This window comes from Sapajus apella, unplaced genomic scaffold, assembly GCF_009761245.1.
Source record: "Sapajus apella isolate SASKATOON/1434 unplaced genomic scaffold, GSC_monkey_1.0 scaffold1, whole genome shotgun sequence".
In the NCBI taxonomy this organism is placed as follows: Eukaryota; Metazoa; Chordata; class Mammalia; order Primates; family Cebidae; genus Sapajus; species Sapajus apella.
This window is the reverse complement of record NW_022436941.1, coordinates 30,471,999-30,544,087: the sequence shown is the minus strand read 5'-3', so window position 1 is coordinate 30,544,087 and position 72,089 is coordinate 30,471,999. Positions and strand designations below refer to the sequence as shown.

The 72,089-nt window shown below is 37.5% G+C and overlaps 2 long non-coding RNA genes across 2 annotated transcripts; one reads left to right on the top strand and one right to left on the bottom strand.

Annotated features, from left to right (window-relative positions):
• Positions 1–22,439: 22,439 nt before the first annotated feature.
• On the top strand, positions 22,440–33,231 carry LOC116549310. The gene is made up of 3 exons (XR_004267802.1): positions 22,440–22,452; positions 32,867–32,869; positions 33,123–33,231. It is a non-coding gene; the product is annotated as an uncharacterized LOC116549310 (long non-coding RNA).
• Positions 29,409–42,241, bottom strand: LOC116549307. The gene is made up of 3 exons (XR_004267800.1): positions 41,803–42,241; positions 36,307–36,311; positions 29,409–29,419 (listed from the first exon to the last, which is right to left on the bottom strand). It is a non-coding gene; the product is annotated as an uncharacterized LOC116549307 (long non-coding RNA).
• Between the last annotated feature and the right edge of the window lie 29,848 nt (positions 42,242–72,089).

The window sequence follows — 72,089 nt, the reverse complement described above, 5'->3', positions numbered from 1 at the left end:
TCTTTCTCTTTTCACAAGTGATTATGGAGTTGCCCATGGTAGTTTCTCCCGCTGAGCAAATGAAGTCAGTAGGACAAATAGACAGAAGGACAGATGAGAGGTAGAAATGTATATGCACAAATACTACTTTTAAGAAGTTGCTGTGCAATGGAGGAAATCTGATCCACCATAGCCATCAGCTAATTTAAGAGAGTGATGGATGCCAAAAACAAAGATACAGAATTTCAAAGAATGAATGGATGAAGAGGTTATAGCCATTGTTTACATGTTGCCGGTTTTATGGGTAAGGCTGCATTTGAACTTTTCCTAGAGGAATGGGTAGGTGGGAATGAGATACTTTAAATAGTGAAGAATAACATGAATGAAGGCTGGAGGAAGAAAATTACATGTAGTCAATCTGGCTATAAGAGGTTAGAGGAGATATTCTCAAACTCAGCTATACTGGAATTACGTGAAAAGTTTATTATTATTTTGTGAATATTACTTCCAGGCCCCACCTATGAGAGATTTGAGGGAAATTCTTCTGAGGGACAACCAGGGCATCAGGATTTTTAAAACTTCTTCAAATAATTCTAATGTGCAACCAAGGTGAAAACCTACCATTTTAGAATATGGAAAAGTAAGAGAAAACATTTTTAAATTATAAATTAGGATCACATGCTGGAAGAAATTACATAGAAGACTCAAGATTGGGCTTTGTTTTATAAACAGAAGGATTCCTTCCTTCAATTTTTTATTTTAATTTTTTAATTTTTTTCTTAACTAAGTGAAGGAGAGCATAGTGACCTAGAGGCCGAAAGTGCTAACTGTGGATTCAGACTCCCCAGTTTCAATCCTGGCTCTGCCGCTTGCTCACTGAGAGCCCTTGGGCTTTTGACTCTGCCTCAGTCTCTTTATATGTAAAGTGATGATGCTAATATTAGCTGCCTTGGAGCATTGTTTTGATTATTACATCAAATAATCCATTTGAACATTCTTAATATAATACTTGTTCTATACAAGCCACTTAATTGAAGTCACTTTTTTCCCCCTCCAGTTACTGAACTTCAGGAAAATGGGTCTGACTTTGATGTTTAAGATGGGATGTATTTTGTTTAATTATTTGTTTATTTGACATATGTTTAATGAATACCTACCATATTCAAGGGACTATCATGAGTGCCAGAAAAAATATAGCAAAATTAAAAACAATGTCTATACAGCACTTTAACATTTTAAAATTGCTTCCACATAAATGAACTCGTTTGATCCTCACTACAATTACTAAAGAGGAAGCAGAGACTTCTGAGATTATAGCAAGCTCAGTATTAGAAATATTATCTTCAGAGGTGAATCTGGAGAGAGATGCAAGTTAAAACCAGAACCAGAGAGATGACGTGGGATCACTTAGAGGGACTCAGACTAGAAATTATAGTGGGAACGAGGAGGAAAGAGGTGGGAGAGATGTGACAGCAGTGGTCAGAGAGGCGAAAGTATCAGTCTAACTGTATCTCAGCAGACCGCAGACTCCAAAAGTCTGTCTGCTTTAGTGGCTCAGGCTCCCTTGTAACCAAGTGGCATTTCTATAGTGATGCAGCGATTACTTGCACTCTTCACTCCTAGATTTCTGGAAGCCAAAGCATCAGGGGATTCTGGTGTCCCACGTGATGTATGGCCTGCTTCATAGTTTACTTCTTAGCCTAGTCTTTTTATAAGCACTAAGAATTTAGACATAAATATTAATATGGTAATGGATTTTATTGGTGTTTCACAAAAACTGGAAATCAAAGAGGAAAAATTGCAAAAAGCAGGCTAACCTATCAACTTGCTTTCATTTTTAAATCTTATATAACCTACTTTTCTCAATTGATAGAAAGGAATTCCATTTCAAAGCTCTCTAGGGAAGCTCTTATGAGTGGTGGAGAGAAGTAACTTTCTTGAAATGAACAACATTTTTTTCCCATGACTCTGTGTGGAAAAGCCAAATAATACTCTGACGTCAAAACTCAAGTAAACAGCAAAACACTATTCTAATAATGTTACCTGTTACCAATATCAATATACATTCATAGTTATTGGCTCTCCCAGGTTGATACTGACCTACTGATAAGAATTTGGATTTGTTTTCAGGTTTCTGTTTGTCCAAACCATGGTTGCATAATTCAGGCTCCATTTTCCCAGTTTACTGAGGAGTACGCCATAGAGGATGACATTAAAGTCTCAGTAAAGTCAAGATACATTATCTCAGGATGTGTCCATCTGTCTGAGAAATTAGGTTAGCTTGATTAAACATATTGTGAACATTATCCTTACTTTTCTTTAAGATGTCAAAAAATGGATCCTATGATGATCTTTCTCAGTATCTTTTCAGCCTAGACCATCATGCAAATATAATTTGCTTTGTCTTTTAAATACCTGAGCTTTCGTTCAACTCAGGGAACCTGGGAGTGAATTTCTAACCTAGGAAAATGAGATTTAGCAGAGCTTTTATTGGAATTTCTTCTGTCAGCTGTCAGCCAAGAAAATTCGATAAATTTCCTCAGTTCCTAAATCAAAACTTTAATAATAAATACTGCCCTGCATCTACAAAAGTGGCTCTGCTGAACCTTTATCTGTGGAGCCTGAACTTCGAGTTTGTTTTCTCAGGACTGCAGTTTCTACCTTTGCTCTGATCTAGACTACATTTCTTGCTCAGTACACTTGTGATCATCATGTATTGGTGTGAAATGGTTAGCTGGGCTTTGAGGTGTCATGGGTAACTGTCATGGTACAAGTATCAAGGCTGCAGAGAAGACAGCCTGAGATCTAGCCTTTGCTGTCACAACTAGATTGATGCACTGACCATCTAATGTAATCACAATAGCAGTGCAAAGGTGAGTTAGGAAAGGACGATGGAAATGTTTGTCCAGGAAAGCATGTCCATCTCCGTTACTCAAGTGTCTGTAAAGGGTCCAAATTATTATACAGTATTCTAAAAATAAGTGTTTACAGCAAAATGCTTACAATCAAGTGAATGAGACTAGCATAGCATACATGAAACCAAGAGAAACATCATATGTGTAGTAAAATGGCATGCAGAGGGTAAAGTGGCATGCAAAGAGATTCTAATAATACTGGCCATGGTTATTCAGAAAATGTGAACTGACTGGGGGTTTGTGTAATGAAGAAAGGTTCCTGAGGCAGTGAGACTTAAATTCCCAAAGAGAAAACAGAACTCATTCAAATGTAAGGGGGTAAGAAGAGCCAACATATTTTACTGTGGAAACAGTTTTGTTTTTCTGCTTATTTGCTTCCTCACCAGCATCCAACCCATTCTAGGGGAGTGCACTTGACTGCACACACCCCACCAACAGGGACAGAATGCAAATATTTTCCCTCACCTCAGGGGAGTGTTTGAAAACACTCTCTTGGAAAGGAAACTAATTTATTTGGTTGCTAATTATTTTGGCTCTGGTTTTAATGAGCCATCCACTGTAAAAGATGAAGAGGATAAAAAGGCTTCTCTCTCTTTTTTTGGTAAAGTGATTAAAAGGGTATGGACGAGTAGCATGTAGTAGTTAAAATCACGGATTCCTGTGCAGGCTGTCTGTTTGTAACCCTGCCTATTAGGTGTGTGACCTTTGGCCAATTGCTTATCCTCGCTAATCCTGAGTCCTCATCCATAAAATGAGGAAGAAAATGGTACCTATCTCAAAGGATTGTAATGAGGGTAAAAGATTCAAACAGCGGTTATTATTACTGTTGTCATTATTGTTATATTGTTATTGGCCTGGAACACTGGGAAGACACGAAGAAGAGATGATATGAACAGGTAGGACACAAGGCTTTCCAAATGATTCTAGGGAAATTGCTTAGGAAATGTGGTGTGTGTGTGTGTGTGTGTGTGTGTGTGTGTGTGTGTGTGTGTGTGTGTGTGTCTGTGTCTGTGTGTGTGCTTTAGAGAAGAATAAACTGGGAATCAGGTAAACTGTTGCTTGGAGAATGCCTGTTGAGTATAACACAGAAGGACCCCATGAAGAGTTTTTTGTTTTTTGTGCCCAAACAATCAGATTTCTCGCCAGCATCTGACTGCCCCATGTGTGCATAATGAAGAGCCTGTGTTTGCCTGTACCCGGTGCCCAGCCAATTGTTCCTGAGGCCTCTGAGTGGGGTTTTATGATTGTCGTAGGACTATCTCCTTACTTCAGCCAAGAGCCAGTTTCTTGTCACACAGCCATGAGACATTAGGCTCAACTTTGAAGGGTGAGAATAAATGGAATTTATTTGGCAAAAAAGGAATGAAAGAGAAAAAGGGACGCTCTGGAAAGCCAGAGTTCTGCTAATGTGCTTCTTGCCTCCAGATTGAATCCCAGGCACCATGCAGGAAGAGGAGGGCCAGGCTCCTCCCTGCCGCAAAAGGGGTGAACTTCTGTGACTTCACCCCAGTGTGCAGGCCAGTTGGAGTTTTCCCGGGGACCTCCTTACAGTTGGCTGTCTCACTATTCTCTCTACCTCAGTGTTTTAAAAAATCAATTGATAAACAACAAAAGCAAAACTTGTTAATGCTATGGGAATTTTTTCTCTGTGAATTTAACCTAGCGTGAACAACCATGACCAAACGCTGCCAAATAAACAACAAGGAAGAAACAAACAATTCTAGAACACCTGTCTAGAAATAGAGGCCCGCTAGGCATTATGATTAGGATTGGTGTTGGAGGAATTTTTCTAAACCTGAAGGTCAAGAGTGCCTGAATCAGAAAAAGTTAGACTCCTCCTGTTACATTAGCAGTCTTAAGATGGTAGAACTCCTTTGAAAAAACCACTCCTTCCATAGAAGCAGCTTCTTAGATGAGCAGTCTGGGGCAGCACGACGCAGGGCTGTTCTTGAAACTGTAGGGTCAGGATAACCTGGGAGTTCATAAGAAATACAGGATCTTGCGTTCCACTCCAGACCTGCTAAATTGGAGCTTCCTTTACATGTGCTCCATGTGTACATTCGAGTTTGGAAAGCTCTGCTCCAGGGGACTCTAATGGGTTACACACTTCTTGGAATGCCTAACTCTCCACTCTGGAGTGGTAAAACATTGCGAGAGCCTCTGGTTGAACATTTCCCCATGTATAAGGAGAAGGATTTGGATTTCCAGAAGGTCGAGAGAATGCTAATGAACATGGCAATTACAAATAAACCCTCTATTTTGAATTAGCAATTGAAGAAATATGCAAAAAAAAAGTGTGAAATTTTTCATTTTGAAATCTCTTAAATCCTCAGACATCTTGAAGTAAAAGATGCCTCTGGAATGTGGCAAAACACTTAGATTCTTTAGAAATTTAGATCAAAGGTGAGAGTCATCAAAGTGTTTGTAGGTTCAAAGGCAAAAAGATAGCAGTTCTGAAATACAATAGTTACAGTTTTTGTCTCTGCGCATCTTTATGAGTAAGAGTGCTTCTTGAGCCTGTTAACCCTATAGACTTGCCAATTTGAGTGGAAGAGGTGACATTTTCCTTTAAGCTACAGGTTGCATTCTGTTCAGATCCTCCAGCATCAAGGTCAGGCTCTGTTCAGAATAATTGAATGCTAATTGACTTGCTGGGAATTAATGTGCATTATCTTGTTTACACCAACGTTCTGTTGGCAGTTTGTAAATCATTCTCTCCGGCAGGCTCTGACATGGATTTGAAGTTTGTTTCTGTTTTATAGGAGTTGGGTTAATCTCTAGCTATGCTAGAGGGTTAGAGAAATTAGACAGAATGAGAGAGGGAGGACCTCTCCCCTGCACATTTCTATATCATGAATGATTGTCAAAATTGATGGTGATTGTGCAGCCTGCATTTACCTCCAGGTAAGAAACAGGCTGGCTATATAATTATGCTAATGCTTTCCAGGGAATTTTTTTTGTTGTTGTTCTCTATCTTGCCAAATGTACACAGGCTCCTGCTTACTTGAGCATTCTCTCAGCAACCAACCAACACACACACACACACACACACACACACACACACACACACACACACAAATAGGCACAGACTGGCTGGCACACTCACAAAGACCATGCAAGGTGACCTCAGTGATTTGTATGGCTACTCCTCACTGTGGTCATTTCTCAATGCAGTGGGCATTCTTCCAAATGTACAGCAGCTCTTTGTGCAGTAATCACTTTGCCTTCTATTGAAACCCCAAGAAAGAGGTATACAGCTTCCCTACATATTGCTTTGCTTTGGGTCCATATTAGCTATGATTACTTAGAGGTGTTGAACCATAGCAACTCTGTCTTGGGTAGGAGTTGGGTAAAATGAGGCTGAGACCTACTGGGCAGCATTCCCAGATGGTTAAGGCATTCCAAGTCACAGGATGAGATAGGAGGTCGCCACAAGATGCATGTCATAAAGACTTGCTGATAAAACAGGTTGCAGTAAAGATGTCGGCTAATACCCACCAAAACCAAGATGGCCATGAGAGTGACCTCTGATCATCCTCACTGCTACACTCCCACCAGCATCATGAGTTTACAGATGCCATGACAATGTCAGGAAGTTACACTACATGGTCTAAAAAAGGGAGGCATGAATTATTTACCCCTTGTTTAGCATATTATCAATAAATAACCATAAAAATGGGCAACCAGCAGCTCTTGGGGCTGCTCTGACTATGGAGTAGTCATTCTTTTATTTCTCTACTTTCTTAATAAACTTGCTTTCACTTTTGGTACGCGCCCTGAATTCTTCCTTGTGTGAAATTCAAGAACCCTCTCATGGGGTCTAGATTGGGACCCCTTTCCAGTAACAGTCCCACTGTTGTTTACTTTTCTTCTCACTAGCTAGCTATGTGATCTTGAGCAAGTCACTGTGCTTCAATCTCCTTCTCTCTAAAATTAAGGAGTTATACTCCTTAGCTGTATCCTGGGTGTCATGATTTATTTTGGCTTTAGTTCTAAGAAGCAAAATAGTTGCTAGCACCAAGAAATTGCTCATCTTGGTCTTTAAGGCCAGAGGAACCTGTAGTGCTATAATGAAAACTATAGTGACTATAGAGGCTTTACTTGGAGTTCCAGAGCTGCCTCTGACTTAATGTGCAACTGACCTTTGGCAAGTGTCTTGGATCTTCAGTTTTCTCACCTGTAAAATGGAGATAAACAGAGTTTCTTGCCTGTCCTGCAGGGCTGTGATGAGAGAGTATATTGCACTATATGGTGCAGAGGATGATAAATTATCCAGATTTGTCTGACCAGTACTTTTAACAAGGGAGAGCAAACTAGTCCCAACCCACTAGTATCCTCACTAGCTGCAGCTACAGTGCTCAGCCTAGTTCCATAGCAGAATCCTTTAGAGATGAAGATTCCTGGACTGTAGCTCGACACCACCCAATCAGAATTTTTAGGGGAAGTCTCAGATGTAAAATAAAATGCATGTGCAGCCAGGTTTGAGAACAACTGATTCAAAGACAAGGAAATCTTATCACCCCCTCAGTCTCAAACCCTGATATTCATCATATGTGACAGGATGTCCCTTCTCACATCTGATGCCTGAGGTGTTGTGTAAGACAGAATAGAGTCTGCAGGGGACTGCCCTGCTGTAGCCTTCTTATTAAGCTTGACAAATATACCTTCTAGCCTTGATTCATGGTTTTCTTCCCCATATATTAAATGGAAGGAATCTCTCACACTACTATTGGAAATGAACTTTCTGAGCTCTGTATGTCTTTTGAGAATGGGGCAAGGTTCAGCTTGAACTATATTTAGCCCTGTCTAAGCCCCTCTTTTAAGTAGTAACTAGGGCACAATTGAGCTTTATCTTTTGCCCCTTGGAACACCAAAATAGTAGAGGATGATAGGGAAAGGCACGAACTAAACAAATGGGTTTCTACTTATATACTTTTGTTACATGTTAGAGTCTGTTTGGAATTGGACACTGGTTCAGTTCTGTCCCTAAGGAACAGCTGTGGGAATGAGTATCTGGAGTTTATGCAAACTGCTTCACAGGTAACAAAGGCTTAGGCTAAATCTTTCTCTTTACTGTTCTGTAAAATGCTAGATATTTCAGAGCCACCGTCCCAAGCAGTGCCATTAAGAACCTCAAAGCAGGTGGCAGGTGGAGGGAGGAAAAGAAAGAAAATAACCTCATCCAAAATATGTGATTTGAAATAAAAGACGCAAAGCAAATTCTTAGGAGGTGGCCTTTTTATTTGTCCTTATTATTTCACTTTAGTTTGTCAGTGAAATGAGATAAGAACATCTGTCTCCTGCTAAATAGGGGCCATGTTCTTTTAGGTGAGAATGTAAAGCTGGAGGAATGCATTTCTGGAAACTTGCTTTAATCTATTTCTGGGGTAATGGACTTGCACAGCGGCCTCAAGTGCCACCGTTAATAGCTTCTTGCTTCTTCCAGCAGAAATCCACTAGAGCTGTGTTTAGATGTGTGTTCACTTTGAGGGAAAGAACAACAGAACCTTCTCTGCAGGAAGTGGGGGATGCAGTGACGGGGGGTGAGAGAGACAGAGAGAGAGAGAGACAGAGAGAGAGAAGATTAAGCACCTTCTTTAGCAAGAAATAAGAAGAAATTACCTTAGTGCATGCGCCTACTGGTATAAGCAGCAGCATCGGGGAAAAAAGCTAGTTTCTTCATGAGTGAATAAAATTTAGAACATAGAACCTGGGCTCCAACTTTTCTATATTTCCCTGATTACTTTAATCCTGTGAGCTTTGGGCTCCAGATAGAAAGTCTAAAAATACTGCAACCTATTCGTTCAAAAGCAAGTAACAAAAGTGAAAGGAGCCTGCTTTTGCCTTAAACAATGACAAAAAAAAATGAAATCTTAATGTTTTCATTTTTACACTCTAAATCAAAGTCAGGCTTTGAAATATTGTTTTTTATTTTTATTTTTATTAGGCAGTGTGGAGGCATGTAACACAAATTCAAATGGTGCAAAAGGAAATACATTGGAAAGTTATTCTCCCTCCTAGCTTTATTCACCAGCACTCCAGTTCCCCTTCTCTGAGGCAAACTCTGTTGTCAGTTCTTGTGAATCCTTTCAGAGATATTCTTTCCATATCAAAGTGTGCATGTGAGTGTGTGTGTGTGTGTGTGTGTAGGTGTGTGTGTGCACAGATTCACATGGTCTTCTCTTCCTTCATTTAACATAAATAGTTGCATTCTACACATACTCTCCTGCCCCTTGTGCTACTCACTGATAAAGTTTTCTGATAGATTAATTTTATGTTAGGACATAGAGACCAATCTTCTTCATTATAATAGTTGTAAGAAGTTCACTGAGGCATGTATTGTAATTTTTTTAACCAGCTCCTCCAGTATGAATATAGCCTTTTTTGATTCATTTGCTCCTATAATGTTGGAATGAATATTTTTATACATATACCTTAAAGTATACAATATTTTTGAATCTTAAGTTGCCACAATGTAAATCGATTTGCACATCTCTCTTCTTCCATGGTTGCAAGCTTCTCCCAGGTTAAGCAGAGATCTTTAGCAGATTTAATTGCATTTTATTTTTGAAATATCAACTGCAGGTCAGAGGGCATTACTGTTTTCTGGATGTGAGATTTCCCTTGGGTTTCATTTAGCTCTTACCAACCCAGACAGGGAGGACAGAAATTTGAATTATGTTTCTACACAGCTACTAGATCAGTTATTGAGCAAGTACGACTCTCTCTGCTACAATGGTAAGGTCACAAAAGTCACTTGAACAGCCTGAAGAAACCAATCCTACAATGGTCTCGGAACCACCTCTGATTTAGGGCTTTCTGGATGCATAGAATTTCTGACTCTGCATTGATAAGGTCATGCATATGTATGTACCCAGACCTCAGGGTTCCCTAGGGCTCTGGTTTTCAAAACTGAATAAATAGAAACTGGAATGCATTTGGAATGAGACCGAAGGCTCTAGGAATATTGAATCTTTGTACCTTTATAATTTGAGTAGCAAGTATGTTTGTGCAGGTAGATAAATTACAATGTAATCATGTAGAGATGGAGAGATAATCCTTCCATTCATCAGATGCAGAGCCATGCAAAGATATCAAGGTTGTCATTAAAACGTAGAAGCTTACTACTTCTGGGTAAAATAGGTAGAGGAGGTTTGTTTTTAAACTGATAAAGGAGAAGGAAAGCACGAACAGCAGAGAGGAGACAGGCAGTATCAAGATGAAAAGAATACAGGTTGAGAGTTACAAGACCTATACTTAGTTCAAATGCTGCATGATTTTTCGTTAGGACCAAGTCAGAAAACTGAAGTTAAGGTTAAAAAAAATAAAGTAAACATTTCTTCTACAGATTGTCTTGATTTGGGGGTAGAAGGAGCCACAGCGCCCTCAGCCCCTGTTCACCTCTCAGCTTTGTTGTTGTTCTCAGGCTGCACGTAGTAGCATAACGGCTGCCAACAGCTCCAGTCCTTCCAGGCTCGAGGCTGGCAGATGCAACAGCTTCTCTTCCTCTGAGCGTTCAAACAAAAGTCCTGGATGATCAAGGGTCTAAAATCAGAGAGCTCTTAGCAAACTAATGAGGTTTTAGGTGCTTGGTTTCCCCAAATTCATATATGCCCAAAACAGCCTCTCAATAGGTATAAGGCTTTGGCCCACTTAATTTCTTATTGTTTTACTTTTCTCATTTGTAAAATATGGTTGAACTTTATAATCTTTGTGGCCTCCTCCAAATCTGTACTAATTTCCCTTCTTCTTCTTTTCCTTTACTTCCACATTTATGGAGAATTTACTCTAGACAGGCATTCTCCTAGTTCCTATTCTTGACTGTTTATATTTTAATATGTGTAAGAATAAGTATGTGTCTAAAGAAGAAAACATTTGTAGTCTAATAGAGATAAGTATAAAGAGTAATAGAAACACAGAAGAGGGAAGAATTATATCACTTATGGTAATAACATTTGAATCCATTTGGAAACTTGACCAGACTTCTACAAGTTTGTGGTATATACATGTTTGTGCTTGTACACAAGGAATAGAAGTGTGAAGCAGAAATTACTGAAAATCAGAAAAGTGCAGTGGTAAATTCACCCATACTTATCTATTGATTTACTGGAGTCATCTACAATATTCTGGTAGTACCCAAGAGGGTTAAGGACAGCATGGAGACCAATCAAAAGTCACCAATGAAATAATTAAAGAGCAGACAAATATACTTTCTGAGACAGTATCAAGGAACTAAGTAAACGCTGAAGGATAATTAGGAAGTAATTTTAATGAGATCATAAAGGAACAAAACAAATTAACTGAACCAAACTAAACCACACCACCACCATCACCTCCAGGAAAAGTTCATAGTGATTTATAGTACGTAGCCCGGTGAAGAAAAATTAGGGAGACTGGGTTCTTTTATTTTTTCTAAAATCTTGAAACACGGAGCTCTCTCCAGTGATGGATTGTGTGTACATATTGGAAGTCAGAGGAATGAATTGGAAGGCCTTCTAAAGCCCTAGAGTCCTCACCTTCTCTAATATTTTTGTTTTACCTCAATGGCTATTCTCTGAGGTGACTTTATCCCAAATGAAAAATTGCTGCTACGTAAGAGTTGATAACAATTAGAAGACAAATGTGGTGGTCCAGGGAACTATTTTAAATAATATGAAGAGATTTCCAATTTTTCTAAATTGGGGAGGAAACGAACCAGAAATATCAGGAAAGAAACAGGTACGTTCTCCTCCAGAATGTCAAAAGGCAGCAGAGAAATGATCATTGCAAGGACAGAAACTGTTAGAGCGGGAGGGAGTCAACCAGGGACCAAAGACTGAGTTTTCCTTTTCTACCTTTCCTTCCTAGCAGTTTTTCCTAAAGCAGATTCTTAAGAGGATATATGTACTCACTTTTCTAGGCAGACTTAATTACAGTCTTATTTAGAAATAAGAGATTGGTTTACTTTATCCTTGAAAGTTCCTTCTAGGAGTAGCGTAGTTTCTATTAAAATGACTTGGGCATTAATAGTTTCAGAAAACTAAATATGTAGTCTGTTCTAACACAGAAAGGAAAAACATGTTTCAAAAAGAAGAAACGGGATGAGGGTGGGAGCGAGGAAGCCTTTCCCATTTAATGTTCACTTTTCGGAGGAACACAAATATTTGTGATTAACATTGTGATTTTCACACTGCTGATGAATGCCAGTTTCTGCAATGATGTGAGTTAATTCTTGAAGTAGTCTAACAAACAATAAAAATAATTTTTGAACACATTAGGAGAAATAAGTTGCGCTAGGCACTGTGGAGAATGTTAGAGACATAGTCACTACCCTCAAGGGGCTTCTAGGCTAATGGAAGATGTGATTAGACTGAATGAAGCAAACATTTGCTTTCCCTACCAAAACCACCATTCATAGTCTTTAGGCATGTCCTATTCACTGCCATGCTATATAAATCATCAGTGATGCATGACAAATTACCACCTAATCATCAACTTAAAACAACACATAGTTATTATCTCACAATTTCTGTGGGTCAAAAGTGTGTGCATTATTTATATGCTATCTCAACAGGGCTGCAATCAAAGTGTTGTTAAATTGTATTCTGCAGGCTTGGATAGGGAAGAATTGGCTTCCAGCCTCATACAGCTTATTATTGGCCATAATCTGGAGAACACCTTCAGATCCTAGAAGCCACCTGCAATTCCTGGCCATGTGGTCCTCTCCATAGGCAGTTCCAAATATGGCTGTTTACTTTTACAATGCCAGCAGGAGAATCTCTTCCGCCAGCCTGTTAAGATGGAAACTTCTGTAATAAAATATGACCATGAAAGTGGCATCCTATTACCTTTGCCATATTTTATTGGTTAGAAACAAGTCACATGTCATACATTGTTATGGAGAGATTATATAAAGGTGTCATTCATTGAGAATCATCTCAGGATATATTCCCCATACATACATCTCAGGATATATTCTACCAAACTTTGCTTCTGACAAGAGAACTCATTTTACAGCAAATGAAGGCTGCCGATGGGCTCATGTTAATGAAATTCACTAGTCTGACAATGCTCCTAATCACCCTGAAGCAGATGGCCTGGTGGAACTGTGGAATCATTTTTTGAAGACTCAGCTACAGCATAAACTGGTCGGCAGTACCTTGAGGGTCTAGAGAAATGTCCTCCAGGATGCTGTATATGCTCTAAATCAGTTAGACTTCTGTGCTGTTTCTTTAATAACTGTATTCATGGGTTTAGGGGATCAAGGGCTGTAAATGGGAGTGCCTCCTCTATTAACCCTCATATTCCACTAGTGAAATTTTCGTTTTCCATCTCTTCATCCCTAGGATTTGCTACTCTAGAAATTTTAGTTAACAATGAAGAAATGCTTCTGGCAGGGGACACAGCAATGGTTCCATAAACTGGAAGTAGAAAATCTCACATGGACACTTTGAGTTCTTTGTGTCAATAAATCTACAAGCAAAGATAAAGTTATTTTACTGGTTCAGATATGTGACCCCAACCAGGTAGAGGAAATTTTCTTGCTACTCCTCTATGGAGTAAGGAGAAGCATATCTGGGGCGTGGCAAGTTGACCTAGAACACCTCTAAGCATTTCCATGTCCTGTGATTTAAGTCAGTAGAAAACTAAATAGGCCAATATATGCAGGACTTCTAATAGCCTAGACCTTTCAGAAATGAATATTCAGGCCCCTCATCAGAAAAAGGTGTTTGCTGAGGCCAAGAAATATTGAGTAGGTAGAGGAGGTAATTATAACTGTGTAGTATGACCACACAATGAGTTAGAGAAACATGGGCTGCAATAGCATATAGATTTCTTTGTTATTATAATATTATTTGTTACTATATCATAATTTTTTCCTCCTTTCCTATTTTCTTACCATACAACATATGATATATTAATATTAGTTGTATGTGTTTTATTGCTGCTGCAAGAAATCACCACAAATTTAGTGACTAAAGCCAAATTTATTCTCATGTAGATTTGGAGATCAGAAGTCCAAAATCAGTCTCTGTGGGCGAAAATCAAGGTGTTGGCAGGATAGGTTCCACCTGGAGGCTCTGAGGGGAGAATCTATTTCTTTGCTTTCTCCAGCTTTTAGTGGCCACCTATATTCCTATTTCTGTGGCCCTTTCCTTCATCTTCAGAGCCCATCACTCCAGTCTCTGCTCCGGCATCCCATCACCTTGTTCTCTGCCTCTGTCTCCTTCTGTGTCCCTCTTATAAGGACTCTTGTGATTGCACTGAACCCATCCACACAATGTTGGACAACCTCTTCATTTCAAGATCTTCAATTTAATTACACTTGCAAAGTCTCTTTTGTCATATAACAACGTTCACAGGTTCCAGGGATTAGGATGTGAACACATTAGGGTGTGTGTGTGTGTGAGTACTATTCAACCTACCACAATTGTTAAACTGGATTTCTCACTATTTAAGTTCCAGGGTATCAAAGTAGGTATGTGACTCAGGTAAAAGAGGAATAAACATTACCCAAATACAAGTGGAACTTTATATTCTTTTATGGGAAGAAAGTCTGTTGGCTGTATGAGATACAGTTCCATCAGTTAGTTCTATTACTTACCTTTTACTTTCTCTTTTCTCATTTACAAAATGCTTTTGCAATTGTTTTTGTTTGGAAGAGAAAGTAAGTTAAAAGATGTATATAGATGGTAAGTGTATATAGATGTCAAAGTAGATTTTGTCTCAGTTTAGCTAAAATAGAGCTACATTTCCCAGAACCCTCTTTGTGCATAGTTTAGAGATGGTGTGGAACACAAGAGATGTTTTGTGTGAGATTTGGCAGGCAGCAGTGGAGAGGCCATAATACACTGAATGAGGACATGAGCTAAGGCAAGAGGTGCTGCATTCATGCTTACCCGCTAGCTCACCCAGTTGGTGTGGGGCAGAAGACGAGCACACTGCCCTTGCAGCTCCTGTTGGGCATTTTGTGTTTGCTCCTCTAACTTCTTGGCTAGGTACATGTTCATCTCCGTGACAAAGGATACAAAACTCTCCTAAAGGACACTCCCATTATAAAAGTTAATGTCAGATGCTGTAAAGACCAATGTGGCTTCTAGTCCATCACTGTAGGTCCCAGCTCAGTCTCACAAGCTGCAGCTTGTTCTTGCTTCACATTCTTGGTAAGTATCTTCCTTTCCTGACTGCCACAAGTATATAAGGTCCTATCTCTATATCACATTTTAATTTATTTATTAGGATGCATCTATATTAGTATATACACTCACATGCTGCGTAACAACATTTCAAACAACAAGTGACCACATATATGATGTGGTCCCATAAGATTCTAATCTCACATTTTAACCGTACTTTCTCTATATTTAGACAAATGCCATTGTGTTACAATTGTCTACAGTATTCAGTCCAGTAACTGCTATACATGTTTGTATTCTAGGAGCAATAGGCTCTACCTATAGCCTAGGTGTGTAGCAGGCTATGCCATACAGGTTTGTGTAAGTTCACTCTGATGTTTGCATGATGATACAATCACCTAATGAAACGTACCTCAGAACATATTCCCATTGCTAAGCAATGCATAACTATATAGTAAAATATTAATTATATACGTCTTCTAGTGGTTTTCCTTCAACTGAATCCTCACTCCTTGAGCAGAGGATACTTCTCTGCTTGAGATTTGTTTAGTCATATAAACGGTGTTGGTCTCTGGAATGTGAGTGGATATTAGGCTAGAAGTTTTAAATGTGCTTATATAGTTTGGCTGGCTCCTTGTACCCCAGTAATCATCCATGAGAAGTACATGTTCTTGTACTCTGTATCTTTAGCTCAGGCCCCAAAACAAAACACCTGTTGAGTAGACATGAGCTGAATTCTCAACCTGGAGCTAAAGTTCAGCCAACCATCAGCCTCAAATAGAGCTTGTTAGCTAAGTCCAGCTATAGCAGCAGAAATACATTCATTCTGCAGACCTGTGACTATGAGAATAAACAAAATTCTTGCTTTAGGATAATGGTTCTCAACAAAGGACGAGGGGTAGGTTTTGTCCTCCAGCAAACATTTGGCAGTGTCTGTAGATATTTTTGGTTATCACAGCTGGGCAGACGTGTGTTAGTTTCTTATTGCTTCTGTGAACAAATTATCACAAACATAATAGCTTAAAACAACTCAAACTTATTCTCTTACAGTTATAGAGATTAGATGTCTGAAATGAATTTTAGAATCTAACATCAATATGTTGGTAGAGCTGCATTCCCTCTGAAGGCTTTAGGGGAGAATCAGTTTCCTTCACTTTTTCAGCTTCTAGAGGCTGAAAACATTTCCTTGACTTGTAGCCCCTTCCTCTATCATAAAAATGTATTACTCTGATTTCTCTTTCTGTTATCACATCTCCTCTCTTTGACTTTGACCATTCCGCCTCCTTTTTAAGGACCTTTGCGATTATATGGGTCTACCTGGATTATTCAGAATTATCTTTCTGTCTCAAGATCCTTAACAGAATATTTAGGCAGCCATTATTCTGTTTATCATAGGAATTCCACTGGCACCTAGTGGGTAGAAACCTGGAATGCTGCTAAATATCTTACCACGAAGAGGACAGGCCCCACAATAATTTTTTGACATGAGTGTCAATCCTCTTGAGGTTGAAAAACCCTGTTTTAGGGCAATTTCTTATAGAGCATTTTTTAACACATTTGCTGAATAATACACTGATAATGATGATTCTTTAAAATTACCTCCATGAGTGTTTAAGAAAAGGCAAATAACTGAATCAGGCTTGTTTTTGGGAGTGGGGAAAATCTACCCCTGAGCATAAACATTTTATAAATCTTCCCATCTGTAAAATGGGAACAATAATACATTAGCTCATGGAGTTGCTCTATGTCATAAGATAACTTACATATACCAAAGATCTCTGTAAAGAGATAGACAAAACCAACATATGTTTTTATTATTAGGGTATCCAGAATTCTATTTTGATAAAAAATTACATTATAATAATAAAACACTTAAAAATATTTTGACTTAAAAACAGGTCAAAATATTTACCACAAGATTCTATGGATTTCCTAAAAAATAAATTGTATGTGTTGAAGGTACACAACATTATGAGATACATACATACTAAAATGATTACTGTAGTAGAACAAATTAACACACCCATCATCTTACATTGTTATCCATTTTCTCACCTTTAACTGCTACACCTTGACACAGGGGTGCATGCAATTTTATAACAAAAATTGGTCATTGATTTTAAAAAATTGTTTAATTTTTGTGGGTGCATATGAGTTACATAAGATGTTTCAATATATGTATGCAATGTGTAATAATCATATCATGAAAAATATATCTATCCTCTGAAGCATTTATCCTTTGTGGTACAAACAATCCATTTATACTATTTTAGTTGCTTTAAAATGTGAAGTTAAATAAATTATTATTAGCCATAGTCACCCTGTTGTACTATCAAATATACTAGGTTTTATTTATTTTTCTAACTTTTTTTGTATCCATTAACCATCTCCACCTACCTCCCCAAGCCCCCACTACTCTGCCAGCTTATGATAACCATCTTTCTACTCTTTACTTCCATGAATTCAATTGTTTTGATTTTTAGATCCTACAAATAAGTGAGAACACACAAAGCTTGTCTTTCTATGCCTGGTTTATTTTAATTAACATAATGGCCTTCTATGCAGTCCATGTTGTTGGAAATGACTGGATTTCAATTTTTTATGATTGAATAGTACTCCATTGTGTGTAAGTAACACATTTTCTTTATCTATTCATCTGTTAAGGAACATTTTGGTTGCCTCCAAATCTTGGTTATTGTGAACAGTGCTGCAACAAACATAGGAGAGCAGATAAACTCTTAGATGTATTGATTTCCTTTCTTTTTGGTATGTGCTCAGCAGTGAAATTCCTGGATCATATGGTATCTCTATTTTTAGTTTTTGAGAAACTTCCAAAGTGTCCTCTATAGTGGTTACACTAATTTACATTCCTACCAACAATGTATGAAAATTCCCTTTTCTTTACATCCTTACCAGCATGTTATTGCCCAACATTTTGATAAAAGCCATTTTAAATGGGTAAGATGATATGCCATTTTAGTTTTGATTTGATCAATGACATTGAACACCTTTTCATGTGCCTGTTTGCCATTTGGATAGCTTCTTCTGAAAAATGTCTATTCTAATATTTTGTCCATTTTAAAATCAGATTATTAGATTAAAAAAAGTTGTTTGAGCTCCTCATATATTCTGGTTATTAATCCCTTGTCAGATATGTAGTTTGAATTTCTTTTTCCATTCTGTGGGTGGTCTCTTCAATTTGTTGATTATTTCCATCACAGTGCAGGAGCTTTTTACCTTGGTGTGATCTCATTTGCCCATATTTGCTTTGGTTGCCTATGCTTGTGAGATATTACTCAAGATGTTTTTGCCCAGACAAATGTCCTGGAGAGTATCCCTAATGTTTTCTTATAGAAGTTTCATAGTCTGAAGTCTTACATTTAAGTCTTCTATCCATTTTGATTTGATTTTTGTATGTGGTAAGAGATGGGGCTCTAGTTTCATTCTTCTGCATATGGATTTCCAAATTTCCCAGCATAATTCATTGAAGAGACTCTGTTTTTCCTGTTGTATTTTCCTGACATCTTTGTTGAAAATGACTTCAGTGTAGGTGTGTGAATTTGCTTCTGGGTTCTCTATTCTGTTCCATTGGTCTATGTGTGTGTTTTTAAGCCAGTACCATACTGTTTTTATTATTATTGCTCTGTAGTATAATTTGAAGTCAGGTAATGTAATTCCCCCAGTTTGGTTCTTTTTGTTTAGGATACCTTTGGCTGTTCTGGGTCTTTTGTGATTCCATATAAATTTTAGAATAGCTTTTTTTCTTTTTTGAAGATTGGCATTGGTATTTTAATAGGAATTGCATTGAATCTGTAGATTGCTTTTGGTAGTATGAACATTTTAACAGTATTTGATTTTTTCAATCCATGATCATGGAATATATTTCTATTTTTTGGTGTCCTCTTCAATTTCTTTCATCAGCGTTTTATGGTTTTCATTGTAAAGATCTTTCTCTTCTTTGGTGAAGTTAATTCCTAGGTATTTGTTTTTGTGACTATTGTAAGGGGGATTACTTTTTAATTTCTTTTTCAGATAGTTCACTGCTGTCATATAGTAATGCTACTGAGTTTTGTATGTTGATTTGTATTCTGTCACATTACTTAATTTGTTTATCGGTTGTATTAGGTCTTTTTGGTGAAGTTTTTAGGTTTTACCTAATATAAGATCATATCACCTGCAAACAAGGATAATTTGGCTTCTCTCATTCCAATTTGGATGCCTTTTATTTTTTTTCTTTTGTCTGATTGCTCTAGCTAGGACTTCTAGTACAATGTTAAATAACAGTGATGAAATGGTACCCTTGTCATGTTCCAGATCTTGCAGAAAAGCCCTTTGGATTTTTCCCCACCACATGGTACTAGCTGTGGGTCTGTCACACATGGCCTTTTTATGTTGAGGTATGTTTCTTCTATACCCAGTTTTTTAAAGATTTTTTATCATGAATGGTTGTTGAATTTTATCAAATGCTTTTTGGCATCAATTGAAATTATTATACAGTTTTAGTCCTTCATTCTCTTGATATGATGTATCACATTGATTGAATCACATATGTTGAATGATCCTTGCATTCCTGGGATAAATCCCACTTGTCCATGGATGACTGATCTTTTTAATGTATTGTTGAATTCAGTTTGCTAGTATTTTGTTGAGGATTTTTGCATAAATATTCACCAGAGATATTGACATGTAGTTTTCTTTTTGATGTATCTTTGCTTTTGATATTAGGATAATACTGGTCTCATAAGATGAGTTTGGAAATATTCTCTCCTTCTTTATTTTGTGGAATAGCTTGAGTAAGATTGGCATTATTATTTCAATGTTTGATAGAATTCAACAATGAAGCCACTGGGTCTAGGGCTTTTCTTTACTGGGAGACTTTTTATTACAGCTTCAATGATGTGACTCATTATTGATCTGTTCGGGTTTTAAATTTCTTTGTGATTCAGTCTTGGTAGGTTGTATATATACAGGAATTTGCCAATTTCTTCTGGATTTTCCAATATATTGGCATATAGTTTATTATAGTAGCTACCGATGAGCCTTTGAATTTCTGCAGTATCAGTTGTAATGTCTCCTGTTACATTTTTTATTTTATTTGTTTGAATCTTCTCTCTTTTTTTATTAGTCTGGCTAAAGGTTTGACAATTTTATTTAACTTTTCAAGAACCAACTTTTTGTTTCACTGATCTTTTGTATTGTTTTATTCACTTCAAATTCATTTATTACTGCTTCTGATATTTATTATTTCTTTCCTTCTACTAATTTTGGGTTTGCTTTGCTTTTGCTTTTCTAGTTCTTTAAGATTGTGAAGATTTTTATTTGATGTTTTTCTTTTATTTCAACATAGGTACTTGTAGCTATAAAATTTTGGTTTGAGTGTTTCCTTTATTATTTGTCTCAAGAAATATTTAAATTTCCTATTTAGTATTTTTTCATTGAGCCACTGGTCAGTCAGGAGCATATTGTTTAATTTGTACCTCTTTGTATAGTTTCCAAAATTCCTTTCATTGTGGTTTTCTAGTTTTATTTCATTGTGACCAGAGAAGATGCTTGATATTATTTTAATATTTTTAATATTTTAAGAGTTGTTTTATGACCTAACATATGGTTTACCGTTGAGAATAATTCATGTGCTGAGGAAAAGAAAGTATATTCTGTAGCCGTTGGATGAAATGTTCTGAAATATCTATTACATCATTTAGTCTATAGTGCATTTTAAGTCCAATGTTTCTTTGTTGATTTTCCATCTGGAAGATTTGTTCGATCCTGAAAGTGTGGTGTTAAAGTCTCTAGCTATTATTGTATTGGAGTCTCTCTCTCTCTTTAGCTCCTGTAATATTTGCTTTATGTATCTGGGTTCTATAGTGCTGGATGCATATACATTCAAAATTGTTATAACCTCTTGCTGAAGTGACTCATTTATCATTATATAGTAACATTGTTTGTATTTTCTTACAATTTTTTTGTCTTGGAATCAATTTTGTCTCATATAATTTTAGCTACTTTTTATCTTTTCCCTGTCTTTTATTTTCAGTCTACATGTACGAAACAGATCAGTGGGTCTTGTTGCTTGTCTTTTGATTGGAGACTTTAGTTCATTTATATACAATATTATTGTTGATAAGTAAGGAGTTACTCTTTACATTTTGTCATTTTTTTCCGGATGTTTTGTGGCTTTCTATTTTTTCTTTCTTTCCTTTTTATCTTCCTTTTAGTGAAGGTAATTTTCTCTGGAGATATAATTTACTTCCTTGCTTTTTATTTTCTGTGTGTCTGTTGTATGCTTTTTGGTTTGAGGTTACCATGAGGCTTGCAAATACTATCTTATAATGCATTATTTTAAGCTGATAACAACTTAACACTGTTTCCATAAACAAACAGAAATAAAAATTAAAACTCTACACCTTAACTTTGTCCCTTCTCTTTTGAACTTTTTGTTGTTTCTATTTCTATCTCTATCTCATTGTACTCTCTATGTCTTGAAATGTTGCTGTAGTTATCATTTTTGATTGGTTCATTGTTTAGTTTTTCTACTTAAGAGTAGTTTACACACCACAGCTACAGTGTTATAATATTCTGTGTTTCTCTGTATGCTCATTATTACTAGTGAGTTATTTACCTTCAAATGATTTCTTCTTGCTCGTTAGCACCCTTGTCTATTAGATTGAAAAACTCCCTTTAGCATTTCTTACAGGACAGGTGTTCTGTTGATGAGATCTCTTGGCTTTTGTTAGGGAAGGTCTTCATTTATTCTTCAAGGTTGGAATGATATTTCCACCACTTGGTGCTCTACCTCCCCTGTGGCTGGTATCAAAGATGCTAGACAAAGTTTCCTTTATTTTTTCCTCCACTTTTCTTAGGCGGAAGTCTCAGCCTGTATATGCCACAGCTGGGGATCTGCTGTCTCACCTAAAGCCAGAAAATCTCAGAGTCTCACCCAAGGCCCTTGAGATAGTATCTGGGTATCACTGCTGTTATACAAGGCCTCTTCAGTTAGCAAGCAATGAAGCCTGCCAGGACTGGGTCCTTCCTTTCAAGAAAGCTGCTTTCCTTCTGTCTCAGGGTGTGTCTATAAATGTCTTCTGGGAGCTAGGTCCAGGACAAGGGGCCTCACAACTCTGTGCAGTGTCCTATGCTGCTGTGACTGAGTTGGTGATGGTTTGGCTCTGCGTCCCCATCCAAATCTCATTTTGAATTGTAGTTCCCATAATCCTTACATGTCATAGGAAGGATATAGTGGGAGGTAATTTAAAATCATGGGGGCAGTTACCTCCTTACTATTCTCATGATGGTGAGTGAGTTCTCACAGATGTCAGGGTTTGATAAGGGCCTTTTCCCCCTTTGACACTACTCCTTCCTGCCGTCATGTGAAAAAAGACATCTTTGCTTCCCCTTCTGCCATGATTGTAAGTTTCCTGAGGCCTCCTCAGCTCTGCAGAACTGTAAATCAATTAAACTTCTTCCTTTACAAATTACACAGTGTTGGGCAGTTTTTTATAGCAGCATGGGAATGGACTATCACAGCTGGTAGCTGAGATTTAAGACGAAGATCTCTCCAGTCTTTCTCTCCTCTCCTCCAAGGAAAGGGAGTCTCTTTTGGAGCAATGAGCTGTGCATCCTGGGGATAGATGAGGACTAATGCCATCACTCCATTAGCCACATGGACTGGATCTCAGTAGTTCATGTGCCCCACAGTCCTCTGACTCTGGGCACAGTTAAGCATTAGGATTCACCTAGGAGTTGCATTCCATGTGGTCTAGACTGCCTTTAACATTTATTTAATACCCCAGAGCACTTTAGACCACCACAAGGGTGAGGCTTTTGGGAACTCAAATTCCCACCATTGGTATTGGCAGCATATTTTCCTTCTGGCTTGGGCTGGTTTAACTGCTCCCTCTGTGGGCAGATGTCAGCTGAGTTTGGTCTAGTTTTTCTTTCTGCTATAACGTAGCAGCACTAAGTTCAATGCCTCAAAATTGCTGGCTGTGCCTCTCTGCAGCACATAGAAACACTCTCCACACCATGTTGTCACAGCCAGGGTATGGGGAGGGGGTGGTGTCAGCAATTCAAGACTGTTTACCTGCCCCTTCAGTGCCTCTTTCAGTGATAAGTTAAAACCAGGTGCTGTGAGTGCTCATCTGATTTTTGGTTCTTGTTTAGGTACTATTTTTGTGTGGATAGTTGTTAGATTGATGTCCTTGCAGGGGTGATGATTGGTGGAGCCTTCTATTCCACCATCTTGCTCTACCTTCCATTGATTTGTTTTATTAGAAAAAGATGCCCAATTTTGTAAAATTGAAAAGTCAGTTAAATTTTTACTAAATATTAAAAGTCAAGAACATCTGTACTATAAATGGAAGCTTTTCTCAAAAATTTTAACCCTTTTTATTACCTGGTAATAGTTGATGGTTTTGATCAGAATAAAAAACTGATATATATATTAAATACCTTTTTGAAAAATTTTCAGTTTCAGGGTACATGTGCAGAATGTGCAGGTTTATTACATAGGAAAACATATGCCATGGTGCTTTGCTGTACCTATCAATCTATCGCCTAGGTATTAAGCCACAGATGCATTTATCCTAATGCCCTCTCTACCCCCACATCCCCAATAGACTCCAGTGTGTGTTGTTCCCCTCCCTGTGTCCATGTGTTATCATTGCTTTCAAGGGAAGTGAGAACGCAGTGTTTGGTTTTCTGTTCCAGTGTTAGTTTTCTGAGAATGATGGTTTCCAGCTTCATCCATGTCCCTGCAAAGGACATGATCTCATTACTTTTTATGGCTGCATAGTATTCCATGGTGTGTATGTACCATATTTTCTTCATCTGGTCTATCATTGATAGGTATTTGGGTTGACTCCAAGTCTTTGCTATTGTGAATAGTACTGTAATAAGTGTACCTGCATATGTCCTTATAACAGAATAATTTATTTTTCTTCATGTATATACTCAGTAATGGAATTGCTGGGTCCAATGGTATTTCTCATTCTAGATTCTTCAGGAATCACCACAGTCTCTACCACAATCATGGAACTAATTTACATTCCCACCAACAGTGTAAAAACAATGTAAAAATGTTCCTATTTCTCTACAGCATTGCGAGCACCTGTTGTTTCTTAATTTTTAATAATTGCCACTCTCACCGACATGAAATGTTAACTCATTGTGGTTTTGATTTGCAATTCTCTAATGATCAGTGATATTAAGCTTTCTTTTTTATGTTTGTTGGCCACATAAATGTCTTCTTTTGAGAAGTGTCTGTTCATATGCTTTGCCCACTTCTTGATGGGATTGTTAATCTTTTTCCTGTAAATTTGTTGAAGTTCCTTGTAAATTCTGGATATTAGATCTTAGTCACATGGGTAGATTGCAAAAATTTTCTCCTATAATATGGGTTGCCTGTTCACTCTGATGATAATTTCTTTTGTTTGTATTTGTTTTATTGTGCAGAAACTCTTTAGTTTAATTATTTCTCAATTGTCAATTTTTTCTTTTGTTGCAATTTCTTTTGATGATTACATCATAAAACCTTTGCCCATGCCTATGTTCTGAATGGTATTACCTGGATTTTCTTCTAGAGGTTTTATGATTTGGGGGTAATACATTTAAGTCTTTAATCCATCTGGAGTTAATTTTTGTATAAGTTGTAAGAAAGTAGTCTAGTTTCAATTTTCTGCATATGGCTAGCCAATTTCCCAGCACCATTTATTAAATAGGGAATCCTTTCCCCATTGCTTGTTTTTGTCAGGTTTGTCAAAGATAAGTAGGTTGTAGATGTGTGGTCTTATTTCTGAGATCTCTATTCTGATCTATTGGTCTATGTGTCTGTTTTGGTACCAGTATCATGCTGTTTTGGTCACTGTAGCCTTGTAGTGTAGTTTGAAGACAGGTAGCATAATGCCTCCAGCTTTATTCTTTTTGCTTAGAATTGTCTTGACTATATGGGCTCATTTTAGCTTTATATGAATTTTAAAGTACCTCTTTCTCTAATTCAGTGAAGAATGTCAATGGTAGTTTGATTGGAGTAGTATTGAATCTATAAACTATTTTGGGCAGTATGGTCATTTTCTTTCTCTTTTTCTACTCATGTAAAATTTTGTTTTTTATTTTCTTTCTTTTTTAAAAAATTTATACTTTAAGTTCTGTGGTACATATGCAGATCTTGCAGGATTGTTGCATAGGTACACACATGCCATGGTGGCTTTCTGTCTGCATACCCTGTCAACCACATCAGGCATTTCTTCCAGTGTTATCCCTCCCCAACATCCCCATCCCCCACTGCCCCACCCCTAGCCTCCCACCCCCTAACATACCCCAGTGTTTGGTGTTCCCCTCCCTTTGCCCATGTGTTCTCATTGTTCAACATCCACTTACGAGTGAGAACATGTCGTGTTTGGTTTTCTGTTCTTGTGTCAGTTTGCTGAGAATCATGCTTTCCAGATTCATCCATGTCCCTACAAAGGACACAAACTCATCATTTTTTTTATGGCTGCATAGTATTCCATGGTGTATATGTGCCACATTTTGTTTGTCCAGTCTATCATTGATGGGCATTTGGGTTTGTTCTAGGTCTTTGCTCTTGTAAACGTGCCATAATGAACATACATGTGCCTGTGTCTTTAAATAGAATGATTTATAATCCTTTGGATATATACCCAGTAATGGGATTACTGGGTCAAATGGTATTTCTACTTCTAGGTCCTTGAGGAATTACCAATGTCTTCCACAATGGTTGAACTAATTTACACTCCCACCGACAGTGTAAAAGTGTTCCTATTTCTCCACATCCTCTCCAGCATCTGTTGTCTCTAGATTTTTTAATGATCCCCATTCTAAGTGGTGTGAGATGATATCTCAATGTTTTGATTTGCATTTCTCTAATGACCAGTGATGATGAGCATTTCTTCATATGTTTGCTGACCTCATATATGTCTTCTTTTGAAAAGTGTCTGTTCATATCCTTCACCCACTTTTGAATGGTTTTTTTTTTTTTTCTTGTAAATTTGTTCTAGTTCTTTGTAGATTCTGGATACTAGCCTTTTGTCAGATGGGTAGATTGCAAAAATTTTTTCCCATTCTTTTGGCTGCCAGTTCACTCTAGTGATTGTTTCTTTTGCTGTGCAGAAACTCTTAAATTTAATTAGATCCCATTTGTCTATTTCGGCTGTTGTTGCCATTGCCTTTGGTGTTTTAGTCATGAAGTCCTTGCCTATGCCTATGTCCTGAATGGTATTGCCTAGGTTTTCTTCCAGGGTTTTTAATGTGTTAGGTCTTATGTTTAAATCTTTAATCCATCTGGGGGTAATTTTAGTCTAAGATGTAAGAAAGGAGTCCAATTTCAGCTTTCTGAACATGGCTAGCCAGTTTTCCCAACATCATTTATTAAACAGGAAATCCTTTCCCTATTACTTGGTTTTGTCAGGTTTGTCAAAGATCAGATGGTTGTAGAAGTGTGGCATTGCTTCCGAGGATTTTGTTCTGTTTAATTGATCTATATCTTTGTTTTGGTACCAGTACCATGCTGTTTTGATTACTATAGCCTTGTAGTGTTGTTTGAAGTCAGGTAGCATGATGCCTCTAGCTTTGTTTTTTTTGTTTGTTTGTTTGGTTTTTTTTGCTTATGATTGTCTTGGCTGTGCAGGCTCTCATTTGGTTCCAGATGAAGTTTAAGGTGGTTTTTTCCACTTCTGTGAAGAAGATCAATGGTAGCTTGATGTGGATAGCATCAAATCTAAATTACTTTGGGCAGTATGGCCATTTTCATATTGATTCTTCCTAACCATGAGCATGGAATGTTTTTCCATCGTTTGTGTCCTTTTCTTGAGCAGTGATTTGCAGTTCTCCCTGAAGAGGTCCTTCACATCCTTTGTTAATTGTATTCCTAGGCATTTTATTCTCTTTGTAGCTACTGTGAATGGGAGTTCACTCATGATTTGGCTCTCTGTTTGTCTGTTATTGGTGCACAGGAATGCTTGTGATTTCTGCACATTAATTTTGTACCCTGACACTTTGCTGAAGTTGCTTATCATTTTAAGGAGAGTTTGGGCTGAGACAGTGGGGTCTTCCAAATATGCAATGATGTTGTTGGCAAATAGAGACAATTTGACTTTCTGTTTTCCTAATGAATACATTTTATTTCTTTTTCTTGCCTGATTGCTCTGGCTAGAACTTCCAATACTATACTGAACAGGAGTGGTGAGAGAGGGCATCCTTGTCTTATGCCAGATTTCAAAGGGAATGCTTCCATTTTTTGCCCATTCAGTATGATATTGGCTATGGGTTTGTTATAAATAGCTTTTATTATTTTGAGATACATTCCATTAATACCTAGTTTATTGATGGTTTTTAGCATAAAAGACTGCTGAATTTTGTAGAAGGCTTTCTCTGCATCTATTGAGATAATTATGTGGTTTTTGTCTTTGTTTCTGTTTATGTATGGATTATGTTTATAGATTTAAATAGGTTGAACCAGCCTTGCATCTCTAGGATGAAGCCTACTTGATCGTGATGGATAAGATTTTTTGATGTGCTGTTGCATTTGGTTTGCCAGTATTTTATTGAAGATTTTCACATCAATGTTCATTGTGGATATTGGCCTGAAGTTTTCTTTTTTACTTGTGTCTCTGCTGAGTTTTGGTATCAATGATATTCTTTTCCTAAAATGAGTTAGGAAGGATTCACTTTTTTTGTACTGTTTGGAATAGTTTCAGCAGAAATGGCAGAAGCTCCTCTTTGTACCTCTGTTAGAATTCAGTTGTGAATCTGTCTGGACCTGGACTTTTTTTTGGTTGGTAGGCTATTAATTGCTGCCTTAACCTTGTTATTGATCTAGTCAGGGATTCAACTTCTTCCTGGTTCAGTCTTGGGAGGGTATAAGTATCCAGGAATTTATCAACTTCTTTTAGATTTACTGGTGTATATGCATAGAGTTGTTTGTAGTAATCTCTGATGGTAGTTTGTATTTCTGTGGAATCAGTGGTGATATCCACTTTATAGTTTTTTATTGTATGCAATTGATTCTTCTCTTTTTTCTTTTGCATTAGTCTGGCTAGTGGTCTATTTTGTTGATCTTTTAAAAAAAACAGCTCCTGGATTTATTGATTTTTTGAAGGGTTTTTTGTGTCTCTATCTCCTTCAGTTTTTCTCTGATCTTAATTATTTCCTGTCTTCTGTTAGCTTTTGAGTTTTTTTGATCTTGCATCTGTAGTTCTTTCAATTTTGACAATAGGGTGTCAATTTTAGATCTTTCCTCATTATGTGGGCATTTAGTGCTATAATTTCCCTCTAGACACCGCTTTAAATGTGTCTCAGAGATTCTGGTACGTTGTGTCTTTGCTCCCATTGGTTTCAAAGAACATCTTTATTTCTGCCTTCATTTCATTGTTTATCCAGTCATCATTCTGGAGCCAGTTGTTCGGTTGCATGTAGTTTTGCTATTTTGAGTGAGTTTCTTAATTTTGAGTTCTAACTTGATTGCACTATGGTCTAAGAGACTGTTTGTCATGATTTCCGTTCTTTAGCAATTGCTGAGGAGTGATTTATTTCAAATTATGTGGTCAAGTTTAGAGTAAGTGCAAAGTGGTCCTGAGAAAAAAGTATATTCCCTGGATTTGGGGTGGAGAGTTCTGTAGATGTCTGTTAGGTCTGCTTGGTCCAGATCTGAGTTCAAGTCCTGGATATCCTTGTTGATTTTCTGTCTTATTGATCTAATATTGACAGTGGAGTGTTAAAGTCTCTCACTAGTATTTTGTGGGAGTGTAAGTCTCTTTATAGGTTGTTAAGAACTTGCTTTATATATCTGGGTGCTCCTGTATTGGGTGCATGTATATTTAGGATAGTTAGCTCTTCCTGTTGCACTGATTCTTTTACCACTATGTAATGCCCTTCTTTGTCTCTTTTGATCTTTGTTGATTTAACGTCTGTTTTATCAGAGACTAGTATTGCAACTCCTGCTTTATTTTGCTCTCCATTTGCTTGGTAATCTTCTTCCATCCCTTTATTTTGCGTGTATGTGTGTCTTTGTACATGAGATTTGTCTCCTGAATACAGCACACCAATGGTCTTGACATTTTATCCAGTTTGCCAGTCTGTGTCTTTTGATTGGGGCATTTAGGCAGCTTACATTTAATGTTAATATTGTTATATGTGAATTTGATCCTGCCATTTTGTTACTGGCTGGTTTTTTTTGCCTGTTAGTTGATGCAGTTTCTTCACTGCATCATTGGTCTTTACCATTTGGTACATTTTTGCAGTGGCTGGTACTGGTTTTTCCTTTCTATGTTTAGTACTTCTTTCAGGAGCTCCAGTAAGGTGGGTCTGGTGGCACCGAAATCTCTCAACAATTGCTTGTTCATAAAGGAGTTTATTTCTTCTTCATTTATGAAGCTTAGTTTAGCTGTATATGAAATTCTGGGTTGAAATTTCTTTTCTTTAAGGATGTTCAATATTGGCCCCCACTGTCTTCTGCCTTGTAGGGTTTCTGATGAGAGATCTGCTATGAATCTGATGGGCTTCTCTTTGTGGGTTACTCAACCTTTCTTTCTGGCTGCCCTTAGCATTTTTTCCTTTGTTTCAATCCTGGTGAATCTGACGATGATGTGCCCTGGGGTGTGGTGTTCTCTGTATTTCCTGGATTTTAATGTTTTCCTGCCTTGCTAGGTTGGGGAAGTTCTCCTGGATAATACCCTGAACAGTGTTTTTCAGCTTGGATTCATTCTCCCCATCATATTCAGGTATACTGATCAAGCGTAGATTAGGTCTTTTCACATAATCCTATATATCTTGGAGGCTTTATTTCTTTTCACTCTCTTTTCTCTAATCTTGCCTTCTCATTTTATTTTATGTAGTTGATGTCAATATCTGATATCCTTTCTTCTGCTTGATTAATTTGGCTACTGAAACTTGTATATTCTTTGTGAAGTTCTCATACTGTGTTTTCAGCTCCATCAAGTTGTTTATGTTCTTCTCTAAGCTGGTTGTTCTAGTTAGCATTTCCTCAAACCTTTTTTTCAAGGTTCTTAGTTTCTTTGCATTGGGTTACAACATGTTTTTTTAGCTCAGAGAAATTTTTTATTACCCACCTTCTGAAGCCTGCTTCTGTCAGTTTGTCAAACTCATTCTCCATCCTGTTTTGTTTCCTTGCTGGTGAGGAGTTGGGATTGCTTAGAGGAGGAGAGATGTTCTGGTCTTTGATAATTTCATCCTTTTTTATGCTGATTTCTTCCCATCATCATGGATTTATCTACCTTTGATCTTTGAAGCTGGTGATTTCAGATAGTATCTCTGAGTGGACATCCTTTATATTAATGTTGAATCTATTTCTTTTTGTTTTTTAGTTTTTCTTCTAACCATCAGGCCCCTCTGCTTTATGAGGCTTTTTTTTTTTCTTTGTTATACAGGGATCAGGGAGCTGCTTGAGGTGGTAGTCTATCCCTTTTCTGCCTGCAGAGGTGCCACTGGGCTGCCTTGGACTCAACCCAGCTGCTGTGTAGGCTTTTCTTTACACAGGTGAGATTAGACCTGCCTTTGCAATGGTGGATGCCCTTCCCCACTCTGAGCTTGATCATCCTGGGTTGAGCTCGACTTGATGTGCTGGCTGCAAAACTCTCAAGAAGGAGGGCTTTAGTTTACTAGTCTTTGTGGGGATGCGACCTGCCAAGCCATATCACCTGTCTCCCTGCTTTCAGCTCTTCCTATTTCTGGGGGGAAGGTCGATCTGTCCTGTTGGTGCTCTCGCTGCTAGTCAAAACTTCTGCCCAGCTTTGTGCCGACAGCTTGTGGTGCCAGGCCAGCTGGAGCTATAACTAAGATCTGTGTTGGTAACTTGCAGTGTTTTTCAGCCCAGCAGCATTCTCCTGGACTGTGGGTTGCAACAGCCATGGGAGAAGCACAGTGTCTGAACTGGAGTGCTGAGGGGGTAAAGTCCCTGATATTCCATTTAGGTGCACATCTGGCTAGCAGTCTATTTTGTTGATCTTTTCAAAAAAAGAGCTCCTGGATTCATTGATTTTTTTGAAGTGTTTTTTTGTCTCTATCTCCTTCAGTTCTGCTCAGATCTTAGTTATTTCTTGTCTTCTGATAGCTTTTGAATTTGTATATCTATCTTGCTTCTCTAGTTCTTTTAACTGTGATATTAGGGTGTTGATTTTAGATTTTTCCCACTTTCTCCTGTGGGCATTTAGTGCTATAAGTTTCTCTGTAAACACTGCTGTAGCAGAGTCCCAGAAATTCTGGTACATTCTGTCTTTGTCCTCATTGATTTCAAAGAACTTATTTATTTCTGCCTTAATTTCATTGTTGGCCCAGTAGTCACTCAGGAGCAGGTTGCTCAGTTTCCATGTAGTTGTGCAGTTTTGAGTGAGTTTCTTAATTCTGAATTCTAATTTGATTGCACTGTGGTCTGAGAGACTGTTATGATTTCTGTTCCGTTGCATTTGCTGGGGAATGTTTTCCTTCCAATTGTGCAGTCAATTTTAGAATAAATGCATGTGTTACTCAGAAGAATGTGTGTTCTGTTGATTTGTGGTAGAGAGTTCTGTAGATGTCTATTAAATCTGCCTGGTTCAGAGCTGAGCTCAAGTCCTGAATATTCTTATTAATTTTCTGTCTCATTGATCTGCCTAATATTGACAGTGGGGTATTAAGTTCTCCCAGTATTATTGCATGGAAGTCTAAGTCTTTTTGTAGGTTTCTAAGAACTTACTTTATGAACATGGGTGCTCCTGTATTGGGTGCATTTATGTTTATAGTAGTTTGCTCTTTTTGTTGCATTACCATTATGTAATGCCTTTCTTTTTCTTTCTGATCTTTGTTGGTTTAAAGTCTGTTTTATCAGAGAGTAGAATTGCAATCTCTGTTGCTCTTTTTTTTTTTTCCATTTGCCTGATAAATCTTTTTCCATTTCTTTATTTTGAGCCTGTGTATGTCTTTGAACATGAGATGGATCTCCCAAATACAACACACCAATAAGTCTTGACTCTTTATTCAATATGCCAGTCTGTGCATTTTAATTGGGGCATTTAGCCCATTTACATTTATGGTTAATATTGTTATGTGTGAATTTAATCCTGTCATTATGGTGCTAGCTGGTTATTTTGCCCATTAGTTAATGCAATTTCTTCATAGTGTTGATGGTGTTTACACGTTGGTACATTTTTGCAGTGGCTGGTAATGTCCCCCCCCCCCCTCAATATTTATTGCTTCCTTTAGGAGCTCTTGTAAGGCAGGCCTGGTGGTGACAAAATCCCTCAGCATTTGCTTATCTGTAAAGGGTTTTATTTCTCCTTCACTTACGAAGCTTAGTTTCACTGGTTAGGAAATTCTGGTTTGAAAATTTTTACTTTCTTAAGACTTGAATATTGGCCCCCACTCTCTTCTGGCTTATAGGGTTTCTGCAGAGAGATCCACTGCTAGTCTGATCAGCTTCCCTTTGTGGGTAACCTGACTTTTTCCTCGATGCCCTTAACATTTTTTCCTTAATTTCAACCTTTGTGAATCTGAAGATTATGTGTCTTGGGGTTGCTATTCTTGAGGAGTATCTTTGTGATGTTCTGTGTATTTTCTGAATTTTAATGCTGGCCTTGCTAGGTTGGAGAAGTTCTCCTGGATAGTATCCTGAAGTGTGTGTTCACTGCTGGAGTTTGCTGGGGGTCCACTCCAGAGCCTGTTTGCCTGGATATTACCAGCAGAGGGTGCAGAACAAAAAAAATTGCTACCTGCTCCTTCCTCTGAAAGCTTTGTCCCAGAAGGCACCCACCAGATGCCAGCTGGAGCTCTCCTATATGAAGTGTCTGTCAACCCCTGCTGGGAGGTATCTCCTTGTCTGGAGGTACAGGGGTCAGGGACTCACTTGAGGAGGCAGTCTGTCCCTTAGCAGAGCTTGAGCACTGTGCTGGGAGATCCACTCCTCTCTTCAGAGCTGGCAGGCAGGAACATTTCAGTCTGCTGAAGCTGTGCCCACAGCCGCTCCTTCCCCCAGGTGCTATGTCCCAGGGAGATGGAAGTTTTATTTATAAACCCCTCACTGGTACTGCTGCCTTTCTTTCAGAGATGCCTTCTCAGAGCGGAAAAATCTAAAGAGGCAGTCTCTCTATAGCAGCTTTGTGGTGCTGAGGTGGGCTCCATCCAGTCCAAACTTCCCAGTGGTTTTGTTTATACTGTAAGGGGAAAACTGCCTACTCAAGCCTCAGTAATGGCAGATGCCCTTCCCCCCATTAAGCCCGAGTGTCTCCCATCGACTTCAGACTTCCGCACTGGCAGCTAGAGTTTCAAGCCAGTGTATCTTTGCTTGCTGGGCTCCATGGGGGTGGGATCCACTGAGCAAGACCACTGGGCTCCCTGGCTTTGGTGCCCTTCCAGGGGAGTGAACGGATCTGTCCCACTGGCATTCCAGGTGCCACTGGGGTATTAAAAAAAAACAAACTCCTGCATCGAGCTCAGTGTCTGCCTAAATGGCTGCCCAGTTTTGTGCTTGAAACCCAGGGCCCTTGTGATGTAGGCACCTGAGGAAATCTCCTGGTCTGTGGGTTTTAAAGATCATAGGAAAAGCAGAGTATCTGGGCTGGATAGTACCATCCCTCATGACATTACCCTCATGGCTTCCCTTGGCTTGGGGGAGGGAGTTCCCCAGCCCCTTGTACTTCCTTGGTGAGGCAATGCCCCACTCTGCTTCTGCTCACCCTCCATGGTCTATGCTCATTGTCTAACCAGTCCCAATGAGATGAGCCAGGTATCTTAGTTGGAAATGCAGAAATCACCAATGCCTTCTGCATTGGTCTGTCTGGGAGCTGTAGAAAGGAGCTGTTCCTATTCAGCCATCTTGCCCAGGAACCAATTTCAGTTCTTTTGCATTTGCTGAGGAGTGTTTTACTTCCAATTATGTGATCTATTTTAGAGTAAATGCCATGTGGCACTGAGAAAAATGTATGTTCTGTTGTTTTGGGGTTGAGAGTTCTGTAGATACCTATTAGATCCACTTGATCCAGAGCTGAGTTCAAGTCCAGAATATCCTTGTTAATTTTCTGCCTGGATGATCTGTCTAATATTGTCAGTGGGGTGTGAAAGACTCCCACTATTATTGATTCAGAGTGTAAGTCTCTTGGTAGGTCTCTAAAACCTTGTTTTATGAATCTAGGTGCTTCAGTATTGGGTGCATATATATTTAAGAGAGTTTGCTCTTTTTGTTGAATTGTCTCCTTTCCCATTATATAATGCCATTCTTTTTTTGATCTTTGTTGGTTTAAAGTCTGTTTTGTTAGAAATTGGGATTAGAACCCCTGCTCTCTTCTGCTTTCCATTTTCTTGGTAAATTTTCTTTCATCCCTTTATTTTGAGCCTATGTGTCTATGTTGTGCTTGAGATGGGCCTTTTGAATACAGCACAACAATGGGTCTTGACTTTTTATCCAATTTGCCAGTGTATGTTTTTTAATTGTGACATTTAATCCATTTACATTTAAGGTTAATATTGTTGTGTGTGAATTTGGTCCTGTCATCATGATTCTAGCTGGTTATTTTGCACACTAGTTAATGCAATCTCTTTATAGTGTCATAGATCTTTATACTTCAGTGTGTTTTTGCAGTGGCTTGTACCACTTTTTCCTTTCCATATTTAGTGCTTTCCTCAGGACCTCTTGCAAGGGAGGCCTGGTGGTGATAAATTTCCTCAGCCTTTGCTGGTCTGAAAAGGATGTTATTTCTCTTTCACTTACGAAGCTTAGTTTGGCTGGAAATAAAATTATGTGGTGAAAATTCTTTTCTTCAGGAATTTTTAATATTGGCCATTACTCTCTTCTGGCTTGTAGGGGTTCTGCTGAGAGGTCCTGTGTTAGTCTGATGAGCTTGCTTTTGTAGGCGACCTGACCTTTCTCTCTTTATGCCCTTAATATTTTTTCCTTCATTTTGACCTTGATGATTATAGGTTTTGGGGTTGATCTTCTTGTGGAAAGTCTTACTGGGATTCTCTGTATTTCCTGAATTTGAATCTTAACCTGTCTTGCTAGGTTGGGGAAGTTCTCCTGGATGTTATCCTAAAGTGTGATTTCCAACTTGGTTCCATTCTTACTCTTCCTTTTAGGTGCTCCAATCAGTCGTAGGTTCAGTCTTTTGCATAGTCACATGGTTCTCAGAGGTTTTGTTCATTTCTTTTTACTCTTTTTTCTCTATTCCTGTCTGCCTTTCTTATTTCAGCAAGATAGCCTTCAAGCTCTAATATTCTCTCATCTTCTTGATTGATTGTGGCTGCATTACGAAAGTCTTGTGCTGTGTTTTTCAGCTCCATCAGTTCATTTATGTTTGTCTCTAAACTGGTTATTCTAGTTAGCAGCTCCTGCAATCTTTTATCATTGTTCTTAGCTTAGTGAGGTTTGTTATTACCCACATTCTGAAGCCTACTTCTGTCAATTCATTTATCACATCCTCTGTCTAGTTTTACATTCTTGCTGGAGAGGTGTTGTGATCATTTGGAGGAGAAGAGGCACTCTGGCCTTTTGAGTTTTCCGCATTTTTTCACTGATTCCTTCTCATGTTCATGAGTTGATCTAATTTCGGTCTTTGAGGTTGCTGACCTTGGATTAGGTTTTTGTGGGGATTTTTTGTTGATGCTGTTGTTTTCGGAGTTTGGTTTTCTTTCAATAGTCAGGTCTCTCTTCTGCAGGACTGCTGCAGTTTTCTGGGGGTTCAATTCAGGCCCTATTCACCTGGGTTCCTCCCTCATCTGGAGAGGTCACTTAGGGAGACTGGAGAAAAGCAAAGCTGGACACATGTTTTTCCTCTGGGATCTCTAACTCAAGGAGAACTGACTTGATGCCAGTAAAACGTTCCTATATAAGGTGTCTAGTGACCCCTATTTGGGGTCTCACTATGTTGGGGAGCACAGGATCCAGGACCTGTTTAATGAAGCACTTTGACTGTTCTTTGGTGCAGGGGATGTTCTTCACTGGAAGGAAACCCACTTGTCTGGGCTGCCTGGATTCCTCAGAGCTATCAGAGGTAAAGACTAAGTCTTCTGGTCCATGAAGACCATGGCCACCTCTCCCCCTGGGGCTCAGGCCCATGGAGATCAGAGTTTTGTCTTTAAGCCCCTGGCTGGAGTTGCTGGAGTTCCTGCAGAGAGGCCCTGCTCAGTGAGGAGAGATGGCTCAGGGTCTGGCCTAAAAGGCAGCCTGGCCTTGATCTGCTACAGCCAGTGTGCTGCACTTTGGGGAATACCTCTTAAGACTGATCAAGCCATTCAGTATCCCCAGCACCAGCAGGAAAAAAAATAAATAACTGATTTAGAGCTACAGTAATGGCTGCAACCCAACCTCCCCCCACACCCTGCCCCACACTGCTGTGTTCATCGTCTTAGGCAGCTTGCAAAGCTATAACTTGCAGTGAATGCCGAAAATAAAGTACTCAGACAATTCCAGGTGAACGGAGTAAGGGAGTAGCTCCTCTGAGAGAGTCTGCACCAGCATCCGTCCACAAAGTATTTATTGAAAGGGCTACAAACGTCAACTAGATGGTCATATGAGGTGAGTTGCTAAAGCACCTGTGACCTTGTGCACACTCAAACTGCATTCTCAGGAGGCTGTTTTCAGCATTCCTTATCACACCACACACTCCACTCTCTGTCCTGCTTTCAGGGTCAAGGAGTTTCATTCCCATGCACAAATAACATACACACATTGCCTCAGTATTTTTCCATGCCCCAACCTCAGATGCCTTGTACATAAACTTAAATGTGTTGCTGTGCACCCCCCACATCTGCTTATTTAATTCTTAGAGCATGCTGGTCATCTAATGCAAGATAAGCTTCTAGTGTTCTTCCCTGGTTGTAGATGTGTCAGGTGGCAGCACAGAGCCATCTGTAGATGCCTAGCAAACAGATACTAAAAAGAATGTAAGTATAGTGGTCAATCACCCAAATGCATACATTTAATTCAGACAACCAAGTGTTTGGGTTTAACCATTGAAGGGCTTCTTGTAATTGCTGAAGGATACTTGTTTGCAATTGCTGTGACCATTCTTCAAGTTATTTCTTTAATTCACGCACAAAAGTGGAAATTTGAGAGGACAAATGGTCGTGATAAGCCCCTTGCAGATATGCTTTTCTAAATAACTGCAAGATGCAATCTCCTTCCCAGTTCCAGGTTAAATTTCCAGGCAGCCACAATTCTGCTCACTGTATTAAGATCATGACATAGATTATATTTAACTATATAATATTTTGATGAGACAAGGATGAAGCATACCAGCTACTGGAAGAGACTTTAATACTACAAAAGGATTGATTCTGCTCTATGATAGGAACACCTTGCCCAACAGGAGTATATAAGGGTGCATAGTACAAATCAAGATTGTATCAGTAACATTATTCTGTAAAGAACGGGTATGGTTGCCACCACTAGTAATATAAGCATCATGTGAAAAAACCCTTTCAAAAAAGGGAAGTCCTACTCTCCAAATTTGGGTATAAGCAGGGCTTAAATCTTGTTTCCCTTTTAGTTATAGTATTGATCCTGAAAACTCGTTCTCTGACCAGGTGATAGAACTGTTGGAGGGACTCCCAAATCCAATAGTCTGATTTGCAGACATAAGATAACCATGGGGGCCCCAATCAAGTAAGGTCCAGTTATCAAACAGAGGCCCATGGCATGATAGAGTTTGCCTGCATGGAGACCACTGGACAGCCTCAAACGTATATTGCCAGTCCCTACTCAGATGGCATATAGGAAGATCAGGCACTTGGGTAGCTTCATTAGAGACCTCAGGAAGATTAGTGGTAACAGCAGAAATAAAAGTCAAGTTTGCAAGCTTAGCATCCCTTTTGGGCTGATAGTAAATATACTTCTGAGGAATGAAAGTAACATGCTTATGTGCATTGTGGAAAAACAAAGGGGGATTACTAGACAATAAAGTCAAGGAGTTATTAAGTTTAATTCATCTCAAATTTTCAGTTAAGGGGTAAGACAGGGGCATCCATTGACCTATGCAAGAAGTATCATTAGATGACAAAGGCAGGTCAGCATCCCACCATGTAATAACATTACAAATGGGGATTTAGAACATGACTCCAATAAACATGTTCTTGAGCCGATCCCACTTGGCAAAGGACAAGAATTACCAGCCACCCTAACATCCATGTCTATCTTGCTTTCTCAGAAGTTTGCCCAGTTACAGCCAGATATATAAGAAACCAGCTATCTGCAGTTGCAGGGGCTTTGATGGTGGCAAGCCAGACGGTTGCTTGTTGATTCAATTTCTTTAGCTGTCCTCAAGTAATGTCAGGTGTCTTCCAAGTCATCACCATTATTGCTGGTCGATTCTCCAAGGACAGGTCCTGTTCTCAAGAGAAGAATCCCATAGTACCCCTTTTTTGTTTTTTAAGATATATTTTAAGCATTTGATGAGCTTGTTTAATAAGGGACTAACCGGGTTGAGTTATAGGGAATGGCAGTCTTGTGTTGTATGTGGCAAAGTTGTAATGCATATGCAAATTGAGCACTAAGATAGCAAGGGTCATTATCAGTTTTTATAGTTTGTGGAAGGCCTAAAGTCATAATAGATTTAAACAAATGAGTAACTGCATCTTTACTTTTTTTTCTGGTCTGGGAGTTAGCAGGTATCAAGCCCATATAAGTGGATACTGAGTAACATCAATCTGCCAGATAGCATTAGGCACAAAGCCTTGTGGGTTGCCACCAAGTCATAACAAAAAAGGAGAGAATGCCATTGGCAATTAAGACAACTTTTAATAATCTTGTGAGCTTGAGCAAGTGTTAAATGAAACTATTTTTTAAGACTGTGGGCTTTCTAATGAAAAGAACCGTGATTAGCTTGAGCTCTCAAACATGGGTGATATAAAGAACAGAAGAGCTCTTGTGCTACAAGAAACAAAGTGAATAGGAGTTCATTAGTAATGAACTCCCTTCACATGTGCAAGATCTAAATGAGTAATACTATGCACTACATAAGCAGAATCACCAACTAGATTTATGTCTTGGTGAGAAAAAGTTTGTAAGGCCTATATTAGTGCTCCCAACTCCATTTATTTCATAGTTTTAAAATGCTCTTGGATTTTGTGTTGTCAATTTTGCATGGCATCTTCCCATACTATATAGTTGTGTTGTTTTTTCTGAACCATCTGTAAAGACAGTAGTGGCGTGAAACAAAAGCTCAGAGACAACAATAGATGCAAATTTAACAGGCACAGTTTGTAAAAAAATTCAGGAGCTTAGAGGCTGGTAGATGGAAGCTGATATTACCAATAAAGTCAGCCATTGCTACTTACCAATCAAGATCACAAACTAAGAGTATGAAATTATTCCTTGCTCAAAGGTAGGAAAAGAGTAGCTGGGTTGATAATTGGATGCAACGTTGGTGCCCTTTTACAGGAAGAGAAGCTATTAAATCTGTGTCTTTTGTATATGTTTAGAGTGGTTATGAGACAGGTACACAGTATATAAAATAAAGAAGTGGCAAAAGATAAAGCTTACCTGTTAAAGGAAAGGAAGGGATGGATATTTTTAGTAATTTTTACTATATTCCGGCCCTTGAAAGTTATTAGAATGTGACTGCAAGTTGCCAGGATAATAAACCTGCATTGAGTTAGCTTAAGAGTGAAAAAAAAAAAAAAAAGAAAAAGTCCAAAAAACTTTTTAAAAAGTCTCTGGGTGTTGGTCACTTTCCTGAAATAGCCTTTAGCTGGAATGTCAGAAGCGAGGTGGGGAAAGTAGGGCTGTGGCTGGTTTCTTTTCACCTGCTGCAGGCTCTTTAGGCAGCCTCTTTTAATAGCCTGCCACCTGTTGCTGCCCTTACCCTAAGAGGAAGGAAGGAAGGAAGGAGGACTACAAGTAGCAGCAAGAGGCCAGAGAGTGACCAGGTGGTAAAGTGCGTGTGTAAGCGCAGAGGCAGGAGGTGAGAGGGTAACAGGCTGGGAGAAGACCACTCCTTTTATATTCCCAGCCACCTATGCCTGGAGCCATCCCTGGAAGGTAAGGTACTGAAAATATACTGGCTTTTTAATTGTTTTTGCTACCCCCAAGCAGAGAGGCTCAGGGGAGGAGCAGACATGCAGCACAGGGTCTGTTTTGAAGTTTCCAGCCACAGTGCTTTTAAACAGTGTATAAAAAAGTGAAACAAACATTCCTTACTGCTGCGTCTATCTTCTGAAGATGATGGCAGCTGTCAGAGCTCCTCCACCTCGCCACTTGCAAAGCTTATAGATTTATAGCATTTAACATATGGCTATGGGAGTGCACCCCTTATTAGTGGGCTTCTCCTCCAGACCTCTGTACTCTAGGCTGCTCCACACTCCTCTGCCCACCCTAGGCTAATAAGGTTGGGGTGCACATGAATTATTTCCTAGCCCTTTCCCCAGGGGCCCAGGGAAGGCAAGGAATTGCTTGTCAGCTGACATTGGGCACAGTTACTAAGGCACGTGACCATGGTGAGGAGGATTCTCGGGACTGGGCTGGAGCTGCCTGCAGCCACCTGGGGACTCGGTCTGTGCCTCTTGGTCTCCCCTTCATCATCAAAAACCCAGAAAAGGGAAACCTGCCCAGACTGCTAGTGACAAAATGGGCACTCCATGGCATCTCAGCAACTCTCCTTCCCCAGGCCTCTGTGGGCAGCAAGAAAGCCAGCGCTACGTCCGATAAAACCCAGGAGGCAGTATGCAATTTTCCTTTGTAATCCAGGGAAACAGAAAAAAGACAAGGCAGAAAGGCTGATGCTAGAAGTACGAAGTGAGAACTTGCATATTAGGAAGACAATTATAATCAGCCACTTTCTTTCCCTCCTGGAGGCATTTTCCAGCAGGGAAATTTGTCAAGGAGATGTGGCCACCCAATCATAAAGATGTTTGCTGACAGGGGGTCTTATCCAGGAACCATCCCTTGGGCAGCCTCCAGTATCCTCAAGGGAGATGGCAGGTACTGCTGGCTGAATGCGGCCAAGGAATGAAGCTTCCTTTAAGAGTGGAGGAAAAGAGGGCAATAGCTTTTCTACAGGGGGAAGAAAAGCCTCTCATCTGTTCTTATCCTCACTAGAAAAATATCTTTCTTATTCCTCATAGAAGGAATGAAGAGGGGAGAGAAGTCTCTCCCTGTTGTGATTTCTGTTTTTCCTTCTCCTTTAAATCTCCTGAATTCCCTTCAGGTGGAGAAGATGGGCGGTCTGACTCACCACAATCTGGCAGATAAAGAGGAGACAATGCAGAGCATACCAGTGCCCAGGTGGTTAAAATAGTAATATCAGTAATATGACTTTTCTCGTATCCTCTTTTCAGGCAGTGACCTACCTGCTCCCATACCTCTAAGGTTCCTTGATCAGGAAATCAAGGGCATTCTTGCCAAATTAAGAGCATAAGCTTGCGTAGAGCTCCAGGCTCTACAGTGCACTGGATAGGCTTAAGTAGCTATTGCGCTGTTTTAAAAAACACTTTCTGCTTTTTGGTCACTTCTTGACCCATGATAACCTAATCCCTGATATTCTACTTATATGTCTCATTCTCCTGATGGGAGTCAGGACTGTCCTTTACAGGGGTTGATGAGCTCTCCCCCTTCATGCGTAACTTCAAGGCGATCATGTCAGGGGCACCACTTGCAAAGCTTATAATTGCAGTGAATGCCAAGAATAAAGTATGCAAACAATTCCACCTGAGTGGGGTTAATGGGTAGCTCCTCTGAGAGAGTCTGTCCCAGCATCCGTCAGCCAAGTATTTATTGAAAGGGCTTGTATTAACTACAAACATCAAGTAGATGCCATTTGAGGTGGGTTGCTGAAGCACCTGTAACTTGTACACACTGAAACTGCATTCTCAGGAAGCTCTTTTCAGCATTCCTTATCACACCACACACTCCACTCCCTGTCCTGTTTTCAGGGTCAAGGAGTTTCATTCCCATGCACAAATAACATACACACAGTGCCTCAGTATTTTTCTATGCCCCAACCTCAGATGCCATGTACATAAGCTTAAATGTGTTGCCATGCGTCCCCCACACAGCTAAGAACAACAGTGATGGCTGTTGTCTCTCTCCCAGGGAGCTCAGTTTCTTTAGGTGCCAGGCAGCTGGGGTGATGATGGCCACTCTCCCTTGAAGAGCTCACTTGTCTTAGGCACTTACTAAGCTGCCACCCTTTCCCCCATGAGCGCTTAGTGTCTTTGGCAACTAGGAGCCACAGTAATGGCTGCCGTTCTTCCCACAAAGAACTCAGATGGCTCATAAAGCAGGCAGTCCCAGCGCGCCATCATGCCCAGCTAAGTTTTGTATTTTTAGTAGAGACGGGGTTTCACCACGTTGACTGGGATGATCTTGATCTCTTGACCTTGTGATCTGCCCGCCTTGTTCTCCCAAAGTGCTGGGATTACAGGCGTGAGCCACAGTGCCTGGCCACCACACTGCTTTTCTTTGCTTTCCATGGGTTATGCCAATCACCTAGTCAGTCTTGATGATAGAACCTGTATACCTTGGTTGCCATTACAGGATTTGAACACTGTTTTGGCTCTTTTCAGTGGAAGCCTCTGACTGCTGCTGCTTCTAGTTGGCCATCTTGGCCCCACCACTCCTATTAAATTTCATTAGGAAAAATGAAGGGTAATCTAGTGAATCCAAAAGAACATGTATAGGTTCCAGGACAGTGTGCAAAAGCCCAGCAGTCACAAAAGGTGAGACTGCAGACGGTAGAGTGTGTGCTTTTGTAACCACAAGTGTGGGCAGCCAAGAACACAGATGGAGTTTGGTCAATTGTATTACAGCATAAGGAATCACTAGGACTGAGCTGTGCAGACTTTCCTCCTAGTTGCCTCATTATAGGCCCCCTTCATATGTTAAGGATACTAGGGTGAAAAAAAAAGACGTATTCAAACAAAGTAAATATTAAAAGCAAATCTATTTGTCCCATAGGAGTTTCATTTTGGAGAAGGTGGTTTGGGGAGAAGGTTAGAAAAAGTTGTGTAACTTATAAATGTGATTTAAAAAAATGAAATTTAGGTTGCATTTTAAATAAGACTGTTCTTAGTTCACTTGCTTGGACATTTCTTATATACCTTTATGTAAATTCCTTTGTATCTCCCACTGTCTTAGTTGTGTCTTTGTTAAAGGAATCTAGCCTAACACGAGCACAATGTTTCTGGAATCCTGGTGCTCCTTGGAGATTGCCCATTAGTTTGAGTTTTCCCTTCTGTGTTACAGTGAAGGTGCTTGGGCTTTATCAATGTGTGGAACTCAAGCCATCATTGAAAATTTTTAATCTTGTTCAATGGAAGTATTATTTCAAAAGCCACTCTTTTGGATATAAGGCAATATGTATTGAAAGATTTTCTCTTCTCCTCCAGATGTGGTAAAAGCACAGTGACAATACTATCCTCTTTATGCAATGTTTGTCTCAGTTGAGTTTATATTCACAAGTGATTAACATCCTTCTCCATCCACCCATCTTTATTCAGATAACCCTGATTATCTGCATGGCTGGATTGGAATACTAAGCACTGTTTTGTGTGCATAATCTCTTCTGGAATTACCGCTAAAAAGCCTGTAAATTAGGTTATTTTATAAATTCTTTGGGGCCACAGGCCAATGAAAATATGGAAATACTGATTATATTGTTAACTTTTTGGATCATTTACATTTGAAGAACATGAGAAACTTAATACTGAACTAATTCAACTTCTAAGACGAAAAAAAAAAAAAAAACAAAAAAAAAAAAACATACTTAATTGAGAAAGAGGCCAAGTCAAATTACATCCAAGCAGTGGGAACTTCTCTGGTTAAGGATGAGCAAAATGAAAAACTGGGAGGAAGTTCTTCGGACTTTGTGCTTTTAACTCTAAAAGTAAGAAAATTAAATTTTGAAGTTCAGTTACTTTGGAATTGAATGTTTTTGGACTTCAACTTGCAAGGAAATTTAATCTCTGATCTTTTCTCTCTGGGAATTTGATAATAGAAAGGGGTTTATATTCAATTCTGTTGCATCTCTATGTTGGCATTTCATTATTGGAGTATCTTCATGTTGTCATTTAATCTCATTGCAGGATCTATGATGTGCTATTTTGGGTAATGTTGCTGGATGTAACTTGGAAACCAATATAAAGAAAAGGATGAGTTTGGTTTTCAGCTTTGGGTGCAGAGTGGAATTGATTTAATTAATGCTTCCTTCTGAGAAACTTCAGAATTTGCTAGAGTAAAATCTCATGTCTGCAAGTTGTCCCAGGATAATACATAATATATAAAAGAGCAGTGGCCAATCTTAGAAGAGTGATTTTGTTAAGATAGGAGTAAGACCCTTCTCTGATGATTTCTCTCTTCCCCTAAGAGGGAAATTATCAGCCCTAGTTGACAACAAGATTAATAATTAAGTTCAATAGTTAAGAGAACAAAAAACTGGTGAATATTAGCACTGAACACTCCTTCTCAACTTCTAATGTTTTCTTTTTTCTTCCCATGAGGAAGGAGACCAAATAGTGTAATCCCTAGTCTTCTTCCTTTACACATTCTACTTCAGGACAGGGAAGAAGAGTTATTTATATAGTTTAGATACAAGTCGTTTGTCTTATATGTGATTTGCAGATGTTTTTCTCCCACTTTTTAGTTTGTCTTTTCATTTTTTTAACAGTAATTTTCACAGAGCAAAAATTTCTAATTTTGATAAAATCTAATTTTTAGTTGTTTTCCTTTGTGGGTCATGCTCCTGTTGTGATGTTTAGAGGCTTTTCACAGAACCTTAAGTCAGGAGTATATTTCCTATGTTTTCTTATAAAAGTTTTATTATTTGATGTTTCATATTTAGTTCTATAATTCATGTTGAGTTTTTGTATAAGATGAGAAATTTAAGTCAAAGTTCATTTTTTATTGCACATTGATATCCAATTGCTCCATACCAATTTTTTAAAAATATTATACTTTATTGATTTATTTACAAATATGTAAAACTTTTTTTTACATATTTGTAAAAAAATCAAATGGCCATATTTTTATAAATGTATTTCTATACTTTATTTTTTATTCCATTGATTCGTGTGCTATCCTTCACTAATAACACATTATCTTAACAATACTTTTGAAAAGTGTCAAATTCACTTCCCCTTTTCTTTTTCAACATTTTTTATTTTTTAGCTATTTTAGTTTCTTTGCCCTTCCACATAGATTTTAGAATCAGTTTGTTTATATCTATAAAATGATGTTTTAAAATTTGGATTGATATTTCATTAAGTCTATAGATCAATTTGAGGAGAATTGAAACCTTTATTATGTTAAATTTTCTACAGTATTTCTCTCCATTTGTTTAGATTGACTTTTATTTACATTTTAAAAATATTTCAATTTTGAATTCATGTACATATTTTGTTAGATTTTTGATGTCTAATTTTTGCTGCAACTATAAATTTTTTGTTTTAATTTCCAAATTGTACATTGCTAGTATATATAATTGATTTTGTGTGCTTACTTTTCATCTTGTGAAATCATTAAACTCAGTAGTTTTGGAGAATATCTTGGTAGATTTCTTGGGATTTACTATGAAGCTAACCTTGCAGTTCTTAAATAGAGACATTCTTCATGTCTTTCTTTTCTATATGTATTTCTTTTGTTTTGTTTTCTTTAAGCAGAATTTCTGACAGACTCATAAAATTAGGTTATTATATTGGACTTTAAAATCCTCTAAGAGATTTTAAACTTACTCCATAAATCGAGACTTTGAAAATTTGTATTTTTAGGGTAATAGTGAACTGGAAACAGTTCTCCCCTCTCAGAGGTAAAGCACTACTTGAAATTCTCATATTCCCTGAAAGAATGAAGGTTATCTCGATTTTCTAGTGCCGTTAACATTTTTCAAGGGAAAAAAATAAATTCTCTGTGGAAGAAAATAAAATAACCATATACTTCAAGTTATCTCTAGCATATTTATTAAAATGCCTTGCATTCAAAAGAAAATGTTCAAACATGCTAGAGAAAAAGAAAACATGGCCAAAATCCATGAAGAATGATATACAATAGTCCCAGAATCATAGCTGATACAAGTCAGGGAGCAATAAATTATAGACTTTAAAATAGCTCTGCTTAATACATTCAAGGAAATAATTTAAAAATGAGAATTTTGAAAGAAAATGAAAACAAAAGATAGGGGTTTAATGGATGGATTAAATTATATTATACAAAGCTATATGAAGAATAACAAATTGAAAGTCATTTCAAAAGGAAATCTCCAGAGCAAAGCATACAGCAGCAAAAAAAGGAAAACAAGAAAAATAGTGAATAAAAGGATGTATAAAATAATTCCAATATAAATTTACACTTTTGGGGTTCTAGAAGGAGAAGAGAGTTAGTAGGGGCAGGAGCAATAATAATGGGATTTTCCATAAAAAATTGAAAGACATTAAGTCACAGATTCAAGACAATATGACCTATAACTAAGACACATCATATCACAGTAAAATTGCTAAAACTAAAGAAAAAGCAGCCAGAATAAAAAGAGTTTAACTAAAAAGGAATGACAATCAGAATGTCAGCAGACTTCAACAGAAAAAGGGAAACCAGAAGAAAAATATCTTTAAGGGGTTAAAATAATTCAAAACCTAGAATTCAAAATCCAGCAAAAAAAAAAAAAAAAAAAAAAGGCCAAAATATTAAATACATTTTTAGCCAAATAAAAGCACAGATATACAGCACAGAATATTTATTAACACGAAATAAGCAATTAAAAGAAAGGTTTGGGTTTAAGATATGCGGAACTTAGCAATCCTTAACTTTCAGTCCCTCTTTAATAGAAAAAAATTAAGTTTTGACTGCAAAGGTAGGTTAAAAAAAAAGTGAATATTTGTTTGAATGAAAAATTAATAAAATTGCTTTCAAAAGCTAAAAATACCACAAATATCCCAAATTTGAGACAAATTATGTTTTTAATTAAATAACATATCTATAATTCTTTTAAATTCTTCTGGTTTGTTGTGTTGAGCCAATTTTGCCTACTACTTTATTTAGACTTTTATTACCAGATAATGTTAGGAAAATATGCATCAAATACTCCCAAATACAATCCTTCCTTTTGGGATGCATAAAGCACCACCCACGTATAAATTTGCTATTGTGTCTTTCATGTTTCTGGTTAACAAACACAGGAATTCTGATACATTTGATTTCACACCATTCTTATCAAAAGGAAAATTGTATATATGGTAGAAGTATAATGCATTTTGGTATATTCTTGGTAAGAATATACTGAAGAATATTCTACTTTTATTAAGCATAATTTAGAACCTAATTTATGATTTTACATGTCTGATGAATCAATGTTTCTGCCTTTGGGCATTACAGCTTTCTTTTCTTTCTTCTCCTCCTCCTCTCTTTTTTAAAAATTTATTTGTTTTATTTTAGGTGCATACTTTATCTGGCATTTCTCCCCATGTTAACCCTCCTCACCTTCCTCCACCCCCCACTGTCTCTCCTCTACCCCCTCCAACTGCTCCCAGTGTGTGATGTTCCTCTCCCTGAGTCCACATGTTCTCATTGTTCAACACCCACCTATGAGTGAGAACATACAGTATTTGGCTTTCTGTTCTTGTGTCAGTTTGCTGAGAATGTTGGTTTCCAGTTTCATTCAAGTCCCTACAAAGGACACAAACCCATCATTTTTTATGGCTGCATAGTATTCCATGCTGTATATGTACCACATTTTCTTTGTCCAATCTATCATTGATGGGCGTTTGGGTTGGTTCCAGGTCTTCGCTATCGTACACAGGGCTGCAATGAACATATGTGTGCATGTGTCTTTATAGTAGAACATTCTTTGGGTATATATCGAGTAATGGGATTGCTGGGTCCAGTGGTATTTCTATTTCTAAGTCCTTGAGAAATTGCCATACTGTCTTCCACAATGGTTGAACTAATTTACACTCCCACCAACTGTGTAAGAGTGTTGCTATTTCTCCACATCCTCTCCAGCATCTGTTGTCTCCAGATTTTTTAATGATCACCATTCTAACTGGCATGAGATGGTAACTCAGTGTGGTTTTGATTTGCATTTCTCTAATGGCTAGTGATGATGAACATTTTTTCATATGTTTGTTGGCCTCATATATGTCTTCTTTTGAAAAGTGTCCATATCCTTCGCCCACTTTTGAATGGGGTTGTTTTTTCCTTATGTATCTGTTTCAACTCTTTGTAGATTCTAGATATTAGTCCTTTGTCAGATGGGTAGATTGTAAAATTCTTTTTCCATTCTGTTGGTTGGCGATTCACTCTAATGATGGTTTCTTTTGCTGTACAGAAGCTCTGTAATTTAATTAGATCCCATTTTCTATCTTGACTTTTATTGCCAATGCTTTTGGTGTTTTAGTCAGGAAGTCCTTGCCTATGCCTATATACTGGATGGTTTTGCCTATGTTTTCTTCTAGTGTTTTCATGGTGTTAGGTTTTATGCTTAAATCTTTGATCTATTTGGAGTTAATTTTAGTGTAAGGTGACAGGTAGGGGTCCAGTTTCTGCTTTCTGCACATTGCTAGCCAGTTTACCCAACACCATTTATTAAACATGGAGTCCTTTCCCCATTGCTTGTTTTTGCCTGGTTTGTCAAAGATAAGATGGTTGTAGATGTGTCGTGTTTCTTCTGGGGTCTCTGTTCTGTTCCATTGGTCTATGTCTCTGTTTTGGTACCAGTACCATGCTATTTTGATTACTGTAACCTTTAGTATAGTTTGAAGTCCAGCAGTGTGATGCCTCTAGCTTCGTTCTTTTTGCTTAGAATTGTCTTGGCTATGCGGGGTCTTTTGTGATTCCATATGAAGTTTAAAGTGGTTTTTTCCACTTCTGTGAAGAAGGTCATTTGTAGCTTGATGGGGATAGCACTGAATCTGTAGATTAATTTGGGCAATATGGCCATTTTCACGATATTGATTCTTCCATGAGCATGGAATGCTTCTCCATCTGTTTGTGTCCTCTCTTATTTCATTGAGGAGTGGTTTGTAGTTCACCTTGAAGAAGTCCTTTACATCCTTTGGTAGTTGTATTCCTAGGTATCTTATTCTCTTTGTAGCAATTGTGAATGGGAGGTCGCTCTTGATTTGGCTCTGTTTGTCTGTTACTGGTATATAGGAATGCTTGTGATTTCTGCACATTGATTTTGTATCCTGAGACTTTGCTGAAGTTGCTTATCAGTTTGAGAAGATTTTGGGCTGAGACAATGGGGTCTTCTAGATATACAATCATGTCGTCTGCAAATAGAGACAATTTGACTTTCTCCTTTCCTGTTTGAATACCCTTTATTTCTTTTTCTTGCCTGATTGCTCTGGCTAGAACTTCCAATACTTTGTTGAATAGGAGTAGTGAGAGAAGGCATCCTTGTCTAGTGCCTGATTTCAAAGGAAATTATTCCAGCTTTTGCCTGTTCAGTATGATATTGACTGTAGGTTTGTCATATATAGCTTTTATCCTTTTATGATACGTTCCATTAATACCTAGTTTATTGAGAGTTTTTAGCATGAAGGCTGTTGAATTTTGTAGAAGGCCTTCTCTGCATCTATTGAGATAATGATGTGATTTTTGTCTTTGGTTCTGCTTATGTGATGGATTACATTTATGGATTTGGGTATGTTGAACCAGCCTTGCAACCCCGGGATAAAGCCTACTTGGTCGTGATGGATAAGCTTCTTGATGTGCTGTTGCATTCTGTTTGCCAGTATTTTATTGAAGATTTTTGCGTTGATGTTCATCATGCATACTGGCCTGAAGTTTTCTTTTTTAGTTGAGTCTCTGCCTGGTTTTGGTATCAGGATGATGTTGGTCTCATAAAATGAGTTAGGGAGGGTTCCCTCCTTCTGTATGCTTTGATAAAGTTTCAGAAGGAATGGAACCAGCTCCTCTCTGTACATCTGGTAGAATTTGGCTGTGAATCTGTCTGGGCCTGGACTTTTTTTGGTTGGTAGGCTATTGATTGCTGCCTCTACTTCAGCCCTTGTTATTGGTCTATTCAGGGTTTCAACTTCCTCCTGGTTTAGTCTTGGTAGAGTACAGGTGTCTAGAAATTTATCCATTTCTTCGTGGTTTACTCATTTATGTGAGTAGAGTTGTTTGTAGTAATCTCTGATGGTAGTTTGTATTTCATGGGATCAGTGGTGATATCCCCTTTATCACTTTTTATTGCATTTATTTGATTCTTCTCCCTTTTCTTTTTTATTAATCTGGCTAGCAGTCTGTATATTTTGTTGATCTTTTCAAAAAACCAGCTCCTTGATTTATTGATTTTTTTTTTTGAAGGGTTTTTTGTGTCTCTAACTTCTTCAGTTGTGCTCTGATCTTAGTTATTTCTTGTCTTCTGCTAGGTTTTGAGTTTTTTTGATCTTGCTCCTCTAGCTCTTTCGAATATAGGGTATCGATTTTAGATCTTTCCTCTCTTCTCTGGGAGGTATTTATTGCTATAAATTTCCCACTCAACATTGCTTTAAAGGTGTCCCAGAGATTCTGGTGAGTTGTGTCTTCATTCTAGTTGGTTTCGAAGAACATCTTTATTTCTGCCTTCATTTCATTGTTTATCCAGTCGACACTCAGAAACCAGTTCAGTTTCCAAGTGGTTGTGTGGGTTTGAATGTGTTTCTTGGTCCTGAGTTCTAGTCTCATTGTGCTGTGGTCTGATAGACTATTTGTTTTGATTTCTGTTCTTTTGCATTTGCTGGGAGTGATTTGCTTCCAATGATGTGGTCAGTTTTACAATAGGTGACATGCAGTGCTGAGAAGAATAGTTTGTAAGTCAAGAGGCAGAAGATATGATTTAGAGTTCTAATGTTCCTGAGTTGTTTGGGAAATGGTAAGAGTTGCAGGAAACCTTAGACTTAGTATGTACAAGGGGCTTGTTTTCATCTAGTGAAATCACTAAAAGAATAGAAAAAGAGCATACACAGCCATCAAATGAAACACAATAATGTCTTTCTCAGCAACTTGGATAGAGTTGGAGAACAATATTCTAAGTGAAGTAACACAGAAGTGAAAAACCAAAAGCCACTTGTTTCACTTACAAGTGGGAGCTAAGCTATGAGTATGCAAAGGCACACAGGGTAATATAATGGACTTTAGAGACTCAGAGAGTGGTAGGGAAAGGGAGCCCGGGATAAAAAAAAAATGCACATTATGTACAATGTATACTACTTGGGTGATTGTACATTAAAATCTCTGAATTCACTGCTATTAATTCATTTAACAAAAAAAAACATGTATACTCCCAAAGCTATTGAAATTTAAAAAAAAAAAAAAACCAGAATTGGAGTGAAAGATAAAAGAAAAGGGGCCCACAGAAAGAAGGTGCGATCCCAGATGCCTACCCAAAATAAACTCTTAATGGACTGAAAGTTACTAAAAAAGGATAGTGTAAAACTACTGAGTTAAAAGTAATAGAAAATGGCATATTAACAGATAATTAGTCCAAAATTAGGCAAAAAGGGAGAGAAAAAGAAAGTAAAGGCAAGACAAAGGTAAAATAATAAGGTTTAGATGTAATCAAAAATATATGATATTAAATGTAAATGAACTGTAGGATACCACTTAAAAACAAAGATTATGAGACATGACTAAAACACAACTATATGCTTCTTACAAGTGGCGACATAAATGTAAGATTTCAGAGGCCTGAAGGTAAAAAGGGTAGGGAGATATAACAATGCAAATGGTAACAAGAAAGCTAGTGCTGCTAGATTAATATCAGATATAGACAAGAAACATTCAAAACAAGCTGGGATACTTTATAATGATGTAATCATTTCTACAGATATAATAATTCCAAATATATAAGCTGCACAAAACATTGTCAGAGCTAAAATACAAAATTGACAAAATTCTTATGTTCACAGAGGAGACCTTAACATACTTTTTTTCCTACTAAATACTTAAGAAACAACACCAATCTAAAAAAAAGAAAAAAAAATAGAAACAAATCTGTTTACAAGACAAAAAAAAAAAAAAGGGTGGGGAGAAATACTTTCCAACTCAGTTTATATTGCCAGGAGTGTTGATATTAATACCTGATAGGGACATTAAAAGGAAAGATTACAGGTCAATCTAACTCATAAACATTGGTGCAAATCTTTTAAACAAAATGATATCAAATCAAATCTAGAAATACATGTTATGATTAAGGTGGCTTTGTCTTAGGAATGTAAGTTTGGTATAATATTTGAAAACCAATCAATGTAATTCACCATAGTAACAAAATAAAGAAGAGCTCATATATAATCTAAACAAATGCAGAAAAGACTTTTATTAAACAATATATTATGTATTTGTTACAAACAAATATAGAAAACAGTAACTAGAGAACTTTCTTAACTGACAAAAAACTTTGGAAGCCTGGGGCAAAAGGATCAGTTGAGCCCAGAAGTTTGAAACCAGCCTAGGTAACATAGTGATATGTTGTCTACACACACACACACACACACACACACACACACACACACACACACGCTTAGCTGGATGTGGCAGCATATGACTGTAGTCCCAGCTACTTGAGAGGCTGAGGTAGGAGAATCACTTGACCCCAGGAAGTTGCAGCTGCAGTGAGCTGTGATTGCACCACTGTTCTCCAGCCTAGGTGTTAGAGATCTGTCTCAAAAGAAAATAACATTAAAAAAAAATTTATATTCAGCTACTACTATTAAAAAAGCTAGTTTAATGATATGAATTCCTCTGAGATCAGGTTCAAAACAAGGAGGTCCCGTATGGCTCCCTTTATTCAATATTGTTTTGCACATTAAAGCCAATAGATTAAGGCAGGAATATATAAATAAAAGATAAGGTTGGAAAAAATAAAAGTAAAACCCATCATTAACAGTTGTTGGTTGCATTTCCACCTAAAATTCAAAATCTACTTGTGATCTTCCACAAAATAGTTGTTAGGATTTTGATTATGATTGCACTGATTATTTAGTTTGAAAGAAAAAAAAAGCAGCTTTTAGGTACTGAGTGTTCTAATCCGTGAGAATGTTTTCACTATTTAGATCGTTATTTACATCGTATTTTATTAGCTCTGTTAAATCTTGCTTTGTATATTTTGAGGGCATGATTTTAGGTACATACAAATATCTTCCAGGGTAATTGAATTTATCATTTTGAAATATTCCTCTGTATCCCTCATTAGGGATACTTTCTTATGATACTTGGCTTATAATAGTCTGTTTTATCTAATATTAATCTAGATATATTAATTTTTCTTTTGGTTAGTATTGGTAGAGTCTATATTTTTCTTCTTTTAATTTTCTGTATCTTTATGTTTTAGATTTTTTTAATAGCATAGAATTATATTTTTCTTTATCTTGTCTGATTATATTTTTCTTATAATTGAAGCACTTAGTCCATTTATATGTAATATAATTGCGGGTATATTTAAGTTGAAATCTACCATTTTTTAAAATGCATGTATTTGCCCTGCTTGTTTTCTATTTCCATTTCTTACCCTTCTTGCCTTATTTTGTTTGCATTTTTATAACTCCATTTTTTCTTTTTATTAAAGTAGAAATACACATTTTTTTTTTGCTTTTTATCATAGAGATTACTGTTTAAAAATAATAGTACTTTTATTCTTTTCTAAATAGTATTAGGATCTTGAAACACTTAAAAATTTAAATTTTAACCTAAAATTCATTGAATCATGTATTTAATTTTCTCTATTTTAAGCTCAAGGCATTATTCTTCTTGTTTTATAAATTTGGTATTCATTTAGATATACCTACATAATTCTGATTTTCTTGCTTTTCCCCCTTTCTTATTCTCTGACCTTCCATCTGGAATCAATTTCCTTTTGCCTGGGGAACACTATCACTTTTATATCAGTGAAATGTTTTGCAAAAAAATTCTCTTAGGTTTTACTTGCTTGAATAAGTATTTATTTTACCTTTTTACTCAAACAATAATTTCGCTAGGCACAGAGTTTTGGAGCTGTCTTTTTTCAGTAGGTTGAAGATTTTCTTCCACTGTCTTCTGGCTTCCAGTGTTTCTGTTGAAACGCTGGAATTTCTTAATTGTCAATTTGAGAAAATTAAGTCGACGCCTAGTAATTGTACATGTTTGTGAGATACATAGTGATGTTGTGATACATATAATGTAGAATGATCCATCATCTCAAACTTTTATCATTTCTTTGTGTTGGGAACATTCAATATTGTCTCTTTAGCTCTTTGAAACTATGTATTATTGTGAATTATAGTCATCCTACAGTGCAATAGAATGCTGGAAATTATTCCTTCTATCTAGCTGTAATTTTGTATTCTTTAACAAATCTTTCCTTATCCCACTCTTTTCCTTACCCTTCTCTTCCCCTAGGATATTTTGTTCTACTTTTTACTTTTATGGTAATTAACTTTTTCTTAAGCTTCTACATGTGAGTGAAAACATGCAGTGGTAAACTTTCTATTCCTGGCTTATTTCACTTAACATGTCTTCCAGCTTCATCCATATTTCTATGAATTGCAGGATTTTATATTTTTAATGGCTGAATAGTATTCCATGGTGTATATAAATTACATTTTCTTTATCCAGTCATTTGTTGTTAGACGCCTAGGTTGATTCTTTATCTTTGATATTGTGAACACCTGCAATAAACATGCTGGTGCAGATATCTCTTTGATACACTGATTTCATTTTCTTTGACCAAATGCCTAGTAGTTGGATTGCTGGATCCTGTGGTAGTTCTAGTTGTAGTTTTTTGAGGAAACTTTATACTATTATCCATAATAGCTGTACTAGTTTACATTCCCACCAGCAGTGTATAGGAATTCCCTTTCTTCCACATTGTTGCCAGCATTTATTATTTTTATTGTTACTTCTTTTTAGGTCATTTACCTTTTATTCTTTATTTGTTTTAAAAACTTTCTCATTCTGTTTCTTTTGCACTAGTTTTGTTAGGACGGATTTCTTTGAATTTATTCTGCTCTATGTTCATAAGATCTCTTGAAACTGTTGCTTCATGTCTTTTTAAGTTTTGAACAGTTTCAGTCATTATATTATCAAATTACCCATTCTCTTCTCTCATCCTAATATTCAAATTAAATGCATGTTAGAATAGTATCACTGTATGCTTTATATCTCTTACAATCTCTCATGTTTTTTTCCCATCCTATTGTTACTTTATGATTCACAGTAGGTATTTCCTTCTGACTTATTTTTCCTATGAGGTCCTTTTACTTAGGTGTCGTCCTTTCTTCTAAATGGCAATTCCTTGTGATTCTGATCTCAAATGAGAGAGTTCCACCATTCCCCTTTATGGGTCACGGACTCTATTCTTACTCCTACTAATACTCAGAACCTATCAAAAGCAGGCTTAACACCCACCCCCAGAATTAACAAATGCTCCCAGAGAAAGAGTCACATTAAATGCCAGGTTTACATCCCTGAGAACCTTTTTTCCCTTAGCTGTGGTCCAGCAATTCTTCAGTGTTTTGATGACTTCCAACAGATTGTTTTGCTGTCTAGATCTTCTAGTTATATTCAGTGGGAGGAAATGAGAGGCATGAACTGGTCTACCATTACCCAAAACAAAATTTCCATGACATTAATATTTTAGAATATCAAAGACAAACAGTAAATCTCAAAAACTAGAAAAAGAGTAGACCACAAAAACAGTAAACACCAGACTGATATATTTTTAGCAGCAACACAGAATGCAGGAAGTTAATGAGATAAAGTTCTTAAAGTATTACAGTTAATATAATTTGAGAGGTGGAACAAGATGGCAGAATAGAAGCCCACACTGTCTCTATTTTGTCTCTCCTACTCAAACACCAAATTTTAACAACTCTGTGCACTCAGAAAAACACTGTCATAAGAACCAAAAATGAGGTAAGCAATCACAGTACCTGGTTTAAATTCATATCACTGAAAGAGCTTTGATGAGGGCAGAAGAGACAATCTTGAGGTGCTGACATTACCTCTCTCTCATTACTTGGCAGCAATCCTGTGGCCAGAGAATCTGTGTATTTTGGGGAAGGAGAGCACAGTGACTGGGGGATTTTATATTGAACTTGGCGTTGCCCTGTCACCATGGAGAATAAAGCCTTGCTGGGCTCAGCTAGTGCCCATGTGCAGAGAGAGGGGGCATTTGGACCAGCCCTAGCCAGAGGGGAATAGCCCATCACAGTGGTTGGAACTGCAGCTTCTCAGCAAGCCTTGCCACTGCAGGCTGGCATGTTCTGGGGTCATAGGTAAACTTCAAAGGCAATATAGAACACAAGGACTGCAATTCCTAGGCATCCTAGTGCTAGGCTGGGCTTAAGGCAAGTGAACTAGGTTAGTACATGACCTAGAGAGACACCAGCAGGAATGGCTAAGAGAAGGCTTGCGCCATACCTCCTACACTGCAGGCAATGAAGCTCATAGGAACAAAAGCAATTCCTTCCTTCTGCTTAAGGAGAGGAGAGTGAACTGTAAAGAGGATTTTTTTTTTTTTTTTTTTTTTTTTTTTCATCTTGGGTACCAGCTCAACCATGGTAGGATAGGGGACTGGAAAGATCCCCATTTTAGGCTCTAGCTCACAGATGACATTTCTAGACACACCCTGGACCAAAAGGAAACTCACTACCTTGAAGGAAAGAACCAAGTCCTGGCACGACTCACCACTAGATGACTAAAGAGACTTTGGGGCCAGGTGTCGTGGCTTACGTCTGTAATCCCAGAACTTTGGGTGGCCAAGGTGGATGGATCACCTGAGGTTGGGAATTTGAGACCAGCCTGACCAACATGGAGAAACCCTGTCTCTACAAAAAAAAATATAAAATTAGCTGGGCATGTTGGTGCATGCCTGTTATCCCAGCTACTTGGGAGGCTGAGGCAAGAGAATCACTTGAACCCAGGAAGCAGAGGTTGTGGTGAGCCAAGATTGCACCATTGCATTCCAGCCTGAGCAACAAGAGTGAAACTCTGTTTCAAAATAAAATAAAATTTTAAAATAATTTTTAAAAAAGCCTTTGTGGCCAAATAACCCACTAGCAATACTCAGGGAGTATGCCATGGATCTTGGACTCTAAGATATGCTGGATTCAGGGGAGACCTAGCACATTCCCAGCTGTGATGGCTATGGTGAGACTCCTTCTGTTTAAGAAAAGCAGAGGGAAAAGTAAAGGGGACTTTGTCTTGCACTCTACGTACCAGCTTGGTCACAATAGATGACAGCAACAAGTAGGCCCTTAGTGTCCCAGAGTCCAGGCCTGGATTTCTAGACAGAATTTCTGGCCCTTCCCTGGGCCACAGTGGAGCCCAGCTCCCTGGATGTTGAGTCCCAGGCTTGGCAGCATTCACCACAAGCTGATGAAGGAGTTCTTGGGCTTTAAGTGAACATCAGTGGTGGCCTGGCAGAACAACCTATGGCCTGATGGTGGTAGCCACAGGGAAGGGCCCTTGTGGCTGTGGAAAGTGGGAGGTAAGAATGAGAAGGACTTTGTGTTGTGGTTTCAGCACCAGCTTACCTGCATTAGAATAGAACATTGGGTAAACTGCTAAGAATTTTGACTCTAATTCCTGGCTCCCAGGCAGCAGCTCTGGTCATTTCTAGGGCCTAGGGAACTTGTTTACCTGAACAAAAGAGCCCTGGGCAAGGCTAGTGATGTGCTGGCTTCAGGTCTGACCCAGTGCAGTGATAGTGGAAGTGGCCAGAGGGGTGCTTGAATTACCACACCCCTAGTTCTAGGTGGCTCATCAGAGAGAGAGAGAGAAACTTGGTATGGTTGGGAGAAAGTAAGGAAAAAGAACAATAGACTGCCTGATAATCAAAAAATTATTTGAAGTCTTATCCTAGACCACGAAGGCAGTACCTGTATTAGTCTGCAAAAAAAACAAGCATTATTGGGCATGGGGTCCAAGTCCCTTCTAATACCTGGAAAGCCTTCCCAAGAAGGACAGGCACAAATAAGCCCAGACTATGAAGACTACAATAAATACCTAGCTCTTCAATGGCCAGACACCAGAGAACATCCACGAGTATCAGCACCATCCAGGAAAACATGGCTTCACCAAATGAGCTAAATAAGATACCAGAAACCAATCTTGGAGAAATAGAGATATATGATCTTTCATACAAAGAATTAAAAATACTTGTCTTGAGGGAGCTCAAAGAAATTCAAAATAACACAAGGAGAGAATTCAGGATTTTATCAGATAAGTTGAATAGCAAGACATTAAATAATTAAACAGAATCAAGAAATTCAAGAGTTTAAAAATGGAAGTGACATTCTGAAGAATGCGTCAGAGTCTCTTAATAGCAGAATTGATCAAGCAGAAGAAAGAACGTGTGAGATTGAAGATAGGCTATTTGAAAATGCAGTCAGAGGAGACCAAAGAAAAATGAATAAAAGAGAATGAAGTATGCTTTACAAGATCTAGAAAATAACCTCAGAAGGAGTTAGTGTCCTTAAAGAGGAGGTAGAGAAAGAGATAGGTGTAGAATGTTTACTCAAAGGGATAATATCAGAGAACTTTCCATGCCTAGAGACCAATATCAACATTTAAGTACAAGAAGATATGGACTACCATAACTCAAAGAAGACTACCCCAAGGCATTTAATAACCAAGCTTCAAAAAGTCTAAGATAAAGGAAATATCTTAAAAGCAAAAAGAGAAAATAAACAAATTATATAAAATAGAGCTCCAATAGAACACAGCAGGCATCTCAGTGGAAAGCTTACAGGCCAGGAGAGAGTGGCACGAGATACTTAAAGCACTAAAAGAAAAAATGAAAAACAAAAAACAGAAACAACCTTAACCCTAGAATAGTATATCTGGTAAAAATATTAAGCATGAAGGAAAAATAAAGAGCTTCCCAGACAAACAAAAGCTAAGGGATCTCATCAACACCAGACCTGTCCTACAAGAAATACTAAAGGGAGTTCTTTAATTTGAATTAAAAGGATGGTAATGAGGAAGAAGTAGTTAATTGAAGGTATAAAATTCACTGGTAATAGTAAGCACACAGAAAAACACAAAATAGCATAATATTTTAGTTGTGGTGTGTAAAATTCCCTTGACTAAAGTAGAAAGACGAAATGATAAGCCATTCAAAAATAATAGCTACAACAACCTTTCAAGACACAGACAGTATAATAAGACATAAAGTGAAACAACCAAAAGTCAAAAAGTGGAGAGATGAAATTAAAGGGCTGATTTTTTTTCTATTAGTTTTCGTGTGTGTGTGTGGTGTGTGTGGCGTGTGGCGTGTGGCGTGTGTGTGTGTTTAATGCAAACAGTATTAAGGGGTCATTCGTTTTAAAAAATGGGTTATAAAACAATGTTTTGTAAGCCTTGTGTTAACTTCAAATAAAATATCATACTATGGATACACAAAATATAAAAAGCAAGAAACCATACCGCCAGAGAAAATCACATTCATGAAAAAGAACATAGGAAGTAAGAAAAGGGAGAGAAGATTGCAAGACAACCAGAAAGTAAATAACAAAATGGCCGGAGTAAGTCCCTACTTATCAGTGACAACTTTGAATGTAAATGGACTAAACTTTCCAACCCTAGACACAGAGTGCCTGAATGCCAAAAAAAACAAGACTCAGTGACCTGTTGTCTATAAGAAACATGTTTCACCTATGACGATACACATAGACTGAAAAGAATGGAAAAAGATATTCTATGCCAATGGAAACTAAAAAAGAGAAAGAGTAGCTATACTTATATCAGAAAAAATAGATTTCAGGATAAAAACTCTAAGAAGAGACAAAGAAGGTAATTATATAATGATAAAATGGTCAATACAGAAGACATAAAAATAGTAAAGATATATGCATCCAATACTGAGGCACCCAGATTTTTTTTTATTATTATACTTTAAGTTCTGGGGTACATGTACAGTTCTTCCAGGGTTGTTACATAGGTTTACACATGCCAAGGTGGTTTGCTGCCTCCATCCCCCTGTCACTTACATTAGGCATTTCTCCTAATGTTATCCCTCCTCAATCTCCTCACCTCCTGCTATCCCTTCCCTAACCCCCCCAACCTCCAACAGATCCCAGTGTGTGGTGTCTCCCTCCCTGTGTCCATGTGTTCTTATTGTTCAACACCCACCAATGAGCGAGAACATGCAGTTTGGTTTTCTGTTCTTGTGTCGGTTTGCTGAGAGTGATGGTTTACAGATTCATCCATGTCCCTGCAAAGACATGAACTCATCCTATTTTATGGCTGCATAGTATTCCATGGTGTATATGTGCCACGTTTTCTTTGTCCACTCTATCATTGATGGACATTTGGGATAGTTGCAAGTATTTGCTATTGTAAACAGTGCAGCAATGAACATACATGTGCATGTGTCTTTATAATAGAACAATTTATAAGCCTTTGGGTTTATACCCAGAAACAGGATTGCTGGGTCCAATGGTATTTCTATTTCTACATGCTTGAGGAATCACCACACTGTCTTCCACAATGGCTGAACTAATTTACACTCCCACCAACAGTGTAAAAGTGTTCTTATTTCTCCACATACTCTTGAGTATCTGTTGTCTCCAGATTTTTTAATGATCACCATTCTAATTGTTGTGAGAGGGTATCACAATGTGGTTTTAATTTGCATTTCTCTAATGACCTGTGATGATGAGCATTTTTTTATGTTTGCTGGCCAGATAAATGTCTTCTTTTGAAAAGTGTCTGTTCATATCCTTTGCCTACTTTTTGATGGGGTTGTTTTTTTTCTTGTAAATTTGTTTTAGTTCTTTGTAGATTCTGGATATTAGCCCTTTGTCAGATGGGTAGACTGCAAAAATTTTTTCCCATTCTCTTGGTTGCTGGTTCACTCTAATGATTGTTTCTTTTGCTTTGCACAGGCTCTTTAGTTTAATTAGATCCCATTTGTCTATTTTGGCTTTTGTTGCCATTGCCTTTCGTGTTTTAGTCATGAAGCCCTTGCCTATGCCTATGTCCTTAATGGTATCGCGTAGGTTTTCTTCTAGGGTTTTTATGATGTTAGGTCTTATGCTTAAATCTTTAATCCATCTAAAGATAATTTTTGTATAAGATATAAGGAAGGGGTCCAGTTTCAGCTTTCTGCACATGGCTAGCCAGTTTTCCCAACACCATTTATTAAACAGGGAATTCTTTCCCCATTACTTTTTTTTGTCAGGTTTGTCAAAGATCATATGGTTGTAGATGTGTGGTGTTATTTCCAGGGCCTTTGTTCTGTTCCATTGGTCTGTATCTCTGTTTTGATACCAGTATCGTGCTGTTTTGATTACTATAGCCTTGTAGTATAGTTTGAAGTCAGGTAGCGTGATGTTTCCAGCTTTGTTCTTTTTGCTCAGTATTGTCTTGGCTATGTGGGCTCTTTTTGGTTCCATATGTAATTTAAGTTTTATTTTATTTTTTTCCAGTTCTGTGAAGAAGTTCAATGGTAGTTTGATGGGGATAGTGTTGAATCTATAAATTACTTTGGGCAGCATGTCCATTTTCACAATATTGATACTTCCTAACCATGAACATGGAATGTTTCTCCATCTGTTTGTGTTCTTTCTTATTTCCTTGAGCAGTAATTTGTAGTTCTCCTTTTTCTTTCTTTTTTTTTTTTTTAATATTTTTTATTGCATTTTAGGTTTGGGGTTTGTTAGTTGTATTCCTAGGTATTTTATTCTCTTTGTAGCAATTATGAATGGGAGTCCACTCCTGATTTGGCTCTCTGTCTGTTATTGGTGTATAGAAATGCTAGTGATTTTTGCACATTGATTTTGTATCCTGAGGCTTTGCTGAAGTTGCTTATCATTTTATGGAGATTTTGGGCTGAGAGAATGGCATCTTCTAAAAATACAATCAAGTCATCTGCAAAAAGAGACAATTTGACATCTTCTTTTCCTAATTGAATACGCTTTATTTTTCTTGCTTGATTGCTCTGGCTAGAAATTCCTATATTGTGTTAAAAAGGAATGGTGAGAGAGGGCACCCTTGTCTAGTCCTAGTTTTCAAAGGGAATGCTTCCAGTTTTTACCCATTCATTATGATATTGACTGTGGGTTTGTTGTAAATGGCTTTTATTATTTTGAGATATATTCCACTGAAACTTAGATTATTGAGGGCTTTTAGCATAAAGGGCTGTTGAATTTTGTCAAAAACCTTCTCTGCATCTATTGAGATGATGATGTGTTTTTTTGTCTTTGGTTCTGTTTATGTGATGGATTATATTTGTTGATTTGCATTCATTGAACAAGGCTTGCATCCCTGGGATGAAGCCTACTTGATCATGATGGATAAACTTTTTGATGTGCTGTTGTATTTTGTTTGCCAACATTTTATTGAAGATTTTTGCATCGATGTTCATCATGGATGTTGACCTGATATTTTCTTTTTTAGGTGTGTCTCTGCTAACTTTTGGTATCAGGATGTTGGTCTCATAAAATGAGTTAGGGAGGATTGTCTCTTTTTGTATGGCTTGGTATAGTTTCAAAGGAATGGTACCAGCTCCTCTTTGTAGGTCTGGTAGATTTTGGCTGTGAATACATCTGGTCCTGGACTTTTTTAGTTGGTAGACTATTAATTGCTCCCAAATTAATTGCTGCCAATTAGGTACACTTCAGACTTTGTTATTGGTCTACTCAGGGATTTAACTTCTTCCTGCAGTAAGTGTACAGGAATTTAACCATTTATTCTAGATTTAATGGTTTATGTGCATAGAGTTGTTTGCAGTAATCTCTGATGGTAGTTTTTGTTTCTGTGGAATTGGTGGTGATATCCCCTTTATCATTTTTTATTGCATCTTTTTGATTCTTCTCCTTTTTTATTAGTCTGGCTGGCTAGTGGTTTATCTACTTTGCTGATATTTTTAAAAAAAACCACCTCCTGGATATATTGATTTTTTTTGAAGTTTTTTTTGTGTCTCTATCTCCTTCACTTCTGCTCTGATCTTAGTTATTTCTTGTCTTATGCTAGCTTTTGAATTTGTTTGATTTTGCTCCTCTCATTCCTTTAATTGTGATAATAGGCTGTTGATTTCAGATCATTCCTCACTTCTCATGTGGGCATTTCATGCTATAAATTTCTCTCTAGACACTGCTTTAAATGTATCCCATAGATTCTGGTACATTGTGTCTTCATTCTCATTGGTTTAGAAGAACGTCTTTATTTCTACCTTCATTTCATTATTTATCCAGAAGTCATCCAGGAGCAGGTTTTTCAGTTTCCATGTTGTGTGGTTTTGAGTGAGTTTCTTAATCCTGAGTTCTAAGTTGATTGCACTGTGGTCTGAGAGACTGTTTGTGATGATTTTTGTTCTTTTGCATTTGCTGAGGAGTGATTTACTTCCAATTGGGTGGTTAATTTTAGAGTAAGTGCGATGTGGTGTTGGGAAGAATGTATATTCTGTGGATTTGGGGTGGAGAGTTCTGTAGATGTCTATTAGGTCTGCTTGGTTCAGATCTGAGTTCAAGTCCTGGATATCCTTGTTAATTTTCTGTCTCATTGATCTACTATTGACAGTGGAGTGTTAAAGTCTCCTACTATTATTGTGTGGGAGTCTAAGTCTCTTTGCAGGTCATTAAGAACTGGCTTTATGTATCAAGGTGCTCCTGTATAGGGTGCATATATATTTAGCATAGTTAGCTCCTCTTGTTCCATTGATCCTTTTACCATTATGTAATGCTTTTATCTGTCTCTTTTTATCTTTGTTGATTTAAAGTATGTTTTATCAGAGACTAGGATGCAATCCCTGCTTTTTTTTTTTTTCCTCCATTTGCTTGGTAAGTCTTCCTCCATCCCTTTATTTTGAGTCTGTGTTTGTCTTTGCATGTAAGATAGGTCTCCTGAATATAACACACTGATGGGTTTTTACTTTTTATCCAATTTGCTAGTCTGTAATGCCCTTCTTTGTCTCTTTTGATCTTTGTTGGTTTAAAGTCCATTTTATCAGAGACTAGAATTGCAACTTCTGCTCTTTTTTGCTCTCCATTTGCTTGATAAATCTTCCTCCATCCCTTTATTTTGAGCCTATGTGTGTTCTTGCATGTGAGATGGGTTTCCTGAATACAGCTCAGTGATGGGTTTTGACTTTTTATCCAATTTGCCAGTCTGTGTCTTTTGATTGGGGCATTTAGCTCATTTACATTTATGGTTAATATTGTTATGTGTGAATTTGATCCTGCAATTTTGATACTAGCTGGTTGTTTTGCCCTTTAGTTGATGCAGTTCCTTCATTGTGTCAGTGGTCTTTACCATTTGGTATATTTTTACAGTGGCTGATACTGTTTGTTCCTTTCCATGTTTAGTGCTTCCTTCAGGAGCTCTTGTAAGAAAGGCCTGGTGGTGATAAAATCTCTCAGCAATTGCTTGTGTGTAAAGGATTTTATGTCTCCTTCATTTATGAAGCTTAGTTTGGCTGGATATGAAATTCTATGTTGAAAATTATTTTATTTAACAATGTTCAATATTGGCCCCCACTCTCTTCTGGCTTGTAGGATTTCTGCCAAGAGATTTGCTGTGAGTCTGATTGGCTTCCCTTTGTGGGTTACCCAACCTTTCTTTCTGGCTGCCCTTAGCATTTTCTCCTTCAGTTCAACCTTGGTGAATCTGATGCTTTGTGTTGCTTTTCTTGAGGAATATCTTTGTGGTGTTCTCTGTATTTCCTGGATTTGAATGTTTTTCTGCCTTGCTAGGTTGGGGAAGTTCTCCTGGATAATATCCTAAAGAGTGTTTTCCAGCTTGGATTCATTCTCCCCATCACATTCAGGTATACTGAACAAACCATGATTAGGTCTTTTCACATAATTCCATATTTCTTGGAAGCTTTGTCCATTCCTTTTCACTCTTTTTTTCTCTAATCTTGCCTTCTCATTTTATTTCTTTTAATTGATCTTCAATCTCTGATACCCTTTCTTCTGCTTGATCAATTTGGCTATTGAAACTTGTGTATGCTTTGTTAAGTCCTCTGCTGTGTTTTTCAGCTCCATCAAGTCATTTATGTTCCTCTCAGCTGGTTATTCTAGTTAGCATTTCATCTAACCTTTCTTCAAGGTTCTTAGTTTCTTTACATTGGGTTAGAACATGTTCCTTTAGCTCAGAGAAGTTTGTTATTACCCACCTTCTGAAGCCTGCTTCTGTCAATTCATCACACTTATTCTTCACCCAGTTTTGTTCCCTTGCTGGTTTGGAGTTGTGATCCCTTGGACAAGGAGAGGCATTCTGGGTTTTGGTGATTTCATCCTTTTTGCACTGGTTTCTTCCCATCTTTGTGGCTTTATCTACCTATGGTCTTTGAAGCCGGTGACTTTTGGATGGGGTCTTTGAGTGGACATTCTTTCTGTTGATGTTAAATCTATTTCTTTCTGTTTTATAGTTTTCCTTCTAACAAGTCCCTCTGCTTCAGGACTGCTGGAGGTCCACTCCAGACTCTGCTTGCCTGGGAATCACCCGCGGGGGCTGCAGAACAGCAAGGATTGCTGCCTACTCCTTCCTCTGGTAGCTCTGTCCAGAAAGGTACCCGCCAGATGTCAGCCAGAGCTCTCCCGTATGATGTGTCTCTTTGGATATACAGGGTCAGGGAGCTGCTTGAGGAGGTGGTCTATCCCTTATCAGTGCTCAAGTGCTGTGCTGGGAGCTCTGTTGCTCCCTTCAGAGCTGCTGGGCAGGGATGTTTAAGCCTGCTACAGTGGAACTCACAACTGCCCTTTTTCCCAGGTGCTCTGTCCTGGGAAGGTGGGACTTTATAAGTCACTGATGGGCTGCTGCCTTTTTTCAGAGATGCCCTGCCCAGCAAGGAGGGAGTCTAGTGACAGTCTGCCTGCAGAGGCATTGCTGAGCTGCTGTGGGCTCCGACTAGTTGCTGTGTAAACTTCCTTGTGATTTTATTTACACAGGTAAAGTTAGAAGTGCCTCGGTAATGGCTGACTGCCTCAGTAATGGTGGACACTCTACCCCTCACTAAGCTTGACTGTCCTGGGTCGAACTTAAGCTGCTGTGCTGGCTGCAAAACTCTCAAGCCAGTTGGTTTCAGTTTGCTAGTCTTTGTGGGGGTGAGACCCGCCAATCTGGATCAGTTGGTTCCCTGCTTTCAGCCCCCTTTTTATCAGGGGAATTGGTGGCTCTGTCTTGCAGACATTCCAGGTACCAAGGCGCCCAGATATTAAAGCAAATATTATTAGAGCTAAGGAGGGAGAAAGACCTCCATACAATAATACTGGAGATTTCAACATCCCACTTTCAGCAATGAACAAATCTTCTATACATAGAGTCAACAAAGAAACATCAGGCTTAATCTGCACTATTGAACAAATAGTTTTCCTTCTAACAGTTCCCTCTGCTACAGCACTATTGGAGGTCCACTCCAGACTCTGCTTGCCTGGGAATAACCCATGGGAGCTGCAGAACAGCAAGGATTGCTGCCTACTCCTTCCTCTGGTAGCTTTGTCCCAGAAGGGTACCCACCAGATATTTACAGAGCACTTATTCAACAGCTGCAAAATACACATTTTCCTCCTCAGCATATAGGTCATTCTTAAGGATAGGCCATATGTTAGGTCACACAGCAAGTCTCAAAACATTAAAAAAATTGGAATTATGTCAAGCATTTTCTCTGTCCACAATAGAATAAAACTAGAAAAAATTAATAAGAGGAATTTTGGAAGCTATACAAAAGCATGAGAATTAAACAGCATACTTTTGACTGACCAGTGGAGTCATTAAAGAAATTAAGAAATAAATTGAAAAAAAAATGGAAACAGTGGTAATAGAAACACAACTTATTCAAACCTAAGGGATATAGTGAAAATAGTAATAAGATAAAGTTATAGCTGTAAGTGCTTATATTAAAAAAAAAAAGAAAAACTTCAAATAACCTAATGATACATTTTAAAAAATTAGAGAAGTAAAAGCAAACCAAACTCAAAATTAGTAGAAGAAAAAAAATAAAGATTAGAGCAGAAAATCTTATATTTTAGGGTAAAAAAATCAGTGTTAAATAGCTTGACCCAAATGGATAGCTACATGGAGTCCTTTATTCAACCCTTAAACACTACATATTTTCCTGAAGTGTATAGGAAACATTTTCAATAATTAGTAATATACTAGACCAAAAAGAAAGCATTAATAAATTTCAAAGAATAGGTACTGTATTAGTCAGGGTTCTCTAGTGGGAGAAAAGTAATAGGGTAGATTTGTATATGAAGGAGAGTTTATTAGGCTAATTGACTGACAAGATTACAAGGTGAAGTCCTGCAATAGGCTGTCGGCAAGCTGAGGAGTTGGGAAGTCAGTACGAGTCCCAAAATTTCAAAAGTTGGGAAGCTGATATGGCAGCCTTCAGTCTGTGGCAGAAGGCACGAGAGCCCTGGCAAATAACTGGTGTAAGTCCAAGAGTCCAAAAGCTAAAGAATTCAGAGCCTGATGCTCGAGGGCAGGAAGCATCCTGCACAGGAGAAAGATGAAGTCCAGAAAGCTTAGCCAGTCTAGTCCTTCCACATTCTTCTGCCTGCTTTTATTCTAGCCTTGATGGCAGCTGATTAGTTGGTGCCCACCCATATTGAGGTTGGGTCTGCCTTTTCCAGTCTACTGACTCTAAGGTTAATCTCCTTTGGCAACACCCTCACAGACACACCCAAGAACAGTACTTTGCATCCTTCAACCCAGTCACATTGATACTCAATATTAACCATCACAGGTACTATAGAAACCATGATCTCTATGATCATTTAGCAATTAAGGTGGAAGTTAATGACACAAAGGTGAATTGATGGTGCCTCCACAAATGCAAACTTAGTATTGTGCCACTAAATGAAATATAAATTAAAGAAAATCTTAGAAATGTAAGTTTATAATGACATAGACCTGAAGGATGATGAAAACTGTGTAAATTAAAATTTGGGGTAGCAAAAGCTGTTCTTTCCTATATTTATAGCTCTTACTATGTTATAAGTGAAGAATGCCTGAAAAGGAAACTACTGGAAATAGGCCTATTATGAAGGCCTGTTTCACTCAAGAATAAAACTATAGTATTCTTGAACCTAATTCAGAAAGGTATAAAATAGATAATATACCATGATCGATATGGGTTGATTTCATATCTGTGGGACAAGTTCAATATTAGAAAATCCATGAATGTTATTTACCACATTAAAATTTTAAAGAAGAAATCTCAAAAGTTTATTTCAATAGAACAGGAAAATGTCTGTTTAAGTAATTCATTATTTCAGTAGATGAGGATGAAATCTGTTTCTAATACATTCAAAACCCAATCATGATAAAATTCCTATTATAAGAAAAAGTCCTGATTGTAATAAAAATATCTATTACAAATTTTTAGAGCAATCTAGAAGCATTCCCTTTACAATTAGTAATGAGACAAGCATGTTCACTTTACTACTTTTAGTTAACATTACCTTGGAGTTCCCAGACAGCATCAGAAAAAATTGAAAATAGATTCAATAAATAAGAACATAAAAGAAATAACAAAACTATCATTATTTAGATTTTTTAAACAAAGACCCAAAAGCTTCTAAAATAATTAGAAATCATGGAAGAGTTCAGCAAGGTTTGGAGACTAATGTAAACAAGACAGTTGCACTACTATGTAGCCAATAATTAGAAAACATAATTTAAAAAGAAAAAGCTTAGCACCATTAATTGAGGAGAAATTGTAATTTACAGTATTGTAGGCTAATATCAAGTACTGAGAAATTAAATAAAAGATGTGTAAGAGCTCCACAGGGAAAATTTTTAAATGTTATTAAGAGATTTAATAGAGGATATAAATAAATGAAGAAATATTTCACACCAATCAATGGATTGGATAACTTAATATTGGCAAGATATTAAGTCTTCCAAATTAAGAAATAGATTTATTTTAATTTCAATCAAAATCCAAATAGAGTTGATAAAATAATTCTAAAATACGTATGAAGGTGAAATTAGACAAGACTATACAAAGCACTCCTGAAAAGGAAGAAGAGGAGGAGCTTTGCCTGCAAAGCTTATTATGAAGCTATCATAATTAGGGCAGTGTGGCTTTAATACAAGCAAAAATGAATTGACAAGCAGAATAGAATGTAGAGCTCAGAAAAAGATCCATGTGTGACCCAAGTGATATATGACAGGGGTGGCATGCCATATCAGTGGAGAAATGATCTGTCATGCCACCCCTATTATATCATGGAGTTGGAAAAATGGTCATCCACATGTTAAAAGATAAAACTGTATCCCTAAATTAACTTATATGTCAAGACAAAACTGAACCCTTATGAGAGAATAAATGGCTGATATCAAAAGCAAAGTTTGAAAATTCTTTATAGAAAATAAAGTGACTATTAATTTAGACATTGAAGCAGGGAAAGATTTCTTAGGAAAACATTATTGACTATAGAAAAAATTTTTAAATGCCTCTATTAAAATTATTAGTAATTAATCAAAAGTAATCTTAGACAATTTATAAAGTTGGAGGCAGTATTTACAATTCACACAATAAGGAATTTTTATCAATAATATACACTGAACTTTTAGAAATCAGTGAGGGAAATATAAACTGAAAAATGAGCAAGTGTCATAAACTGCTATTTCACAGAAGATGAAACTTGTATGCTCCATACACATAGGAAGAAAGTTTCAGTATCAATGGTGATTAAGACAGTTTAAAACCACACAGATATCATTTGATTGTCAAAAATTGACAAGTCTGACAATTTCAACTGTTGAAGACATGTAGATCCAAAGAATCTCTTTCATATTGCTGGTGGGAGTGTAAATGGGATACCACTTTGGAAAAATAGTCTGCTGTTATCTCCTAAAGCATAAATTTCCATAATCTATGGACCTAAGTACAATTCCATTCTTAAGTATATGACTAAGATTAAATTTCTTACCTGTATAAAAACATGTGTAAGTATGTTGTGAGCAATCTCACAAGAATTGCAAAATCTGGGAAAATGCCCATCAATGGGAGAGTAGATAAATAGTGGTATATTTACACCATAGAATGATGATACAGTGGCTTAAAAATGAACTTCATCAACACACAACAATCTGGATATGTGTTAGCTATATAATATTAAGTGAAAGAAGTTCCAGAAGACTAGATAAAGCACAATAGCCTCTAAGTACAAAAAATAAAATTTATAAGAAAAAAGATAAAGAAGCAATAAAAAATGCATAATACAAAAAGGAATGATGAGGGGATGATGTCTTGTGGGCCATATATAATCTCTGCCATATAATTTTTTTCTTAACAGTCCTTTAAAAATTTAATATTCTTAGCTTCTAAGGCCATGCAAATTTAGCCCACAGGTTACAGTACAGTTTGCCTAATTGTGTTCTACATTCTAATTGCAATTATAATTTGTATTTTACTAATAGTTATATAAAATAACCTAAATTTCAAAGTTTAGTTTCCTTTTTCAAGATAAAATCTTAACCACACTTTCCCTTATTATTCCTATGTACATTTGGTTTATTTTTAAGTGGATTCGTTTTGGTAGACTTTTAAGTACCATGTATTGAATAATTTAAAAATTATAATGTGTACCTTTTTTGTTTGTTTTCATAGAATCACACACACACACACATCTTATATACAGTAAATATTAATTAGTGCAATTATCCAAATAATTGAGCCCAAGACATTACTTTTATCTGAAATATCAAACAATAGAAGCATATATAGTTTTATTTTAAAAATAATTGTCTTACTTTCTGTGGAAAGATGCCTTGTTTTCTGTCTTCTGAAAGATGAAATAAGCAGATATACCCTAAGCTTAGGAAGAAAACCTCAGTTTTTAATAAAAGCAGCACTGCTTTTTCCTTAAGGTAGGTATCAATCTACTGGAAGAATGTAAGGATATGTCACTATTCTCATATTGTTAGTACTAATTGCCAGCTACATAACCAGGAAAAAATGTAGCTCTTGACATTAGCACAATTGAAAATCTGATCCAGGACTAGTAAGCTCGTTGAGAGACTGAGAAGCAATAAATTCTGCAGTAAAGGAGTTTTTCTGCATGTAAAATGACTTAGCATTGACCCTGAAATGAAATCAAGTTGAGAATTGATTGGGGGGAAAATCAGTTGGGATAGTTATAGCATATTTATTTGTGATTTTTTAGTTACTAAGAAATTAGAGGCTGTTTCCCTCATCATTATATCTTTACAATGACAAATCCCCATAAATATTCTAGAACCAAGTAGAAAGTCATCAAAGTAGGACTCAGATGGTTTGAGGTTCTTGCTGGGTAAGTGCTAGATTTCTGTGTCTTGCATCTAATCCCTGGTCTTCATCTGTGAAATATGGTCATCAGAAAATCTCAGCACAAAAATTGCTGTGGAGATTCCAGGAAGATGCATGGCTATTTCTAGTTACTTGAGATTCCTAGTAAAATCACATTATCAACTTGGCCATGAAAGTCAGTGGGTGTAGTGAATGAGAAGAGGGTGCTCTGTATTGCTCTCAATACAGAACATGGTGGAGAAATCCTTGCCCTTTGTTTCAGCTGCAGCCTCTAATAGACAAAGTTCTGTAGCAAAGCTGGGTTTTTTAAAGAAGTGCAGGTTATTAATCAGAAACTCAGAGTCAGATTCCAAGATGCTAAGGAAACTCATGTTATATAAAACTGATAGCATAGTGGGAATTTTATAGGGGTAAATGTCAGTGTCTTACTTGGTTTTGTATTACCTATGTCTGAAATATAGGAAGTACTCAATATTTGGGGAAAGAAAAGAAGGAAGAAAAGAAGGAAGGAAAGAAAGTGTGCTGTTTGTTAGTTTTCCTAAAAATGCCTCAAGCTGATTAATGAAAGGGAATTCAAAATAAAGATTAGACTGGAGGCGAAGCAAAATCTGTATGTGTCATCTGTGAGAATCAAGTCTGGAAATTTATTTCCTCTGGGCAGAGGGCAGCGGTGTACCCAATGTGTATGTAACTGGAGATGTCAAAGCCTCTTTTAAAACAAATGTAGACAATCTTTAGCCTTAGGGGTCTGGTTACATTTTGTGCTAATGTTCTTTATAATATTAGTGGGAATCATCACTGAGACTAGACTGGGAAGTGGTAGATACAAAAGCATATTTAGAATTCTTTTTGGAGTATTGATATATCAAATAGTGTCCAAATCTATTTTCTAACAAATCTAAATTTAAAGTGTCTTCAGAGTATTGAACTGTCAGGTTTGTTGTGAAATGGATTGA